General features: G+C 43.5%; 1 protein-coding gene and 1 long non-coding RNA gene across 2 annotated transcripts; both read left to right on the forward strand.

Annotated features, from left to right (window-relative positions):
* The first annotated feature begins 9,384 nt into the window (after window positions 1–9,384).
* Window positions 9,385–10,961, forward strand: CAMK2N1 (calcium/calmodulin dependent protein kinase II inhibitor 1). Its single transcript, XM_074191789.1, has 2 exons — window positions 9,385–9,620; window positions 10,585–10,961. Exons 1-2 carry the CDS (start codon window positions 9,455–9,457, stop codon window positions 10,653–10,655), a joined length of 237 nt encoding a protein of 78 aa, XP_074047890.1. The 5' UTR covers window positions 9,385–9,454; the 3' UTR covers window positions 10,656–10,961.
* A 1,322-nt stretch (window positions 10,962–12,283) lies between these two features.
* Window positions 12,284–53,762, forward strand: LOC141491155 (uncharacterized). The gene is made up of 3 exons (XR_012469492.1): window positions 12,284–12,795; window positions 22,542–22,642; window positions 53,700–53,762. It is a non-coding gene; the product is annotated as an uncharacterized LOC141491155 (long non-coding RNA).
* The last annotated feature ends 18,327 nt before the right edge of the window (window positions 53,763–72,089 follow it).

Genomic DNA, 72,089 nt, shown 5'->3' on the forward strand with positions numbered 1-72,089 from the left:
GAATTTTACCTTGAAATAAAAATAAGGTACAACTTGGGGGTTTTTAAATAGAGGAGAAATATGGCCAGTCTTGGCATAAGAGAATAATTTGGCAGACATACATGGACAAGATTGGAGAGGGGAGAATGGAGGTGGTGACTGACTTGTTAGGAGACCATTGTAATAGTAAGTGGTCAGAGTGAGAAGCTGTAGTTTAGTGGAACAGTGGGATTAGACAGGGATTAAAGAGATGTTTCAGTGATAGAATTGAAAGTATTTTGTTACTGAACTGGTGTGAAAGGCATGAGAAAGGAAGAAGTCAAAGATACAGTCTACATTTGTGAATGCAAGATAACGATTGAATGGTGGTAGCCCAGGCAGAGATAGTGAAATCAGAAGATTTAGGGAGAAAGATAATAAAGTTGACTGCTTAGTGGATCATAAGATTTAGGGTCCGAAGAACCTTGGAGGTCATGGATACCAATCCCCTCACTGTATAGATGAGGAAACTGAGGCTTTGAGAGCTTAGCTGACCCATCCAGAGTCCTAGAACCAGTCAGTTTCTGGGCATGGATTTGAACCTAAGCCCACCATTCACTCACTACATCAAGATGCCTCACACTGAATTTGAGGTGCCAGGGGAACATGCAAGCAAAGCAATCCTGAAGGAACTGGAAATGCTCAGGGGTGGGGAAAAGGTCAATCAAGCTTTATTAAAATAGACATAAATATCAATTTATTAATCACATAGTATTGGTAGTTTGAAGCTGTGACTGAATGAGATTCTAAGGGAGAGTGTAGTGGAAAAAGGATGAAAACAGGGGCTAAGATGGCCCCTTGGGGGAACAATGCAAACAAGGAGTATTTGGAGAGGTAGGAGAAGAGCCAGGAGAGGAGGTGGTTAGGAGCTGAGGGAGAAGAGAGTATATAGTAGGAGATAGTGGTCAGTGTATAAGGTGAGTCCAAAAGGATTTGAGAGCATTCTGTTTTATCTTTCAGACCTCTAAATTCTCATCTATCTCTCCTTTTTGTTTTTACTCCCCAGGCTCTTAGCCTTCCCAACTTGAGTCTCTCTCTCTCTCCCTGAGTCCCTTGCCTTTGTTTTATGGGGGCTGACTCAGTTCCTTCTGCTCAAATCCTTTTGTTTTCTCATGCTTCCCTCTGTCTCTCTGTCTGCCTTTCTTCCATTGCTCTCGACTATTTCTCTCTTATTATCCCTATTCTCTTTGTATTCCTCTCTGCTGGATGTCTCCCCCTTCGTGCTAAGAAACCATCTCCCCTCAAAGCACTTTTCATGTGAGTCATTCAGGCCCTAAATAAAAAAAAAGTCCCAGCATCCAGACTCCCTGTTCTCCCCAACTCTTGTGACTCATATTAGGATTTTGAAGACTAGAATGGAAGGGTCCCCGAGTGACCTTTCCTGGACATAAGAACCAACTTCCCTATCACACACATGAATGAAATACCCCCCTCCCCCATCTCAAATGCTGAGGAAACTTTTTAAAAAATGTTTTTATAAGCACGAGGGCTATCATTTTGAGGTATCAGCTAGTCTGAAAATAATTCAAGGGTTTTAATGTACTACAAGCTCAGTATGAGTTAGCAATATGATGGGTAGGCTAAAAAGCTAACATGATCTAAGGCTACACTAAGAGAGATAGAGCTTCAAGAAATAAGGAGGTGAGAGTCCCCCTGTAATCTGCCCTGGTCTGACCATATCTGAAAAATTGGGTTCAATATTAGAAAGGAGAGGAAAACTGGCATATAGTGACACCATGGATCCTTATTCATTGATATATTGGAGAGCCTCATATTTTCTGAGGACTAATTGAAAGAACTAATTGAAAGAAAGATGTTTAGCCTGAGGAAGGGATAGGACAGTAGAGTTCAAGTATTTGAAAGGCTATTTTATGGAAAAGGGAACAGCCTTGTTCTAGAGCTATAGTGGAGAGAGTTGCCAAGTCTAGAGTTGGGAAGTCCTGAGTTCAAATTTGACCTAAGATATTAACTAGTTTTGTGGAAATGTCACTTAACTTCAGTTACCTCAATTTCCTCATTTACAAAATGGGAATAATAATTGGGTTGTTGCTAACTCCAGTGAAGATTAAATGAAATAGTGCTGAGAAGAAAGTAGATGCTTGATGAATGTTTATCTGACTTCAGGGGGATGAAAGAGGAGCCAGGGTGGAGGCTGAAGAAGCAAATTGGTCTTGATGTCAGAAAAACCTTCCTACCAGAAAAACCTTCCTATTCTAAAGTGGAATAGTCCACCTTTGGGGGGATAGGCTCCCTCTTACTGGAAGTCTAGAAGCAGAGTCTTTTCTGGAGGTGAGCGGGATAAATGACCAACTGTAATTCTGTGAGTCTATAACCTAGAAGAACCTCCCCATTAGCCAACAGTCATCTGAACCCTCTGATCTCATCCGAATTACTCTGGCAGGGGGCCAGGGTCTAGGCTTCACTCTGTAACACAGTTTTTCATCTTGGAGCAAGCAAACTGACAAGATTTATTTTCTACCTTGAGATCCCCAATCTAGTTGTGACTTGTGGCACTCACCCCAAAGTTTGCTGGGTTGGCCCTCTTTTGGGCAGGGAGAGTTTGTCTTGTCACCAAGCTTGAGGTTGATAGCATCTCACCCAGCACCTCACTTAAATACTTCACAGAAATATCCTGTTGCCTTTACTTAATGAATCTTTGTGAGATACATCTCCAGCTTCTCTCTCATTCCCCTCCTCCTCCATTCCTGTCAGAGCTTTCTGTCTTCTTCCTAATCCTCTCCAAGGAGCAGATCTCTTCTCTAAAGGTGCTGGGAGACTGGCAATTACTGGGGGTCTGTCCTGGTTGGCTAAGCTCGACCCTTCCAATTCCCTGGAGCAGTGAGTTCTGATGAAAAAATAATTAAACCAGTCAAGAGTCCACAGATTCCCAGGGAGAGATTTGATGTTTGTTTTGTTTTAAAATGAGCTCTTTAGCCCATCCCCCTCACCTTAGAGATTATTAGTTCTTTTTTTTTTTTTTTTTTTTTGCCTTTTTATTATTTCTTTGACTACTATGAGTTGGCAGTCACAAGTCCTGAGACCTAAGTCTAGCTGATAGTCCATCTCGGGTTTCCTTCAGCAGAGGCTATTCCCCACACCTGTAAAGCATTCCTTTCTCACTTCTACCTCACAGAATCTCTAGCTTCCTTTAAAGCTCAGCATCAGGGTCACCTACTTAAGGGCTTGTCTGATTCCTACTTTCTCATCCCCCCCCCCATCAAAATTGCCTTATTTATAATTTTTTTTTTAGTTTTTTTTGTAAGGCAAATGGGGTTAAGTAGCTTGCCCAAGGCCACACGGCTAGGTAATTATTAAGTGTCAGGCCAGATTTGAACCCAGGTACTCCTAATTTCAGGGCCAGTGCTTTATCCACTACGCCACCTAGCCACCCCCTTATTTATAATTATGCACATTATTTTGCAATACTGTATGCATTTTCCTTGAGAGCAGGAACTAGTTCATTTTAATGTAGTATATTCTAATAGTATCTGAAGATGTGCTAAGGACCCACCCAGCTCTGACATTCTATGCTGTAATCATCATTTAAATGTCTACTGTTTTCCAGGTATTTTGCTAGGTTCTGAGGATACAAATACACTAAATGAAACCATCTCTGCCTGTTCTGAGATTCTTTTCTCTGGTCTTTTCTCCTCTGACACTGTGACACAGAGGACTCTGAGCAGACTGCTGAACAAAGAGGTTTCTCTGGGCTTTAACTCCTCTATAACATGAGGGTCTTAGTCAAGATGAGTTTGAAAGGTCCAAGATTTTAAATTCAAGTCATCTGCTTGCATTTTTAAAGGGGGATGGGGGCACCAGGGGGCTTGCAAGTTGCCCCCAGTCCTACGTGGGGATTGGAGGAGAGCTGCTGGCTGCTCACTGCCGTTGAAGGAGAGGAGCTTTCCTTGTTTTTGTCTGGCTCTTGGCCTGTGGTTACCCCCTCTCTGGCCAACACTTAATTGTGACCTGGCCTCCCGGGAACAGGCAGCCCGCCTTTAAGGAAGTCTGTTTGGTCTTCAGCAGGACTTCTCCCCTCCAGTGGGATGGGTGCCCACAGCTCAGGTTCCCCACTGATGACCTAGAATCAGAGCCAGACATTGGTTTGGGAGAGGTGTGCCTGGAATTTTGAGCTGACCTTTTCTGGACTGACCCTGGGATTTCAGATGTCTCCATTGTCCTCCAAGCGTTTGGCATACCCTCCTGCATGGGGCTTTCCCTCTTTCTGTCCACCATGTCTTGGTTTTTCCATTTGTCAAAGGGATGGAGAGATACATATACAGAGGCAAAAACAGAGATAGAGAGAGACAGAGACAGAGCAGGGAGAGAGAGAGAGAGAGAGAGAGAGAGAGAGAGAGAGAGAGAGAGAGAGAGAGAGAGAGAGAGAGAACATTTACATTAAAGAAGTCATTAAGCTTATTAAGCAGCTGCTATGAGCCAGGGATACAAAAGTAAAATTAAACAGTTCCTACCCTGAAGGAGCTTAGAGTTCATCAGAAGAGATGTATATATATATTATATATATAATATATATTATACATATGTGTGTATTATATATATGAATAGGAGAGCTGACTGGCTGGACCACATGATAGAGCAGTTTTCAAACTCGTTGGTCTCAGGATCCTTTTATATTGTTAAAAACTGTTAGGGATCCTGACTCTCAAAGCTTTTTGTTTTGTGGGTTTTATCTATCAATATTGACTGTATTTGAAATGAGAACATCTTAGTACTTTTATGAAAATCATCTTAACCCCAAAGACCCTCTAAAAGGGTCTTGGGAATTAGACCCCAGGAAGATCATGCTTTGAGAACCATTGGTCCCATCCAACCCCCTGCCTGAATTCAGGAAATCCCTCCACTGTATCCCTGAGAGGTAGCCATTCAGCTTCTATGCAGACATTTCCAGCACCTGAGAGCACATGATCTCTAAAGGCGACCTGTTTGAACATCTGACAGCTCTAATAAATATAAGAATTCCAGCTTCCTGGGCATTGGTGGGATACAAAGATAAAATTAAGCAGCTCCTGCCTTCAAGAGTTTACTATCCATCAGGATTCTGTGTGTGTGTGTGTGTGTGTGTGTGTGTGTGTGTATGTGTGTGAGGAGAAACTTATTGATTCCTGTGCTTTAGTTCATTGTGCCCTGTGATAACTTTCCTAATTGAATATCATCTCCTTGAAGGCAGGCACAATTTCTGGTTTATCTTTGTATGTCATTATACAACAAATGCTATGTTTTTGAATTACTGAATGATCTCTACTCTTTTCCTGTAGCATCCCCCAATTGTCCCTATACTGGACTTGAGTTTGAGTCCAATGCACCCCAAATTCTCTGGAACCCAATTGTTCTTAGGGGCAGGGCCTGTGACTTCTATGGAGTCTTGCTAGAAGAACTGGTGGAAAGAGTGGTCTCTCATCCTGATTCTGCCACATACTGGCTGTAACATTGGGCCATCATTTCCTAGACCTTGATTCATCTCAACCTAAAAATGTCACTAGATGGCTTCTAAGGTCCCTTCTACTCTCCTATTGTATGATCTAAATCCCCAAACTTTTGCCAAGGGTCTACCATGTGAAAAGTTGAATATTGGAGTATAAGCAAAAGTACTGAAATAATAAAATTCTGTTTTTACATCCTTTATCCCCCTATATCTGGCATTCTCTTCTCTAAGGTCCCTCTGAGCTCTGACGTCTTATGTTCTAAGGTCCTTCCCAGCTCTGACATTTTGTCTTCTAAGGGCCCTGTCTGTTTCGATATTCAATGTTCTAAGGACCCTCCCAGCTGACATTCCATGTTGTATGAGCCTTCTAAAATCTGACATTACACATACCCGTTTCTGAGGTTCTCTTCCAGCTCTACCATTCCATATTCTGAGGGCTCTTCCAACTTTGACAGCCTTTCTTCTTAAGGGCCCTCATGGGTCTACTGTCCCATGACAACTTATACAGCCTTCCAGTCTCCCTTGATTCTTTAACAGCATGAATGATCCCAGGACAACCCTGTGATGCTTTATGAGGCTTAGCTTACCATAGGGCAGGTCTCTGGAGGTGAGGGTCCTAATCTTGCCAGGGAATAAGATGGTTCCAGAGGCAAAATGAGATTAATGGGGCTGGTTTCCTCCTCATTTTGGGTGTCTCTCTCCTAAGAAGTTTTTCTAGCATCTGCTCCAAGGACTTCAGCCATTCAGAAATGGATGGAGAAGCCTCCTTTATGATCCTTCAGGGATATAGACCTAGTGGCAGTATTTCTGGATCAAAGGTGTATGCCACTATTTGTTCTGTATCCCAAGGAGAATATAAAAAAGGGGAAAAGCCCACATGTACAAACATTTATAATGGCTCTTTATGTAGTAACAAAGAATTGAAAATCGAGGGGATATCCATCAGTTGGACAATGGCTGAACAAGTCATAGTATATAAATGTGACAGAGTACTAATGTTCTATCAGAAATCGGAAGTGGGTGAACTTCAGAGAAGAGTGAAAGACTTGCTTGGACTGATGCTGAATGAAGTGGGCAGAAGCAGGAGAACATGGTACTCAGAACATTGTAAGAGCAACATTGTGAGATGATGAATTATGTTGGAGGCAGCTCTTCTCAGCACTTCAGTGAGCAAAGACAATCATGAGAGAACAGTCATCATGGAAAATACCAGAGGAAAAGCTATGGAGACTGAATGCAGAGAAAAGCAAACTATGGTTACTTTTTAAAACTTCTTTTATGTAGTTTTTTTCTTTCTCGTGGCTTTTTCCTCCCTTAGTTCTAATTCCTCTTGGAATTAGGAACATGCTGAACATGATTCTACATGTATAATGTATATCAGATTGTTTACTGCCATGGGGAGAGGGGAAGGAAGGGAGGGTGGTAGAAAAATGTGGAATTCAAAACCTTGCAAAAGGATAAATGTTGAAAACCACCTTCTCGTGTAACTGGGGGGGGAAAGTCTCTTTTACCTGATGCCCACTGAGCAAAGATGATATTAGCTTTCATATCTAGGACTGTCCAAATCTTGCAAAGAGCTATCCTCACCACAATGATTTATTCTAAAGACTGTGAGGTAGACTGTGTGCAAGGTTTATTATCCCAGTTTTGCAGTGGAGGTTATCTGAGACCAAGCTGTCTTGTCCAGGGTCGGGCTAGTACCTTAACTCACCTCTCCTGACTCCAAGTCCACTTTCATCACCACCTGGGTTCTGTGTCCCCTTCCAGCTTTATGTCTTGGATCATAAGGGACTGTTTGGTACTGGGGAGCCTCTTTCATTTCCTCTTTGGAAGATAAGACTCTGACTGTGCTGAGGTTTCTTGGGGAGGTCCCTTAGCAGCTAAGATAGGTAGAGGGCAGCTGGGTGGCATAGTGGATGGAGCACTAGCCTTGGAGTCAGGCAGATGGGAGTTTGAATTCATCCTCAGACATTTACCACTTACTAGCTGTGGGATCTTGGGCCAGTCGCTTAACCCCGATTGCCTCATATCCAGGGCCATCTCCTGTCATCCTGATCCATATGTGGTCACTGGGTCCAGATGGCTCTGGAGGAGAAAGTGAGACTGGTGACTTAGGCCAGCCCTTCTTCACTTAAATTCAGTCCATGTGCTTGTCATGGCATCACCTCCCCGATGACAGGGTCTTCTTTGGAAATGAAGGACAAAGCATAAGACAGGTAGAAACCTGCCCTCCATAAAGGAGGCTTCCACACCCATTTCTGAATGGCTGAAGTCCTTGGAGCAGATGCTAGAATTGGCAGATGTGGATTAATCTCCCAGTTGTGCCCCCAACATGCTTGTGTGACCTTGGGTGGGTGACTGCCCCTCTGTGGTGGGGCATAGCTCCAGCCAGCACAACATCTGTAGGCTCGGAGAGCAGGTGGCACGGGAGCTCTGGGATGCTCCGAGCATCCTTCACACTCCTCGGCCTCCTCCTAGCAAGCCATCTGGGCAGGTGACAAGCCTCTTAGAGCCCTGGGGTTCCCCCTGCTCTTCCAAGCCGCTCCAGAACCCCTTCCCCCTTCCTCCTGAGAGCAGAGGAGCAGAGACCCCAGCCTTTTTCCAAATGACATTGGGGACAGGGAGGGAGGGAGGGTCTGCTTAGAGCCGCCCGGAGCTGAGGTTCCCGCAGGCCTGAGCAGGTGCAGAGTGGGATGAGGGGTGGCACCCCGGCTGGCCTCACCTCAGGGGCTCAGCATCCCAGGGCTCGCGGGGGGGTGACCCCAGGCCGGGCCTCCTCACCCGCCCCGAAGGCCACTCCCGGGAGCCTGCTGCCCCTCCTCCGGGGCCCGGTGGGCGCTCGGGCTCCGGCTGCGCGGGGGCGGGAAGGTCAAGTCCACGGTCAATCATTAACCACCCCCTGGCGTTCGGCCAGGGGGGGCGGGGGTCAGGCTTCCTCGCTGGCCAGCTGCTGGGGGGAGGAGGAAGAGGGGGTGCGTCAGAGCCGGGGGGGGGGGCCCCTTTGTGGCGCCTGGGCTTCCCGGCCAGGCCCCCTCCCTTCCCCGGCCCGTGTCCCCGGGCGCCCGCCCCGCCCCCCCCCGCCTCCGCGGTCCGGTTGAGGCCCCGCCCCTCCGGGGGCGTGCCGGGGGGGCGGGGCGTGCCTGGAGAAGAGGCGCGGGGCGGGGCGTGCCGGGGGCGGGGCGTGCCGGGGGCGGGGCGTGCCTGGGGAAGAGGCGCGGGGCGGGGCGTGCCGGGGGCGGGGCGCGGGGCCGGGAGAAGAGGCGCGGGGCGGGGCGTGCCGGGGGCGGGGCGCGGGGCCGGGAGAAGAGGCGCGGGGCGGGGCGTGCCGGGGGCGGGGCTGCCGGGGGCGGGGCGTGCCTGGAGAAGAGGCGCGGGGCGGGGCTGCCGGGGGCGGGGCGTGCCGGGGGCGGGGCGCGGGGCCGGGAGAAGAGGCGCGGGGCGGAGCGTGCCGGGGGCGGGGCGTGCCGGGGGCGGGGCTGCCGGGCCTCCGTGACGCGCCGCCGCGCCGGGGATCCCCCCCCCCGCCGCTCCCGCCCCGCCCCGCCCCGCCCCGCCCCGCCCCGCCCCGCGCCTCTTCTCCCGGCCCCGCGCCGCTCGCGCCTCAGCTGCCTCCGGACCTTCCAGGCGGCGGGAGCAGCGGCGGCACCGGGCGGCCCAGGCGGCACCGGGCGGCCCAGGCGGCACCGGGCGGCCCAGGCGGGAGCGGGGCGGCCAGCGGCTCCCCCTCCCCTCCGGGGGCTCCCCCCCCCGCCCGGCCCCGCGGGGCCCCCCGCAGAGCCGGAGGCGCCGCGCCGCGGGGCCGAGGATGTGACTGCGGCCGGCGGCGGCGCTCCGAGAGAAGCTGCGGGCGCCCCGGCCCCGGCCCCGGCCCCCCGCCCCGCGCCCCCCGGCCCCGACCCCCCGCCCCGGCCGCCCCCCGCCCCAGCGCCGACCCTGTCCGCCGCCGGCGGGGACGGAGGGGGAGGAGGCGGCGCCGCCGGGCCCGCGGCCGAGACCATGTCGGAGGTGCTGCCGTTCAGCGAGGACAAGCTGGGCCCCTATGGCGACGGGGGCGACGTGGGCCAGATCTTCACCTGCCGCCTGCAGGACACCAACAACTTCTTCGGGGCGGCGCAGAACAAGCGGCCGCCCAAGCTGGGCCAGATCGGCCGCAGCAAGAGAGGTGAGTGCCCCGCGCCCCGCGGCCCCCCGCGCCCGCCTGGCCCCCCGCGCCCCCCCGCGGCCCCCGCGGCCCCCCGCGGCCCCCCGCTGCCCCCCGCGCGCCTGGCCCCCGGGGCCCGCTACCCCCTGTGCGCCCCCCGCGGCCCCCCGCTGCCCCCGGGCGCGGGGACAGGCCCCTCCACACCGCCGCAGTGCCAGTGCGGAGCCGGCCCGGGGGCCCGGGCCACAGTGGGGCGGGCCGGGGGGCCGGAGCCTCCTGCAGCCGGGCCCCCCCTTCCTAGACCTGTTCACGAGAAGCAAAAATAAATAAGCTCCCCCTCCCCTTCCCCTCCCTCCCCCAGACCCGGAGAGCCAAGTTTGGGCGAGGAGCGAGAGAAAAGAGCCAGAAAAGGGATTCCCCTCCCCGAACCTCCCCGGGGAGCTCCCCCCCACCCCCACCTCCTCCCTTCCCCTCCCTCCCAACCCTGCCCAGGCCCATGCCCAGGCCCATGCCCAGGGCCCGGTTGCCGTCCTCCCTCCCCGGCCCCGCCCCCAGCCCCACGGGGACCCTTGGCCGTGTTATCCAGAGCTGACAGCAGAGAGGCTGCTGTTCGCCTGCCTTGTCTCCCTCTTCCCCCCCCCCCAGGGCCAGGAGAGCCCCTTTTCCCCAATAACTAAGCCCTATGGGGGTGTGTGCTGGGGGGGGGGGATCAGGCTTCCCACCAGCCCTCGGGTTGTCCCTAATCCATCCCTCAGCCTAGGCTTCCCCCCCCCCCCAAGTAGCTTTGACAAGGGCAGAGGCTTATGGGCAGAGGAGGAAAGCTAAGGGATAACTGGGGCTAAGGGAGAGCCCAGGCGCCCCATTAAGTATGCACTAGAGAGGGAGAAGCCCCCTCCCCTCGACCTCCTTCCTTCTCCTCCCCCTGCCCCTCTCCCAGAGAAAAGGCCTTGCTTACTATTCTTCACTCTTCTTTTCTGCCTTACAGTTGTTATTGAAGATGATAGGATTGATGACGTGCTGAAAAATATGACAGACAAGGCCCCTCCTGGTGTTTAAAGCCCCCCAAAGACACTGAGTTCAGGGAGAAACCGATGATAACAAACACAACAACTTCACACAGTTTATTGGCCAAAAAAAAAAAGCACCGGAAAAAAAAAAAACCTTCATTACTCTAGCCTGCAGTCCACAATGCGGACACACCACCAACCTGTATCTTATGTCAGGCCTGGGGACAGAAGAGGTGTAAGCATAGAAAGGACAGGAAGGCTTTAGGGTCTTCTGCAGAAACAAAAACAAAAACAAACAAAAAAAAAGAAAAAGATTAAAAAAGAAAAAAATTATCCAAGAAATGAATCGATATTACACACACACTCATAAGGAAATTGACAGCAGCTGCAGCTGTTTGTCCAAATTAATATGCGTTTCCTTTTATATACAGTGAATATTGCGCAATTCTAGACCTGGATTTCCAGCCACTTTAAATAATGCAGCAGCAGCAGCAACAACCGCCTGCCCAGCAAAATGTCTCTGGGTTCCCAGTGGGAGGGGGGGGGGCTGGCATCCCCTTTTGCTGATCTGGCTGCCCTGAAAGTCAGCCCTTTGTTTACATTATTCCCATCTGGCAAAAATGATTCTGTGCACTTAGATGTGAAATGCTGTCCGTTTCATTTTTACAGAAACCTTCATATCTTTGGATGTGTGTAAAACAAAACAAAACAAAAACAAAAAAAAAAGGAAAAAACCAGAATGACTTATATATAGATATATAGATAGTTATTCTATTTCGTTTTCCCGCCACCTTGGAAGGTCTTCCTTGGTGGGATGTGCGTGAGATCCACAGAACAAAAACCAACCCACTTTCCCTAAGGAATGCCATCTAGGAGGAAGAGTTTTCTTCTGTTTTCAATGTGCTGTGAAGCTTGTTGTCCTTTGGACTGCTTGCAAGCAATCCGGGCTCCAGTTCACATGGACGGATTTTACATGTGGGGGGAGAAGGAAGGGGAAAAAAAAAAAAGCCTTCTTCTATCTGTTGTATGAGCCCTTACTCCTGTTCTTTCCTCCTCCCGGTGTTGTGGCGATTCATCCTCTTCAATGAATGGATTGTACAAAAAATGTGATCACGAGAGTGCCAAATATCTGGAAATGCCAAAAGGCAGTTTGGTTTGGTTCTTCCCCTTTTCTGTACTCCCTGAACCCATGTAAAGCAGTGCTTCCTTGGAGTCTCTCTTTTCTGGGTTATTTATCGGGCTTTCTCTTAAGGCAGAACCGCTCTCCCTTTTGCATGATGTTTGCAGAGATGCCTCTTGCGCAGGGGACTGGGGGTGGGGGGGGTCTTTTCACCATTTAGTTTTCTTTCTTCTTTTGGGTTTGCAACTTTGGATGACAGACCTCAAAGAGGTTTCTTTTTGCCTCCCCTCCGGTTGCCCCCTTCCCCTTTCCCTTCCCCCTCCCTCCCTCCCTTTTCTTAATTCAATATTGTGTATATGGTGCACTGTTAACCACAACACAGGGCTATTTCTGCAATGTACAATAAAAGGGACTGTTCCTGTGTCTAACCTCTTTTTGTGTCTTATTTCTGTGGTCCATTCTGTGGGGGGAGAGAAGAAAGGTGGTGGTGGTGGTGGGGGAGAGAGAGAGAAAGAGAGAGAGAGAGAGAGGAAAAACCAGTTAGGTGGTCACCCTTGGGAGATCACAGATGGGGAATGAGGCTGGCTGGATTCTAGGACTTCTCCTGCCAGGGCTGGGGTTGGGAGCCCCAGTGAATGGCTGTTCATTGTTGGACTGCTTTGGGGAATCTCCCCCACTCTTTGTAATGCCTGCCATCAGTTGTTGGACTAGGCTAGCATTCCCTTTTTTGGGGTAGGGCCAAGGGAATCCATGTGTACTGTGTCTCCCCAGCCCCCACCCCGAGTAGGAGAAAAGGCGGCCTGTTTCCTCCAAGGCGTGGCTGCTGAGCCATTGTCTCTCTCCAACACCTTCCAAGAGCTGGGTCCCCGAGGTGCCAGCCTGGCAGAGCAATTTCAGGGGAAGTGTGAGAATTTGCTTAGGAGATGAAAAAATACAGTAGACTCAGTGTGCATCTAGGATCCTCACCCGAGAGCCTCCATTCTGTAAACTGGTCTCCCGGGATGAATCTGAGAACAGAAATGGCAATTTGTGCAAAAATCTTTCTCCACACAGCCTGGTGAGCTGCAAGGTACAAATGCCGTGTCCTCCATTTTCCATTTGCAGGATGGTTTCAGCTTCAGAGGTTGTCTAAGCAAGGGCTCGGTCCCTTTCCTCTGATTTGTGCCCCATCACTCAGCCGGCTCTTCAGAGGGACAGGGCAGAAGAATCTTAAGTTAGCCCACTGGAGGGGAAGAATTGTGGGGTGGGACAAAGGACGCTGGGATTTTCCTTTCTTTTTCCAGAGGGGGAAGGATTTTGGCCAACCACTCACTCCGAGGGGGCTCTTCCCCCAGGGTTCTTTCCCTCACTTTGCCAACTGGGAGCTTAACATGTTTGTTGTAAAACTGTCAGCCTGGGGAGTCACAACACATTGCTCACGGTGACAGCCGGAGCAGTGTGACTCAGACTTCAGGTAAGACAGGGCCTGGAAGCAGGGGCGGGAGGGGGGAGACTTGGGGCCTCCCGAGGGCAGTCCCCGAGGACCTCATGGGTTACAAGTGCCACGCTTGCAGTGGGACTACAGAGCAACTGGACTTCCAGCTGGAAGATCTGAGAATGGGTCCGACTGTGGTTCTAACTAGAATGATGTGGGCAAATTCTTTTCCAATTTGCCATCTGTAAAAGAGGGATAATACCAGTGTTACCAGAAGGACTTTGGTAAAGAAAGCCCTTTGTAAATCTTGAAACAATACATGGGAGCTGTTAATATTCTCATGGGTGTTAATAATAATGAAAAAAGTATAATCATATGATTCCATGAATCAGCATAGGAATAACAACCAGAAATCCAAAGCCAGTACAGGCAGGGTGCTTGGGGAAATCTGTTTTTTCTCAAATGATATCTTCTTTCTCTTTACCATTTTCTGCCTCTTTTTTCCTCTCCTGAACAGAAATCTACCCAGGGAATGGGGGTGGGTGGGTGAGGGCCTTGTGCAAGGAATCCTTTGTAGGAAACAGGGGAAGGGAGGGTATTTCTGTCTGTTCAAAATCATGGCCTCTGTTACTTTCCAGCTGGATTTCTCTCCCCCACTGGAATTCTCTTTTTTTGTTATTAAGTGCTTGAAGACAAAGGTTTGCCGGTGGTGGACCTGTATGTTTAAAGTCCAACTCTTCAGTTTACAACCTGGGTGACCTGGGACACCTTGGGGCTTAGTACAATGAGAGGTTTGGAAGAGACCTTTCGGCTCTTGACATTCTATCATCCAGGGTCCTTCCCGGCTTTCCTACTTGCCCTCTCTTCTAGCTCTGAGGTTATATGTTCAAATGTGTCTTCCATCTCAAAATCCCAAGATTTTGTTCTTTAGTTGTGTATGAATTTCCCTGTTTGCTTGTTTATTTAACAACTTATTGAGGTCCTTCTCATCCTTTCCCAGACCCAAAGTCTGAATGGTCCTTAGAGATCATTTAATCCTCTCATTTATTCACTTATGGGGAAAGCCAAATCTAGAAAGATTCTGACCCAAGAACCCACAAGTACTGGAACCTGGTAAGAACTTGTAGAATTGAATCACCGGAGGTAGGATTTGAACCCAGAACTTGTCATGGCTTTGGAAGCCACTGGGTCATGGCTGATTTAGGGGTCACAAGGGAGGTGCGCAGGTCTGGTTGCTGTTCAGGAATAGAGAACTGTTGCCCTGGGACTTGGGATCCATCTTGATGAATTCTGTATGGATGCACCAGACTCCTACTTTAGGTTGGGGAAATGTCCTCTGCTCTCTGGACTTCACCACTTTCCCAGGCCTCCATTTAGCATCAAAGAAAATGAAGCTTTAAAAGCAACTTAGTAGATTCACAGTTTTCTAGGCTTCCATTTAGCATCAAAGAAGATGAGGCTTTAAATGCATCTTACATCAAGCAAACATTTGTACTCTTCAGCAAGGGGCCAGAGGATTGGCTGATATTAAATCATGTCAAGTGCAAGGTACCTCTGAAAAAATTTGTTTAAGTGATAATAAATATGGAAAGGGCTAGTGAAATGTAGAGGGTGTGTGAGGGGGAGGGGATGTGGTCCAGGGAGGGCTTCGGAGGAGCTGATGATCTACACTCTTGGCTTATCGATCGATGAATCAAGGGCCACATTACTCAAACTTAGCTAATTGAAAGCCTGTAATAAATGTAAACCTTTATGGATTCTGCTTCCTGTGGCCTGGCCAGGCTGACAGTCTGTGAGAATAAAAAATGCCTCCAAGGGGAATTGGCAAATTAAGTTTTAAAATGTAAGAGACTTGTAAATTACTGGCAACCCGAGACCACCGATGAAGGAGGAAAAAGGAAGGAGTGGGTGGTGGGTGGTGGGTGGAGGGGGTGGGGTGGGGTGGAGAGAGGAATGGATGGCATCCCAAGGGCTGGGGGAGCTCTTCTCATATCTCTCAGCACCTCTGGCTAACTCTGCAGAATTTGGGAAGGAAAATCACCATCTTTTCCCTAAAGTATTTTAAGCTGTATCATTTACTGGCTGAAGGACTGTGGGAGTGAAGAGCCCATCCAGGGCTGAGAGGCAGGAGCCACAGATGCAGTCCTTGACTCTGAAAGAAATTGGCTGCATGGATCAGTCATTTCTTCATTGATAAAATAAGGGGGGGTCAGACAAGTTGATTCCTAAAGGCCTTCTGTGTTTAATATTCTATGAACTAATTTTGTGTTCCAAGGCTCTGCCCAGCTCTCATATTTTATGTCTTCCTCTACCTTTGTCATTCTCTGTTCTTAGGCTGTCTCTCATACCAGCTCATACCAGACATTCTCTTTTCTAGGACCCTTCCTAGCTGGAACATTCTGTATTCTAAGGTATTCCCCACCCCCAACTCTGTTATTTTGTGTTCTCAGGGCCCACCCATTTCCAAATTCTGAGTTCTAGGCTTGTTCCTACCTCTTACATTTTGTGTTTTTAAGGTCCCTTCCAGCTCTGATATTCTATTCTATATATTCTAAGGTAACCTCCCAATTCTACCTGTGTTCTCAGGGCCCTCCCAGTTCTGACATCTTATCTTCTAAGGACTCTCCCAGCTCTGAGATCCCATGTCCTAAGGAACCCTCCTAGGCCTGGCATTCTGTGTTCTAAGGACCCTCCCAGCTCTGACATCCTGTGTTCTAAGGACCCTCTCAGCTTTGACATCCTGTGTTCTAAGGACCCTCTCAGCTTTAACATCCTGTGTTCTAAGGACCCTCTCAGCTTTGACGTCCTGTGTTCTAAGGACCCTCTCAGCTTTAACATCCTGTGTTCTAAGGACCCTCTCAGCTTTAACATCCTGTCTTCTAAGGACTCTCTAAGCTTAGAACATAGAATGTCAGAGCTGAGAGGGTCCTTAGAACACAGGATGTCCTAAGGACCCTCTCAGCTCTGACATTCTATGTTCTAAGGACCCTCTCAGCTTTAACATCCTGTCTTCTAAGGACTCTCTAAGCTTAGAACATAGAATGTCAGAGCTGAGAGGGTCCTTAGAACACAGGATGTCCTAAGGACCCTCTCAGCTCTGACATTCTATGTTCTAAGGGCCCTCCCAGTTTTGATATCCTATGTTCTTAGGGCCCTCCCAGCTCTGACTTTCTCTGTTCTAAGGGTCCTCCTAGCTCTGACATTCTCTTTTCTAAAGTCCCTTTCTCAGAAGCTCTATGTTTTGGTTGTGACATTCTCTTTTTCTATTGGCTGAAGCATTGAATGCTGGGGCTTTTTCCTCATGTGGATCCCAGAGGTCTGACCAGGGTCAGAGATCAATTCCCAATGTGGAATCTGGGCTCTGTCAATTAGAACTACTGGAGCCTCCTTTGCTGAGGTTCTAACAACACAGAATGCTGGAAAAGGAAAGGTTTGGGCCATAGGGGGACGACAGATACCTTACGTAACCAAGAGGTATTAATGAAGATCTATTAGAAAGCTTCCCAGGCTAACCCTCCAGATGGGAAAAGGTATCAGACAATCAATGAGGATGAAAGTTCTTTCCCTAGAATAGGAAATTGGAAAAGGGCCGCTTTTAGGGCTCTTTGGCAATGGTGGAATTGACTTAGATTTACAAGAGCATTGTGATGAGCATCTGAGATTCAAATTAAATGTACTACTTTATGAAAACCCTATGCTAGGCTCTGGGTGGGAATACCAAGAGAGAATGGACATAGACTCTGCCCTCCTTGAGAGTATACTGTAATAGGTATTAAAACTCTCTATTCTAACTCAGTAGACAATAATGTGTCAAAGGTGAACATTTAATGTTAACAAAGAAGGGCCCAGCTGGAGAAGCAAGAAGGAAATATTGGGAATGAGTAGCCAGATCAGGGGAAATACTTTTAAAAGGACCACTTATGTACTTGAGGACATATTCAAGAAACAATAAATACATTTTTCTTTACCGTGAGTCAAAAAATAGCAGACCTAAATCTACTAACTCTAGTCCTGACTTGCCAACTACTTTCCAGAAATCTCTGTTTGTACATCCTATTGATATCTCAACTTATCATGTCCAAAATGAAGGGTCTTATCTTTGCCCTCCTAAATCCATTCTTTCAAGTCTCCCTGTTTCTTATTGAGGACATCATCATTTCCCCAATTATCTAGACTTACAAATTCAGTCACATTCATCACTGTTTCCTCATCCTCACTGCCACCCCATATTCATTCAATTGCCAAGTCTTGCCATTTCCTCCTTTTATAACATCTCTCAAATTTGACCCCTTCTTTCATACAGTCAGTCTTGGTTTAAACCTTCATCACATGATTATTTCAATAGATCTCCCAACTGAACCCACTACTTTTGATCTCTTCTTTCTCTAATTTGTTCTTTATTCAGCTACCAAATTATTATTTCAAAGATGCAAGTCTTATCATATCACTTCTCTTTCCAAAAACTTTCCATGGCTCCCTATTGCTTCAAGGATAAACCATAAAATACTTAGCCTAGGGCTTTGGAAAGTGCCCCTTCATATGCCTTCCACTTAGAGTTCTACCACTTACTATCTAATGTCATAATCTCTGGCAACCTCTCTGTTTCCTTGTCTATACAATTATGGGACTGAACTCGATGGTCATCAGTTCTAAATTCATGATCCTGAGTTTCTGTTTTTTTCCAGGTTTTTTTTTTATTTTACTTTTTCTTTATAAACTCTCCATCTCAGCCAAACTTGGTCTTCTTTCCCCTAAAATTGACATTCTATCTTCATTACTAAAATGATGCTTTAAAAATGTTGTTATGTCAGCCAAACTTGAACACTGTCATAAACTTCAGAGAAATGAGAGTGTCCCTGGAGCTCCTCTCTGTCTCTGCATTGCACAAGATGGAAAAATGCTTTTAAAAAGAGGGGAGGGGGAAGGAATCAGAGGAGAGGGGAGAGAGAGAGAGACAGAAAGAAAGAAGAGGAGGGGGGAACAGATAGGGAGAGGAGGGAGACAGAGACAAAAGAAGAGAGGAGAGAGAGAGAGAGAGAGAGAGAGAAAGTGAGTGAGATGCACACTGAAACAGAGTCAGAGCCAGAGCCAGAGATAAGAGATATAGAGACAAGAGGAGAGGAGGGGGGAGAGACAGGAGAGGAGAGGAAAGGAAAAAGAGACACAGGAAAGAGAATGAGAAGATGAGAGAGAAGACAGAGAAAAGGAGAGGGGAAGAAACAGACAAAAAAGGAATGGAGAAAAAGAGAGAAAGGAAAATCAGAAAGAGAGAGAGAAGCGGAGGAAAGGCATCTAGGAGAAGACAAAGAAGGAGGAGGAGGAGAATGAGAAGGAGAAGAAGGAAGAAGAAGAAAGAGAGACAGAGACATACAGAGAGACAAAGACAGAGATAGAGCCAGAAGTAAAGACAGAGTTATAAAGACAAGAGGAGAGGAGAGAGATAAGAAAAGAAAGGAGAAAGAGGCAGAGTCAGAAAGAGAGAGAGGAGAGGAGAAGGTAAGGGTAGACAGGAGAAAAAAGGAGAGGTAGAAGATAGACAAAGAGAGACAGAGAGGGAAAGAGCGATAGAGGGAAAGAAACAGAAACAGGGAGAGATAGAGAGAACTTCATAAAAACAATTTCCTGTTGAGGAGACCTGTCACCCTGGCTTAGAAACTGTGCAGAATTTTCTCTCAAATCTCCAAGCAGCTGCTCTGTTTTTATAAAACTTGCCTGTTGTAGAGAAAGAGTTGAGCTGGGGGTTGGGGGGTGGGGATGGGGAGGGAAAGATGCCATGATTCCAGAAGTGGAGAGAATAACTCTCAAAACCACATGCAAATCCAAGTCAATGGCAGTTCCGGGGTGGCTCAGGACAGAGCCCAGCTGGGGAGCTGGGCTCGGAGGGGGAAGGCTTTGGGAGAAGGCCCAGCATCATGGGAGTTGATGGCTTTCCAAACCGGAGAGGCCACGGGGTGGGGGTGGCAGGAGTATGTGACTGTTGCCCTTTCTATCCGGATGAGGTGCAGGCTGTGGGGGGCTCGGGGTGGGCACTCCCTTTCAGCTCTAGACCCCAAAGGACGACCTCTCTGGGTACTGGAATGGGCAAGGACTCGCTCTCTGAATGGCTGCCTGAAAAGTAGAACTCATTGAAAGGGAAAGGTTGGCCAGGGAAACAGGTAGAGGGCCCAGCAGTGAGAGGAAGCTGGGTCAGGAGTTGGATGGGAGAGGTGCTGTGACAGGAAGTTGTCAAGGAGATGGGATGCCAAATGACAGGAAGTTATCATGACCAGGAGGCATCACCAAAAGGAAGCTCTCTTTGGGTGAGTTGTCATTCATTCATCAACATTCATTCATTCCCTCATTCAGCAAATATTGAAATTTTGTGTAAGTCATGGGAATGTGGGGGTGGGGGCCGGGTGCACAGGAGGAAACGTAGTTTAGCTCTGGTGGAGCCCTTCCCACTGCATGGTGGTGGGGGGCTGGGTCCACAGAGAAGGGGGAACAGACACTGTAGAGTAGGGAAAGAATAAAGGAGTAGAGAAGACTGAAGTCAAGTCCCAAATTGTGGTGGGACTTCGGCTTAGCGAGTAAGCAGGGAGGACGTGATCTGACATTTAGTGTTGTAACAGGTTCTAAAGTCCAAAGTCTGAGGGTCCACGTCCTGCAGGACCTGCTGCTTAACTGGAATAACAGCTGGTATTTACACGGGAGGTGACTTATAAGTATTATCTCATTTGATATTCATTACAACCTGAGGAGGTAGCTTCTATTGTTAGTCCCCAGCTTATAGGTGAGGAAATTGAGGGCAGACAGAGGTTAGGTGACCACAGCTAGTGTCTGAGGACACATTGGAAATCAGACCCTGAGTCCGGGACCAGCACTCTATCCACTATGCCAACTACCTGCCCTTGTTAACTCTGACACTTTATGTTCTAAGATTCCTCCCAGCTCTGACATTCTGTGTTCTAAGGACCCTCCCAGCTCTGACATTTGTGATCTAAGGCCCCCCCCCAGCTCTGCCATCCTGTGTTCTAAGGGTCCCCCCAGCTCTGCCATCCTGTGTTCTAAGGGTCCCCCCAGCTCTGCCATCCTGTGTTCTAAGGGTCCCCCCAGCTCTGCCATCCTGTGTTCTAAGGGTCCCCCCAGCTCTGACATCCTGGGTTCTAAGGGTCCCCCCAGCTCTGACATCCTGGGTTCTAAGGGTCCCCCCAGCTCTGACATCCTGGGTTCTAAGGGTCCCCCCAGCTCTGACATCCTGGGTTCTAAGGTCCCTCCCAGTTCTGACACTCTGTGTTCTAAGGAACCTCCCATCTTTGATAATCTCTGTTCTAAGGACCCCGTCCCTTTAACATTCTATAGTCTAGGACTCTTCAAACTTTGAAATTCTAAGTTTTAAGGCTTATTATTTCAAGTTATACAGTTTTTTCCGTGGTGTGTGTGTGTGTGTGTGTGTGTGTGCCAGAAGTAATCCCTGGTAGCCTATCCTGTTGCCATGGGAACCACTTCAGAGGTGTACCCTCAGCAGCCAGCACAGCTTGAGGGGGAGCCCCCTCAGCCCTCCTCAGGGCCTGGCCATCCTCTGAGACTTGGTTTTCTGGGCAGACCAGAGGAAGACAATAATTTTTCCCTCTCAGAAGGTGGGGCGAGCTTTCATCTCCGGCGGGCCTGAACTCAATCCCCTACTAGTCAATGTTATCTCCAGTTCATCAATGTAAATTATTTACTTCTGCTCTGGCTGCTTTCCCTGAGTGTCTCTTTTTCCTTTCTGCTACCTCCATCAACTCCTCCTATTTTTCAGGTGGAAGGGACTTCCTGGGACTACCCTTTAAGGCTAAAGGGACCTTTGAGATGACTAAACTTTACAGATAGGGAAACTGAGGGGAAGTGGCTTGCTTAAGATGACTCAGTCAGTTGCTCATAGAGTTAGAACTCAAAGAAACACTTGAGATCCTCAATCCACCTCCATCATTTTACAGATGAAGAAACTGAGGCAATGACTTAAAATAAGAGAAATGACTTAGCCAAGGATAAATAGCCTTAGCCTGTTTTATACCCAGACCTTTTAAATTAAAATTTTGCAATCATTTCCCAAGTACCCCATTGCCTCTTCTCATTCCACAAACATTTATTCTTAGTTTTTTGTTATCTAAAGGACTTATCCCCATTCACCAGCCCCTTCCATCAACCTCTTCTTTCATACTCTGAGGTCAATTCCCAGACTGTAAGGTTTTTGGGGAATGCCTAGAGGCAGGTTATCACCATGAAATATTGGGTACTCCAAGTTCTACTGGCTGTCCCTTACAGATTTCTAACCACATTCATTAAAAAGCATAGAATTTTGAAGCTTCAAAACTGGGTCCAATTTTGTTTCCTCTGCACATCCCCACCCCCTCCTTTTTTTCCCCCACAGATGAAGAAATGGGGACTTGGGCCAGGAATTGATTTGTTTAAAAGAAAGGATTTGTATTTATATTCTCTGATTCCAAGTCCAAGGAGAATTCTACTCTAATGTACTATCTTAGGGCAGCTTGGTGACTCATTGGAAAGAGCATTGGGTCTGGAATCAGGAAGACCTGAGTTCAAATTCAGCCTCAAGCTCTTACTAACTGTGTGATCCTGGGAAGGTCACTTTACCCTGTTTGCCTCAGTTTCCTCATCTGTAAAGTGAAATAGAGAAGGAAATAGCAAACAATTCCAGTCTCTTTGTGGAGAAAAACCCAAACGGGATCATGAAGAGTTGGATGTCACTGAACAACATCAACCACAACATAGCATCTTTGAAAAAAAATTTTAAATGAAACAATTTTTTTCACTTAATAATATTTTCTTTTTTCCATTGACATGTAAAGATAGTTTTCAACATTCATTTTTTGTTAGATTTTGAGTTCTACATTTTTTCCCTCCCCCCTCCAAGACAGAGAGTAATCTCATAAATAATACAAATGCAATCATATTGAAGATATTTCTATACCACCTTAAGCAGGGGTTCAAGCACTTCTAGAGATGGGGAGCTCATTTCTTTAGGAGGCAGTGCATTTCATTGTTTGACAGCTGGCAGTCATAAGATGGATTTGTTTTTTCTAATATGCAATTGATTCCAAATCCAATGCTCTTTCTACCCTGGATCTTACAGTTACATATAAACTGCTGATTTCTTTCTGACTCTAAGTCTCTGATTCTATGATCCTGATTCTGTCAATCAATAAACATTTATTAAATGTCTATTTTGTGGTACAATTAACAGGATTAAGACACTGAGAGTACAAATAAAGGCAAAAGAGAGTCCCTGCTCACATCATTCTTCATACTGTGATTCATATGACTGGATCTATCTAGGGTGTACCAACTCTAGGATGTGCACATTCTAGAGAAAATTAGAGCTAGATTTTATTTTAAATTATGTAATTCTCTCTTTCTTACAGATGAGAAAACTGAGGTCCAGAAAGATTGAACCATTCTTTCAAGGTTGCCAAGGGAATTAGTCCTAGTGAGGACTAGTATCTGGATTTTTCTGAGTCTGGAGGTAAACTTGATTCCTTAGCTTGGGGTCTAGAAGTCAGTTCTGGTCTGGGATCTCACCAATGGCTCTCCCACACTTCTCCTTCCTGACCTTGGATGTGCCAGATGGTGCAATAGCTAGAGTGTTAAGAAAAGCTAAGATCAAATCTGGTCTCAAAAATTTGCTGTGTGACCCTTAATCTCTTGGTGCCTCAGTTTTATCATCTGTAATATGGGATATGGAAAGGTGTTTGAGCACCTCTAATAGGTATCAGGTACCCTACTTGAAGGGTAGGATAAAAGTAGAACTTCCTAAGACCATTGTGAGGATTGGATGATGTTGATTATTAATTCAATTATCAAATCATTATGTATGAAGTGCTATATAAATAAATGTTAATATTACTATAATGATTAAATGTTAAAACAACCCTGAAGGACTACCTTAAAACTTCAAGGAGCTGTGATTTTGTCCTTAGCTATAAAGTCATTCATGGTCTCTAAACTAATGGGAGGCTGAAGGTGGTAATTTTCACTTAGGATGAATCCCTGGTCCTTGGACAAGAAATGCACAGGACTGAATGATGATAGATTTAGCTGCTTTTTAACTGTGCCAAAAATAATTTCTTTAGCAGAATCCTTATTTTTTGAATATTTTAAGTGCAGCATTATTAGGATTAGTAAATTTGACTGGCTATTTCCACAATTCCCAAAACAGATAGCATTTTATTCCTTGTTTTTTTTTTCTTTTTGCAAGGCAATGGGGTTAAGTGGCTTGCCCAAGGCCATAAACCTAGGTAATTATTAAGTATCTGAGGTTGAATTTGAACTCAGGTCCTCCTGACTCCAGGGCCGGTGCTCTATCCACTGCGCCACCTAGCTGCCTGACAGGTAGCATTTTAAAAAAGCAAAATATATTTGGTGTTTCAAATGAAAAACATTAAGCTTTCAGTAAGTTTGCCTTTAAACTTTTTGGACTGTTTTGTAGAAAGTTTTTTTTTTTTTTTTATCAAATCTCTGTTTCAGTATATATATATGTAGCCAACTTTGAGGGATCATGTAAAAATGCTAATTTTTCTTTACAATAAAAACTTTTGTTTGCCAAAAAAAGAAAAGCCTTGCACAGGGCCCATGCTTGAAGGCTGGCCATCTGGGTGATCTTTTAGAACTTGCTGACCCTTGGATTTGAGAGAGAGATGGCCTGGGGCCTCCTTCCCATCCAGTGAAGCAATGGAGGAGGTGAAGGAGAACATCCCTGAGGCTTCTGTAGAACTTTTTAAGGTTGGAAACTGTCTTGGCTCTCAAGAGTTTTGCAAGGTAGGAGGGGACAATACAGTTCATTGAAGCTCAGAGAGAGGATTAGACAACTTTTTTCAGGTTCACATGGTGAAGGGTCAAAGGCAGAGATTCTTGGATCCAAAAATCTATGGTGCCAACATAGATAGGAAAGTTGTAGGATTGTATGGGGAAGGACACTGGCCAATGAGTCTTCCACTCAAAGTGAATCTCTTTTACTCTCTGGAAATCATTTTCTTCATCTGAAAATGAGAGGATTGGTCTAGATCAGAATACCCCAAAGGGTCCATGTATCAGGGGATTTCAGAGGGAAATGAAACGTAAATATCTATTTTCACTGCATGTCAACTGCCTCGTAGCCCTATCAATTTTATTTAATGTATTAACAAAATTATTTTGAGGAGGGACTTCAGTGGACTGTCAAAAGGACCCATGATACAAGAATGGCTAAGAATGACCCATATCATTTTCTAACTTTCTATTTTCTCCCAACTCTCCTAAGTCTGACATTCTGTGTTCTAAGGCCCCTCTCAGCCATTTTCTAAGGGTCCTCCCACTCCCTGATTGTTTTCTAAGGGCCCTCCCAGCTCTGATATTCTGTGCTCTAAGAGCCCTCACAACTACAACATTATCTGAGTGGAGATATGCAGAGAGGCAACAGGATCATAGAACCTGATGAAGAAGGGACCTCGGGAACCATCTTCTGCAGTTCTTTATAATTGGGGAAACTGAGGTCAAAGAGAGTTAAGGTTACATAGGCAATAAGTATCAGATGTAGGATTTGAACCCAGGCCCTTTGACTCTATAATAAGGCAGTTTAACCTTGGCTTTATGAACTTGCTTTGTAAATACTGTGATGCCTAGATTTCAGTAGAATTGCTTTTCTTTGTAATTCTTTTTATTTTATTTTCTGCTTTTAAAAACTTCATTCTGGGGGTGGGGGTGGGGAGAATTTATTGGCTTCACCAGACTGTCATAAATATCTGTGACACAAAACTAGGTTTTTTTTGGTACTAGATTCATGTTCCATATGGAACTTTGGCAATTGCTAAAAAACAAGCCAAAACCAATGCCCAAGACTTGAACCTGTTATAAGGATCTAATGAAATAATATTGATAAAGTACTTCGTGTTACCAAACCAGCCAAATATCAGCTGTTTTTAGTAATTCTTTGAACTAATGGGGCAGGTTAGAGCATCAGGAACTGTTCTACAAGGCCAAAGTACACTGTATCTGTTTGTGGCTAGATCCTCTTGGAGTGAGGTTCAAAGACTATAGGATGATAGGATATTAGAATTGTAAAAACCCTTAGAACACAGAATGTCAGAGCCTGGAGGGGATCCTAGAACATATAGAGCTGGGAGAGCCATTAGAACACAGATTGTCGGAGCTGGAGGGGCCCTTAGAACATACAATGTCAGAGCTAGGAGGGTCCTTAGAACACAGGAAATTAGAACTGGGAGGGTCCTTAGAACAGAGAATGTCAAAGTTGGGAGGGACCTTAGAGCACTGGATGGAACTTGGATGGAACTTTGGTAATAGGGCATTAAATCTAGGAGCTTCCGTAGGACACAGATTGTCAGAGCTGGGGGAAACTTCAAAATGTAGATTATCAGAGGTATAAGAGACCTTAGATCACAGAATGCCAATTTTGGGGGGTCTTAGAAATTATCTAATCAAATACCCTTATTTTACAGAAGAGGAAATCGAGGAGGATAGAGAGAGTTACAGAAAGAAACAGATTCAGAGACAGACAGACAGACAGATGCAGAGGCAGAGACAGAGAGATAGAGAGAGACAAAGAGACAGACAGAGAGAGAGTCAGAGAAGCAGAGAAGACACTCAGAGAGACACAGAGACAGAAAGACTGAGAAAGACAGAGAGAGAGCCCAAGATCACACATTTCTATTATTAAGAAGACAAAAGAAAGGGGACCGTATTTGCTGATGCTCAGAAAACCTCATTCACAGGAAGGAAGATTATTATAATTTGAAGTTTGCCCAGTGCTTTCCTCCCTCTCCACAGACCTGTGAGTCAGGTTATAACTTATTATCTTCATTACTGAGGCTTGATGAGGGGAAGGGCCTCACCCAAGGACACCCAGTTTGAGAGCTGGAATCTGAACCTAAGATTCCTGTCTCTAAGCCTGTGCTTTTCCCACAGGGTAGGCTTCACTTTTCAGCCTATAATTCTAGGATACTGTGACTGAGGCCCCAGGGCTTTAGTTGCCTGGCTTATGGTGGTGCCCTTCTAGAGTTGCTGAATGGAGTTTATTCCTCTGGAAAATACCCCACTTTGGATAGATATAGTTGAGGGTGACTCTCATGTTGGTAGGATGAGTTGGCTGAGGTTTTTTTTTCTTGAAAACCCCGAGTCTGGGGATTTCCTTTTATATGTGGGATTGGAAGTTTATGGTACTAGTCATTTAAACTGTTCAGATACTTGTTTTGATAGGCATTGTATGACATTATTAAACAAACTGATGAGGTAAGGACATTATGGCAAGATCTGTTTGGGAAAAGATTATCTGGAAGCTGTTGATCCAGGCTAAAGGATAATATTTACCTGTGTCAGTTCACCAGGGGTGTTCCGATTGGTAATGAATCGAGTCAGGTGAGGTAGTTCCCTGTTTGGGAAGTGAAGTCATCTGTTAGTTCAGTAAATTAAAACTGTGGTTGGGCAAGCCTTGTCAGCACCCAGTCTGACTTTCCTTAGTGGAAGAATGGGTCATCACTACCATGTCTCCTTTCCCCTGATTGTGAGCCTCTTTTTGAGGATATATAGATATGAGGAAGAACCTTCTACTAGGCCATTCCACTTTTGGATAGCTCTCATTGCTGGGAGGGCAGGTGGGTGACTCAATGGTTAGAGCACTGGCCCTGGAGTCAGTAGTACCAGAATTCAAATTTGGCCTCAGGTATTTACTAGCTTATGACCCTGGACAAATCACTTTATCCTATTTGCCTCAGTTTCCTCAGATTTAAGATGAGTTGGGGAAAGTGATGGCAAACTACTCTAATATCTTTGCTAAGAAAAGCCCAAATGGAGTTAAAATATGAATATGATTGAAATAATTCAATGGCAATTGTTAGACCTTTTTCTTGCTATCAGGCCTAAATTTGGAACTTTCACCTATTATTCCTGATTCTGTCTGCTAGCATCAAAAAAGAACAATTATAATTTCTCTTCTAAATGATAACTCCATGAATAATGCTCTGCTGCATCCCTTAGTCTTCTCTGCTTGAAGTCTCCAGTTTCTTCAATCCTTATATGACTAAACTTGAGGTCTTTTTGTTATCCTGGCTACGACTTCTCCTCAATTTATAATTGTTTTTTCTAAACTTCCGTGTTCCAAAATGAACATAATACTTCAGATCTCAGAGAGCACAGTACAACAGCACCATTATCTTTTGATTCCTAAAAGCTCTGTCTCACTTAATGAAATTTAAGGTCACATTAACTATTTGGAATGCCCTATCACACTGCTGACTTGTATTGCTCTTGTGGTCCACTAAAAACCTCAGCTCTATTTCAGAACAATGACTGGGAGTTATGTCTCCCCCACCTTGGGCTTGTGAAGTTGATCTTTTGGTACTTGAATATAAAACTTTACATTTATCTCTGTTGTCTTTCATCTTTTTAAATTTGACATAATACTCTGTCACCTACTGTCATCCACTGTGTAGCTATCCCTCCTAGCTTTGAGTTGTATGCAGAATTGATAAATATCTTTTTTTTCCCATTTGTTCAGACATGTCTGACTCTTTGTGACCCTGTAGATCACGCTATCCCTGGTTTTGTTGTTATGCTGTTTTTTGGGGAGTAAAGGGGTTTGTCATTTCCTTCTCCAGTGGACTAAGACAAATACAAAACGACTTACCCAAGGTTGTTACATTTCTAGTAGGTTTCTGAGACAGAATTTGAATTCCAGTCTTCCAGACTGCAGGTCCAGGCTTTATCCACTGAGTCCTCTTACTGCCCTTTCCCCCAAAGTCATTGATTAAAATGTTAAACACCATAGAACCCGCACAGACCCTTGAGACACTCCACATAAGAACTTCTGCCATGTCATCATCAAACCATTAACAGCTATTCTTTGAATCTAACCATCCAATTGGTTATGAATCCATCTGATTCTATTATGATTTAATTGTAACTCTCCATCTGCTCCATAAGAATACTATAAACTATCTTCTTGAAAAATTCTGCTAAAAATCTCGGGATGCTATAACCACAGCATTCCAGGTCACTTGATTCATCCAGGGCAAGGGGGTCTCTCATTCTCTCCTCACTTGACTATCAATTCCCTGTTAAGCCCCTGTGATCTGTCATATCCAGTGACAGATTTTGTGATTCGAAAGCCATTTTCTTTTGAAGAGAAAACAGAAAGGAAATAAGGATTAAGGAGTTTTCTCTCCTTTCCATTATAAGGAATGTCCTTGCCATGCCCACCCCAAATACACCCCCCCCTTTCCTCTATCCTCTTTTCCCTTTCAACATAACTTTTAAAAAATATCCTTTTTGCTCATTCCTAAGTTCCCTTTCTACTAGTTTCCACTAATTCTGAGCTTTAGGATTCCTGACACTATTTTTACAGGACTGTCTCATGCATATTCATTATCTATTATCTGACTTCTACACATCTTTTAAAAATCTAAGTTGATTGATGAGCTCCCTGTGAATATACATTGACCATTCTCTGTGCATCCACATTGACAAGTCTTTTTAGACAAACCCTGTTTTTTTCTTCCTCACTGGAACTGTTTGCCTTAGTATTTTTATAGTTTTATTCTTGAGAATCTCTCATTCCTCCTAGGTTGACTTCTCCTAGGTGATTTCCTCACTTTTTCCTCTGTACTTTTTGACATCTCCTCTCTCCAAATCTTGAGTGCAAAATAGATTATTATGCCCAGGTTTCTTTTCGTTACCTATCACAAACTCTAGGATATTGTGCTTATTTCTTTCCACCTTTTCCTCCTGCCTCCTGCCATGTTCCTATCATTTCCACCCCAGAAAATGGCTCCTCCATGTTAATGAGAAACAGGTCTAGAATAGAATTTCTCTCTTCATTCCTCCACCTTATAAAGAATAAAAATTATCATTAAAGTGAGTTAAGGAATGAGAACCTATCCTGCATTTGGCAGAAGGATCTCTAGCAGATGTCTGGATAACTGGAGTTGTGTATCACAACTGTATCACACTTCTGAGTCAGACTTGTGACCTGTTTTCCACACTCTTCCTCCCTCTCTTCTTCCTATTCACATGATTGATAGTAATGATAAAATCATGTCTGTTGCTTCCTCCTTTGATCTTTACTCAAATACTCTTCATCATGCTTCCTTGCTCTTGTTCATAGATTTCTTAATATAACAACAATGAAAAGAATAACTAACATTTGTTTAAACACTTAAAAGTTTGCAAAGCACTTTACACATACTTTTCCCACCTTTTATCTATCTTGTGTCTTTTTAAAGTATAGCCACCTAGAGCCAGAGTTATGCCATGGTCCCATCCATAAATTTCTGGTTGGGTCTGCTTGCCTCAAGTCTCTTTTCACTCCAATCTATCCTCTCTAGGATTCAGTCTCTTAAGTGCTTTTCCTAAAGCTCAGATCTGATCATGTTACTTTTCTACTCAATAAGTCCCCGTGGTTCCCTATTACCTCCAGGATCAAATAAAAAAATCTTCTGTTTTATATCCAAAGTCATTCATAGCCTAAGTCATTCATCACCTTTCCAGTTTTCTTATCTCTTTCTCTTCAACAATGAGTCTGATATAGAGACACTGACCGTTCCATAAACAAGATACTCCGTCTCTTGGCTCTGGCTATTTTCTCTGGCTGTCCCCCATGCTTACTTGCAATACTTACCCTCCTCTGCTCCCTCTATTGACATTTCAGGATTTCTTTAAGTCCCAACTAAAATCCAATCTTCTTCTGAAACACTTCCCCAACTCCTCTTAATTCTAGTCCCTTCCCTCTGTTATTTATCATTCATGTAGTTTATATGCATATTGTTTCCACCATTAGATTGTAAGCTTCTTGAAAACAAAGATTGTATTTTACCTCCTTTTGTATTCTCAGTTCCTGGAATAGTCCCTGTGCCATAAGAACACATGGTAGGTGCTTAATATTTGTTTATTAATTGTTTAATCTCAGTGATACCTATGAAGTCAAATGTATACTCTTTTGTTGGGGCCTTTAGTCTGTCTTATTTGATACTTATACTTTTGACATTTGTGTATGGACACAAATTGCTGTGGGTTTTTACCACTGAATCTTTGCTGAATTTGTGGGTGTTCCAGCTACTATTCTTCTTTCTTTGAGGGATATTCATAGTGTCTTCTGCCTCCATCTTTTTAAGCTTAAACCCTTTTGATTAGATTTACAGGACACCTAACAAATATATTCTTTTTTTTTTTTTTTTTTTTGCAAGGCAGTGGGGTTGAGTGGCTTGCCCAATGCCACACAGCTAGGTAATTATTAAGTGTCTGAGGCTGGATTTGAACTCAGGTACTCCTGACTCCAGGGCCTGTGCTCTATCCACTGCACCACCTAGCTGCCCCTTCAACAAATACATTCTTACCAGACCTTTGTTAGGTGACCCCATCTCTAGCCAGGAATCAATCTATCATCAACCCTATTATAGTAACCAGAAAACCAAATCCCACTTAGATTCATCATCTCTTTAATCAGTTGTAGTCTTCTCAAATCAAATTTTCTATTCTACATCCTTTTCAAAGGACAAGAGTGGAGAAAGTAGATTAGAGTTCTGCAATTTCTTACCTAATACTTCATAAGTGACCGTACTTTTAAAGTTCTTTTGGAAGTTTCAATTGAGTCCCTATGAATTACCAGAAAGGAATAGTTGTCATCATTTTTTATGAGTCTTGGAATGTTTTTTCTCTTATCTTGACTACAAACATACCCCCAATAGATCTTTTGCTATTATCAGCTCAACCAATAGATGTATCACTATCTTTGAGTGGTTTGGGGCAGCTAGGTGGTGCAGTGGATAGAACACCAACCCTGGAGTCAGAAGGACCTGGGTTCAAATGTGACCTCAGACACTTAAGTCTTATTAACTGTGTAACCTTGGGAAGTCACTTAACTCTGATTGCCTCGCATCCAGAGCCACCTCCAGTGGTCCTGATTCTTATCTGGCCACTGGATCCATTGGCTCCATAGAAGAGATTCTGGTGACCTAGTACAGCATGCCCTCATTCAAATCCAATTCACTTGCTTGTCATGGAATCCTCTATCTGATGTCTTAGGACTCTTCAAAAATGAGAACAAGCCTCATAGTTGAGTGGGAAATTACTAACTACTATTCCTTTTATTTTCCTCTGCCCCTTAGTCTTTACATTTCCCTTTATTTCACAACTGATAGCTTCTGTGACTATCATTCTTGGAAGGACAAGCAGCTTTTTCATTCTCTTTAGGAAGAGACACAAATGGCTTATGAAAATACAATTGCCCAAGTGGTATTTTCCTTCCTTTTCTCCTGTGGGTATTGTTCTTCTGTTTTCTATAATTCAAATGAGGGTTGAGTATCTTTTTATCCACCCCCCAAACTCACCTTTCCTTTGAATTAAAGCCTTTCTTCTGTCTCCTTTAGAAGCCCTTCAATCTCCCTAAGAATCTAACGTATGGAGAGGTGTTTTTGTTTTCATTTTTAAAATAATCCTTCTCTAGCTCTAGGAGGGAGATCAGACTAAACTTAGAATACAGATAATAGTCACTTGACTGTGATGACAAACAAAATACAATACTTTTTGCAAGTGACTGTAAAATTTTCCTTAACCCATAATGAATATAATTTTCAGGCTTGTTTCTTGGAACAAGGGTTTGCACCTTAATCCTAAACACATGATTAAAACTTTTTTAAAAAGCCAATTATTAATTTTTTAAAGCTAAGATTTATTTTAAAACAAATTTTTGCCCTACCCAATCATTTTATCAGTTTATCTAACCCCTCTCTTTATCCCACTTACCTTTTCTTTATTTGGTCTTAATTTGCCTTGCCAACTATTTTCTATTTTATCTTTTTAGGTACCACATCTCCTCTATTTCTTTTTAATTCTTTTATATCCTCCATCTTGATCTTGCTTTCCTGCTCCCCTTCTCCATTTTTTAATTTCTCCCAAATTTTGCCAGTTCTTTTCTGTTCAAATCCAACTCCCGCCCTTCTTCATTAATCCCTACTGTTCAACATTTCTTACTATTTGGTTTAAGAACCCTCTTTTCTAGATCCTTCTTCAATATTTTCCCACTTAAGTTGTAAGTTGTCTAGAGAATGTAGAATATCAGAATTTGAAGGAAACTTAGAACATAACATGTTAGAAATGAAAGGGATCTCAGAATATAGAACAATAGAACATAGAATTCAATTTGATAAGTGTTGAATTGGCTTAACTTTGATTAAATTGAACTTTAGACCTGGATGATAATTCAGAACATAGAGAGTCAGAGCTGGAAGGAAACCATCCAGTCTAATCCCCTCATTTTATAGATGAAGGATCTGAGGCTTCGAGAGTAGAGGCAGTCTGTCCAGTAGGTATGACCTACTTCTATTTCTCCCTGAATCAGTTGGCACACTGACAGCACTCTTTCCCTGCCAACCTGAATTGATGTTATCTCCCCTCTTCTTTATATAGGTGGCTCTGACATTCTGTGTTCTAAGGGTCCAACCAGCTCTGACATCCTGTGTTCTAAGACCTCTTCCAGTTCTCTCATTCTCTGTTCAAGTTCCATCTCAACTTTGGCTCTCTATGGATCTGCCTGAATGGCAGAGATGAATTCAAAACATGCTAAAATAGAATTGTAATGACTAGGTGGGACTTTGGGAACCATTGTTTACCTAAGTGGGCTAGGCTATGATGTGATGCCCTTGGATTATGTAATACCTGTGTCTAGTCAGAGTGCTACTGGAAAGTGACATGAAGCTGGTTCTTGATCTTGGGCTCTCCAGGAGATATCTTACAGAGAATGGTTCCTGCCAGGCAGACCTTGTTGGTGGTATCTCACACTGGTTCTGTACTATACCCTTCATAGACCTTTTCATTACCCCTTCCCAGGGGTCATTCTGCTGCACTAATTTGGAGATTTTTTTTCCTATCTTCTTTTCCATGATCCTAGCAAAGGCAGAATATATCTTCTTGACCTCTTTGCTGGGAAAAGGCCTGGTGTTCAGTGGAGGTTATCCCATAGATGAAATCAGTGCCAGGACAATGATGGATCCTTTTTCACGATTATTTTAATTCCTAAACTTTTACTTATGTTATACCTCCTTCCTGGAGTGCCTTTGCACTCCTATAGACCAAGGCCTAATCCATCATTCCTAGTGGTCCAGTTTCTTTCCATCATTTAGCACATAATCTCCTTCCTTTTGTATTAAAAATTCCTACTGATCTCCTTTCAAATATCCCAGTTCACCAGCCATCTCAACTTGCATAATCAGTACCTTCACTCTACCTCTACCCCAAAGATCATTCTTGGAGCTCATCATTACCCACAAATGTTCCACTTCCACAATTCTGAACTCAGAAATTCTCCTATTTGTAATAGCCTCATAACTGTCCTCGTTTCTCTCCCTAAGCTTCACTCCCTGCTCCTTCTTTGTTTGCACAACAACATTTAATTACTCTATTCCTTCCCTCTTTCTTGGTCTGTCACCCCTGCTATGGTACCATTCTTGTTGCTAGCCATTTCAAGTTAAGCTCATTTCTCTCTTGCCTATTACCACTCATTCCTTTCCAAACCCCCATGCATCTGTCTAATATATTCCTTCTTGAGTTCACCTGAACATTCTTGGAGAAAGTCACACCACTGTTCTAATACAGTCTACTGCCAATTTTCTTCTGGATCTTTGCTTTTGCATGGTACAACTTTTTATTTTTCCCTGAATGATTTCCTCTTGCTCTCTCCATGGTGTCTGTCCCAGATCTTCTCTTCCCTTCCCAAAACACTTACATTCCCTTTTCTACTCACTCCTAGCAGAAGATCTTGTCTCATATTTCACACACAAAAATGAGGCTACTCTTTAATGAACTCTCTCTTCTTTAATTCTCCTCCTTCAATCCCCTCAGCATCTTCATTCATCTTCTCCTGTGGTCCATTCTCAGAAGAAGTGATCCTTTTTTCCTTGCCAAGGACAATACCTTTATTTGAGTCCTTGATCCCATTTTTGATACCCTCTGGTAGTTTGCTCTTTCATCATCCTTTCTCTCCTTCTAATCTCCAGTCTTTCTTCATTCCCTGCTTCTACAAACATGCCTAGATCGTTTACACTTATTTATTTATTTATGTATTCATTCCTTCATTTATTTATTTTTTTGTTTGTTTTTTGTAGGAAAAATGCTTTTGGACTGGGAACTAATATATAAACTCAAAACAAATCATAGGCAAAAAAGTTTGACTCTTATGTCTATCACTAGTCTTTATGAAAGGTTTATGGAGACTATCCATCCAGTTAAAAACCAATATTTTCTCTCCCTACATCATTCCTCTTTTCTGGAATGCTTTCACCATCTCTCTCCCAGGACTCTATGACCACCTGACCAACCCCTCAGTCTCCAAAGCTGCTGCAGATGAGGTTATTCAGCACTAGTGTCTCTAAGTCTACCCTCTTGTTATTGTTTCTACTCTAGGAATTCTTCAGATTCTCTTATCCTTGACTTTTCTCCCCTGTGTAGTCTAGAACAAGTGCCCAACTATTGATCTCAACTCCATGTTTCTCTTTCAAGGCCTTGCCCATATCTGTTTTTGTCTTGAATTTAACATAGGTGATTCCTTTGGGTGTCCCATTCTTCATGCAGAGCAGCCTAACCTCAATATCATCTCCAAACCCTTCCTTGATGACCTCCCAAGTTATTTTATAGGGCAGATTCTTGTTGAAGAGCATGATGGAGTCTTTTCTTTTCTTTTGTTCTTTCCAATTTCATTTCAGAGCCAAGCACTTTGGAGCCACTGAGTTCAAGAGCTTTTCCCTTAAATTCCTCAAAGCCCAAACTCATTGGTGGTACCCATTTGGATGTCCACAGTTTTTAAGGTCCTAATTTGCAAAGAAAGTCCCTGATGCCAGGTTTTAGCTCAGAAGTGTTGAAGTTCATGCTATTAGGGAAGAAATTGAACTTTGTAGAAGCTGCAGCTTTCAAATTTTATTTCTTAGCTTCAGGAATTTTCTTTTTGCCAATATTCTTTCTCCGCCTCCCTGATACTTTTTTGATAGGCACTTTCTCCTCTCCCCCTTCCTCTTCCTCTTGCTCCTTGACTCCTTTGACTTTCCAGCTTTCCTAGGGGCACAGTCACTCTCCTCTTCCTCATTCTTGTCACCACTATCTTTTGCCTTGTTCTCTTTCCTCCTCAGAATTTTAAGTGGTTGATTCCATTTTTTTTTGTGATTTTGAGTGACTTAAATTCTTCATCTTCCTCATTTTTTTTTTAGGTTTTTGCAAGGCAAATGGGGTTAAGTGACTTGCCCAAGGGCACACAGCTAGGTAATTATTAAGTGTCTGAGGCTGGATTTGAACTCAGGTACTCCTGACTCCAGGGTGGTGCTCTATCCCCTGCACCACCTAGCCACCCCCAATGGTTCCATTTTGCCAACTACCTTACATGTAAGTTCCTCTGCTGGCTTTGAAGGCCCTTCATCAGATGTCCCTCCCAATTTCTACTGCTTCCTAGTTAGTTTTTTCAAGGTTCTACAAAGAAAAGAGACTGACACTCATCTTCATGCCTACATATTCTCTTTCCTCTTGGAAAAAGTCATTTCTTCTTTCTAAGTCTCAGTTTCTTCAAATTGTTCAAATAGGTAAATTCTAAAAAAAAAAGAAGAGGTTGGATTAAATTGTCTCTAAGGTCCTTTCAGTTTTATGTCATAAAGTCTTTTTTCACTCTAATAGACTGTCTTAAAGTCCCTTCCAGTTCTGATGTTCAGTGTTCTATGGTTCTCCAAACTCTGCATTTTGAATCCCTCCCAGTTATGCAAATCTATTGTTTGATATGCTCTGATCTAAAAATCTCTTCTTGCTCTAATGCTGTTTTGCTAGGTCTTGTCTAGTTCTCATATTCTGTCTTTTTTTTTTTGTTTAGTTTTTGCAAGGGACTGGGGTTAAGTGGCTTGCCCAAGGCCACACAGCTAGGTCATTATTAAGTGTCTGAGGCCGGATTTGAACTCAGGTACTACTGACTCCAGGGCCGGTGCTTTATCCACTGTGCCACCTAGCCGCCCGTATCTTCCTTGTCTTTACTATGCTTGTTTTCAGACTCACTCTTCTCTTTCTTGGCATTCTTTCTATTTTTTTTTTTTTTTTTGCCCTTTGGCTGGAGGGCAGAGGGCTGGTGCCTTAACTGAATGGCTGCTGGAATGACTCCTTTCTTGCCTGGTGTGATGATAGTTTTGGCTGGGGGAGCCACTTTCTTGGCAGGGGGCTTCAGCAGCCTTCTTACCAGGAGTCATGAGTACTTTCTTGGCAGGTGTCATGGCAACAATCATTTTATTGGCTCATGGTACTTTGCTGATGTAGCCACAGCCTTCTTGCTCTTCCCCTTTGCTTTTTTCATCTTCTGGTTTGTCCTCATCCTAGCTGTCTTCTATCTCCCTTGAGGAAGGAATTGTTTTCTTTGGCTCATCTTGACTTTTCAGCATGTGATTAGAGGGTAGACAGTGCAAATCTCTTGGCAGAGGTTCAGGCAATGTTGGTAGTGGTGAAGAGCATGGGGAAAAATCTGTCCACAAGAGTCCTTTGTAGTAGAGACTGAGACTTTATTTTCTTAATTAAAAAAAATCCTCCTATCCCTTCTAGTTAACATCTTATATCTCAACTCCTCTTCTCCCCCTAGAAGAACCATTCCATACTCATTCTCTCCCTTTTGTCACATTTCACCCCAATGTTCTACCCTTTCTACTCTAACTTCTAAGCCAACTACTACTGAAACTGCTTGAACTAAGATTACCAACTATACTTTATACTGAAAAATCAATGCCCTTTTCCATTCTTCATTTTTTTTAACCTTGCTGAAGCTTTTGTTGATGTTGACCTTCAACTCTTCCTGGAAATTCTCTCTTCATTCAGTTTTCATGACATGACTCTCCTATCCATATTTTCATAGTCTCTTTTGCTGGATCATCAACTTTCTTCAATTCTCTTCTTGTGTTTTTGTCAAGTAAATCAAAGCCATAAGTTGAGGAATAAATTGTCTTTAAATGATATAACAGAATAGCACATTTGCCCTTCTGGAGGGGATGTTCAATCAAAGATACCTATGAAAAAAATTTTTTAAAAATCATTTTAGGAGAAGATGAGAAAGAGACAGTGTGAGGTAATGAGGTCTGGTCATGAGACACTAATGGCCCTTGGTAATTCAGGTAACAGAAGCTACTTTAGGGGAGGAGCCAAGATGGCGACAAGAGAAGAGCGTCTCTTAGGTGCTCTCTCATAAAACTTATAAACTAAGGCCTCTAACTAAATTTTCAAGAGAGAGAACAGAAGCTACTTTATTCTGGTTGTTTTGTCCTTCATGTGATGAATTCTAATGGAAATGGGCAAGGACACTAGAAACTGAGATTCTATTGGGTTGGACTCCCCATAAGACAACATCCCTCTACCTGGGTAGGGTAGAAGTTCCTTTGAACACAGTGTCAGAGTCGGGAGGCCCTTAGAACAGAATGTAAGGGTTTTGAGGGATGAAAATAGAAAATATTAGACTTGGAAAAAAATTAGAAAATAGAAATTTAGATTTAGAAGAGACTTTATTGGAAATCTTTTATTATACAGACAAGAAAACAGAGGTAGAGATAGTGGTAGTGACTTCACAAAGTGGATTTATCTATTTCCCAAGTCATGGGATTCTTTCTATTATACCAGAAATCTCTTTCTTAGTCTACAATGGCCAGTGACTTTTCAGTCCCTGGAACAGAACAGTCATGGATAATAGAGCCCACCATCTCAAAATAGGATGGACCCCAGGTGTAAAACGAGAAGTCACTTTCTTTTCCCCTCCTCACTCTCTTTCCTCTCCCTACTACTTATTTCCCTAGGCTTTGCCAATCTGCCAAGTCAGTTCTCAATATGCTCAGTTATTCATTTCAAGTCTTATAATGCAGGTTCTTTTTATCCCTGATATTTTGTATTTTAAGGACCCTTCTATCTATGACATTCTATGTTTTAAGGATCCTCCTAGCTCTGACATTCTATCTTTTAAGGCCTCTCCCAGCTCTGACATTTCATGTTCTAAGGATCTTCCAGCTCTGTCATTCTGTGTTTTAAGTGTCCTCCCAGGCTTGGTACTCTGTGGTCTAACTGTTCTATCTCTAATTGACTCTGATATTTTTGATCTTCTGAATAACCTGGCCAGCAGCTTCATCTACATTGGCTATGAAAATGGACCCTCCATCTCCCCATTGTGCCAGTCTTACTCCTGGCTTACCTTGATTTGACCCTTAGCTTTTGGTTTTTGCATCATGACCTCTCATCTAGCACTAGGTCTCCTCCTGAGAGGTGTCCATCTTGTGGCCCTGGACCCCTTTGACATTTTTATCTATCTTTCTATAGATCAAGCTCCATTGCCTGAGCAACCTTACCTTTTCAGATCATCACTGATAAGAAGGACCAAAGGCAATATAATTCTTTTTAAAACATTTTTTTAAATTTTATTTAAGTCAATGTGGTTAAGAGTGACTTGCCCAAGGTCACACAGCTAGGAAATTATTAAGTATCTGAGGCTGGGATTTGAATTCAGGTGCTCCTGACTCCAGGGCCTGTGCTCTATCCATTGTATCACCTAGCATGCAATATAATTCTTGAAAGGTTTTTGTTTTGATAACAAAGGAGAGAAAGAGAGTCACAGAGAGAAAATAAGAAAAACAAGAAAGCAACTGAAAAAAAAGAGCTTTCTAGAATTTATCTTCCCAGATCTTCAAATTCCCTTATGTCTCAGAGAAGCCTCAGAAGAATTCACTGAAAGAATATGAGTAATACTTAGTATGGGGCTGTTTGGAGGCAGGGGAGAAAACAGAATGATTTTGGATTTAGACTTTATTTCTGAACTACAGGCTCCCCGGTATGAGTGAACCACCCCCCTCCTTCTCTCTCTTTCCCCATGCTCCCCCAACCACTTTCAGCTGTGCTGAGTCAGAGAAGGGAATCTGGAGGCCTTTGTTGGCTCCCTGGTTCCTTCCTGAGGCATCTGCAGTAAGGACCTCTCTACCACTCCCCCCACTTGTTCTGCTGACCCTCGAGAGAAAGCTCAGTGAAAGGCAGGCTTTGACTACAGCTGGGGAAGGAATTGTTCAGTTTGGTGGGAGAGGGACCTGTGCCAAGGAGATGATGGGACTTGGCTAGTTGATTCAGAGCCCAGCCAAGGAAGCTTTGCGGGGCTATGAGTGCCAGGACAGGGTTGGGCTGACAGTGGGAAGGGATTGGGGCAGATAGGGGAAGGGGCTGTAGCTCAGATCACACTCTTTACTCACAACAATACTCCATCTCCAATTCCCATGACTTATCCCATGCTGAGAAACCTCTTCCTCCTATTTCTGCCTCTTAGATGCCAGCTTCCTTCAAGACTCAGCTCAAATGCTATCTTCTGTAGCAGGTCTTGCCCATTTCTTCCAGCTGCTTATATCTTCTCTAAGTTTGTCTTCTATCTATTCTGTATGGTTATTGCATGTATTTACATATATATGTATCTGTGTGTGTGTGTGTGTGTGTGTGTGTGTGTGCATGTGTGTATGTGTGTTGTCTATCTCATTAGACTGGGGGTTCCTCGGGGGGCAGGGACTCTTTTTTTCTCATATCACTAGCACTTAGCATAGCACGTAGCATATGGAGTGGGCACCAATAAATACTTTTTGATTTATTGATTGATTAGACTTTGGGGTCTGGCCAAAGGTAGAAGAGGAGAGTATTTGCTCCTCCCAGGGGTTGTTCTTGAGGACAGAGGGTATACAGAGTCCCCAGAGAGGCAGGGATTAAAAGGTTCTAAAACCATTCCTGTGGGTGTATGAAACTGGAGCAAGTCCAACAGTGTCTTCCTCAGGGATAATTGACTTTGACTGATGATCTTTTCTTATTCTCCATCTTCTTTCATCCTTTCCTCACATTTTACTCTATGCTTTGTCACCATATCACCACCATTATATCACCATTACCATCTTCACTATCATCAATACTACCACCATCACTATGACAACTTCACCATCACTATTACTACATCAGCATAGCTATTACTGTTACCATAATCATTATTGCCACTATCATGTCACCATAACTGAACTATCACTGTTACCATTATCACTATCATCACGGCTACCACCATTAGCAACACCACCACTACCACTACTATCACCATAACCATTACCACCATGATCACCACTGCTAACCTTACCCTCATCATAATATCACCACAACCACAGTCATCATCACTGCTACCACTACCATATCACCAACATCCCTAACTCTATATTTATCACAACAATCATCCCTGTCAACATCATCTCCATTGTTATCACCATGACTACCCACATAATTACCATCACTCACACTAGCATTAACACCATTATCATCCCTGTGAATAGCATCAGTGACCTCATCACTGCTGTAACCATCACTACTGTTATCAATCAATCACTAGAACATTTAAGAAACATATACTATGATCTAGACATTTCATTAGATACTGGGGTTAAAAGACAAAATAATCCCCAAAAAACAAAACCTCTGCCCTCAAGAAGGTTATATTGGATTGGGGGGGCATGTTCCTATTTAGACATACACAGATTATATACAAAAACAATAAAAGGAATATTTTGAGGGGGTTAGGATACTATCTTCTGGGAGGGGTTCATGATGGATTTCCTATAGAAGGCTTTAGATGAGTAGAATTATTAACAGAACAAGAAATTATTAGAAGCAGAAGTGAAGAGGGAGTGAATCCTAGGCATGGGAATAGGCAGTATGAATTTACACAGAAAGAAAATGAATTGTAGTATGTAAGAAAAGGCAATAAGGCTAGTTTGTCTGAGCTATAGAGTCCAGAAAGGAGAAAAATGATAATAAAGTTGGAAAAGTAGGTTGGGGCCAGGTTGCAAAACTGCTTTAAAAGCCAGATGCAAGTTCCTAGAGGCAATAGGGAGCCATTGGAGTTTATTAAGTTAGAGAGTGATGTGGTTAGGCTTGTTCTTTCAGAATATTATTTTGCATATTTGTGGAGGATGGATTGGAGAGGGAAGAGATTTGAAGCAGGGAGACCAGTTAGGAAGCTGTTGTGGTAGTTTAGGCAAGTGGTTCTGGAGTACTAAACAAGGTTGATGAGTAGAGAAAAGGAAAGGGGTGCAAGAGATATTATGGAGGGAGAGATCACTAGATTTGGCAATTAAGTGAATGTATGAGATGAGGAAGTGTGAGTAATCAAGGGTAATGATAAGGTTATGAATTTTTTTTTTAGGTTTTTGCAAGGCAGTGGGGTTAAGTGGCTTGCCCAAGGCCACACAACTAGGTAATTATTAAGTGTCTGAGGCTGGATTTGAACTTAGGTACTTCTGACTCCAGGGCTGGTGCTCTATCCACGGTGCCACCTAGCCACCCCCAAGGTTATGAATCTTGATGGATGATTTTGAAACCTTTATAGCACCCTTCAGTTTAAACACCCTTCAGTTTAAACAAAACTTTGGCAGAATCTCTGTAGTAAAAATTATTTTTCTTAATGGCTATTAACCACCATCAAAAGGTTCATTAGAAAATAAACTTGATATATTATAGGGTTTCTTGCAGCATGGTTTGAGTAATACTAGTCTAAGAACCCTAGAGGTATAGTGGTATCTTTAACAGAAGTAGAGAAGTTCAAACGTGAAGGAATATTTGAGAGGCAAAAATAGTGAATTTAGTATTGAGATGCTGTCATTTGACTATCACCATCACCACCACCACCATCATCATTACTATCACCATCAACATTATCACCATTATTCATTCACCTCATTACCACAACTATAATTGGTATCACCATCATCCCTGTTATCCTTCTCATAGCTTCCTCATTAGCACCATCATCATCCCTGTCACTACTAATGATCTCTAGCACCATCATCATCCCTGTCACTACTAATGATCTCATTATCACCACTATTTCCATTATCATTTTCACCATCGTTATCTTTAGCACAATTGATATAATTGTCACTGCTACTGCTCTTATTATCATCAATACCATTATCACTACCACCACCACCATCATTAAAACTGTCAACAGAACTTTCATGATCCGTCCAATCACCAATACCACTATTGCCATTATCAACACTTCCATTTTCCTCTTTAACTATCCTTCCCTGAAGCAGTTCCTAACCTTCATTGAGCCCCACAGTGAGCTAGTCATCCAACAGTGAACATAACACCTCCTTTTTGCTCTCACGTTCCAGCTGCAGATATAACACCAATATCACCACTCATTCTTACTGTGGAGGTGGATATCTTTCTCCACAGCTGTGTACCGGCCTACGTATGGTTTGGGCACTGAAGAAGCTGCTGGTTGACAACATTTGAAGAATTATCTGTCCATAGTTAGCAACCAGACCTGAAAGAGCAAACTAATGTGATTGAATGGGCAAAATTAAAAGATCCCTGGAATGAAAGTCAAAAATGTTGGATTCTCATCTCAGCTTTGACATTTTTGGCCACCTTGGACTTCACCTTTCTGGGAATCATTTTTCTTTTCGTAAAAAGGAGAAAGGAATAATTATTTCTGTGGTATTTACAGACTTGTATTAAGGTTTAAAAAGAGACTATATGTGAATTAAAAAAACTCAATAAGTGCTATATACATAAGGAATTATTACATTAATTCTGAAATTAACAAAGCTACTACTCCTGACCAGTCAGTATAGGAGGTGTAAATATTATAAGATGTTAGATCTGTGAGGGCCCTTACAAATGGAATGAAAAATCTGGAAAGAATCTTAGAACATAGAATGTCAGATTTGTGAGAGACTTAAGAGGTTATTTGGCTCAGCTGTTGTACTCATTTTATAGATAAAAAAATGGAAATTAGGTTGGATGGCTTGCTTTATATTCTAGGACTAGAAAGTGTCAGAGCTGGGACTTAAACCCAGATCTTCTGACTTCCCATCCAGGGTACATTAGCTTACATTCCTAGGACCCTTCCCCAGACTGTGGAGAGTTGTAGTGGTAGGGCATAGATTGTAGGAAAATGAAGCTGACTATCTTGCAGATGGTTCAAAGATGGCTTCTCTCTTGCTTCTTGAGCTTGCCCTATGGCTCATGGAAGCCCTTCTATTTGATTTATGTCCCTGCCTACACCTGTCAAATGTTAGGTGATGGGACCTAGTAAGATGGCAGAGCCCATCATTGAAAATGGAAGAAAAATGGAGAGAAGGAAAATACCAATATTCATTCCTCTCTCAGTAAGGACACTGATGATTGGTGAATATAGATAAATATATTTGTGCTGGGGTTAGGTGGAGATAGGTTTACTTTAATACCATCAACCAGCTGCCCCTGACCTTGTCTTCACCCTTTTTTATGGCTAATTCCCTCCCATACAAAGAACATAGCTGACATTTTTATGGAACTTCATTCAATAAATTCCATCTATTTGTTTTCCTTTGATCTTGGCAATAGATAGGCAGTGTGGGTAATATGCTTATTGTATGGATGAAGAAACTATGACTCAGAGAGGTTATATGACTTCTGAAGCTGTCCTATTTGATATTCCTTCTGGCTCATCCTCTGTTCTGTGAATTAAAAAAAGCTACCTGGTCTTCTTTTTGCAGCTCTAGCTACATTTAATAGCTTGCTTAAAGTGTCCATTACAGAAGAAAATCAGTCACTAGGGAGAAAAGCTCAGGGTTTGAGCAGCATTCTGCCAGTAGGTTAGAGGATAGTGCTAAGGAGACTGAGGTTGAGACCTGAGCCCTGAGTCCTGAGCCCCTGAAGTTGCTTTCTTTACAAGGTGATCACCTGTTTCTAGGAAATAACACTGGGTCTGTTAGAATTTGTTTTCTTCCTAAGCCCTTAGTCTCCTGTTTGCTGGGAGTGTCTACTCCTATATACTTTAAGACCCAGGATTGTCTGTGTTTAGAGTCCTTAGGTAAGCTCTATAGGAATTCCTTTCTTCTTTAGATATATCTATATAATGTTGGAGCCCAATGGAATCTTAGGACTAGAGAATGTCAGAACATAGGATTATAAGGTTAGAGTTGGAAGGGATCTAATTTTGAAAAGTAATCTTTTTTCAGTGAACAAACATTTATTTTCTCTCCTAAACCCTTCCTTCTCATGGAGAGCAACCTGAACCAAAGAGATTGTGATCTGCCCAGAGTAGCAAGGAGCAGAGCCAGTATTTGAACTCTCCTTTGTCTGATCTGTCCAAGGTTCCTTTAATCTGAGAGCAGAGAATGTCAAAGCAAGAAGTGTGCTTAGAACTAGATGAGACCTTAGAACACAGAATTTTAGAAACAGAATGCTAGGTTTAGAAGGGACCTTAGAACACAAAATGATACAACTGTGAGGAACCTGGGAACATAGACCATTAGAACGGGAAGAAATATTGCATCATGGGATGCTAGGACTTAGAATGCAAGAACTGGAAAGGTCCTTAGAACAGAAAATGTTAGAATTGGAAGGGTTCTTAGAATATAGAATGTGAAAGTTGGAAGTTACCTCATCAGATTTGTGAGTGATTTGTTAACTTTAGAGAAGTCATTAGAACAGAATGTCAGAACCGAGAGGCACCCTTCATCTTTCATATTTGAAAAGAGAGGCTAGGAGAGTTAAATTGACTTGCCCAAAGTCACATAATGAATTAGTGGAAGATTGGGATTGGAAACCAGGTTTCTGGCTCCCCAATTCATCCCAATTGACTGAAAATAATTGTTTCAATATCAAGCTGTGTTCTTGCTGCTTGGTGCCCCATTTTATATAGGCCCAGAGAGGTTAAGTGATTTGCCCAGTGTCACCCAGCTAGTGACTGTCTGAAGCAGGATTTGAACCGAGAACTCCTTTTTTTTTATCTTCTATACAATACATCTTCTTGTCAGGACTACTGACGTTATCTGTGTATTACCACTTGTCTCCATTGCTTTCTTACACTTGTGGTGTCTACTTTTTCCCCTTCATCACCCTTGATCTCCTTGGATTTGACCATTGACCATCTGACTTTTGGCCTATACTTCTATTTTTATTCAACTATGGTTCTAATTTTCCCTGGCTCTACCCTTATCAGTGGCACTATGCCCTTGACTCAGACTAGTCATTTTGGAGACTTGATCATAAGCAGGAATGGGTCCAAAACAAACCAGTTCTCATAGTTAGGAACATGAAGAGAAGGAACTGCTCTCTTTTTCTGGGCCTCAGTTTCTTTTTGCTATAAAAAGTGTTTTGTTGGACACAGCCTATCCTGGTGTCCAGGGCATTGGATTGGGAGTCAGTGTAGGCTAAGTGATCATGGACAAATGATTTAACCAATTTGAGCTTTCCTTTGTTCTTCTGGAAAATTCAAGGGTTGGATTAGGCCATCTCTGAGGTTCTTTCCAGTGAGGATCTACATTGCAAGTTCATTTCTAACTCTAACATTATATAATTCTCTGGCTCTTCAGCTGGGAACCATCAGAGCTGGACTCCATTCTTCTGTTCTTCCTTCTCTGGAAGGGGCATTGATCATGAAAGTTCTGGGAAGTGAGAAAATATCAGAACAAGAGCCTAGGCCTAACTATGAATTAATAATGATCTGGTGTATGTAGGGGAGAAGAGAGGAGAGGGTTGAAGCCTGAGGGTTCTACAAGAGCATAGAAATCCTGAATGCTCCTTAAATGCCAAGGGCTGGAGTAAACATCCAGGTAGGACTCATCATCCTGGCAACAAGGATGAGATCACTGTCCAACATTAATCTCCCCCCGCCCCAATGGGCAAGCAGGCTCTCAGGAGCTGAGCCAGGCCTCTATCCATCCCCAGGTGCATCTGGGGGGAGGTGATCATCTGGTTGCCTATTGTGGAAGGTCCCATTGTCTCCTCTCTGTCTTTCTTTTTCTAGGGACAATGGGTAGCAGTCAGGGAAACATGATCGCCAGGGTCCCCTTACATAGCCCTGGCCCCCTGTGCCCCATAGTGACATGAGGAGAATGCCCTCCTGGGGAGATGCTAGGGGCTCAGGCAGGCAGGGAACTAGCACCAGATGCATCTCTCGCTGTTTCCCTGGCAACTGCATCCACAAAATTGGTGGTTGGAGGTTTTTTTTAGAGTTTGGGGTGTGTATTTTTTTCAGTTTTGTTTTTTAGTTTTGCTCTCTTCTCACTCCCTCCTGCTTTAGAGGGAGAAGAAATTTCTCTGTTGAAGAATTTTAGCTTTACTGCCTGGTTTGGGGTAAATGGCTAAAACCCAAGACTACTGCAAGGATTCTGGGAGAATCTTAGGGCATCTCTTGATTTTTCCCTGTTCTTACTGAAGAATGGTAAGAGAAAAAGAACAAAACCCCATACCTATCAATAGTAGGATTTGGAGTCAGGAAAGCTGGGTTTGAAGCTTAACTCTATTACCTACTACCTATATGACACCTAGTCAAGTTTCTTCCCTTTCTGAACTTCAGTTTTCTTTTCTATAACTAGAGGAGGCTAACATTTCTAACATTCTTCCCAGCTCCAAATCCTATGATCCCAAGTTTCAGAGGAACAGAGCGATGAAGTAGGAGACATGTCAGCAAGACTTGAATTAAAAATCTGATTTCAGACATATAATAGTTGTGTGGTCCTGTATGAATAAGTCTTTTTTAGATCTCAGTTTCCTCATTTGTAAGGCCATTATTCAACTGCAAGACAAGAATAGTAATGGAGAAGAATAATAATATTTGCATCACTTGCCACACTAAATAGTTATGAGATTTAAATGAACGTGTATTAAAGCTAACAAAGCTTGGTCCTGCAATAATCTGAACCTAGGTCATTGTCCTCTGGAAGTCTCTAATTAGTCATTCAACCAGTACTTAACCTTTGTAGGTGTGATAATAATGTTTGTCCTTCATTTTTTTTTTTTAGGTTTTTGCAAGGCAAATAGGGTTAAGTGTCTTGCCCAAGGCCACACAGCTAGGTAATTATTAAGTGTTTGAGACCAGATTTGAACCCAGGTACTCCTGACTCCAGGGCCTGTGCTTTATGCACTGCTGTCCTTCATTTTTGAAGAAGGCCACAACACCAGGAAGGTGATGCCATGACAAGCACATGATTTGAATTTGAGTGAGGGGATGCTGTGCTAAGTCACCAGCCTCACCTTCTCTTCCAGAGTCATCTGGGCCCTGTAATCAGATTATGAATCAGGATGACTGGAGATGGCCTGGGATGTGAGGCAATCAGGGTTAAGTGACTTGCCCAAGGTCACACAGCTAGTAAGTGTCAGAGGTTGGATTCGAATTCCAAGGTCACAGTGCGCTGTTCACTCCCTTCTTGCAAAAAGCTTACATTCTAATTCAAATAGTCCCCTACTTGTGGGGTTTAGCAGAAGCCCTGTGATGTGGGAGAATGAGTTTAGGAGTCAGGGGACACTGTCTGGTCTCTGCCACTGACAGATTATGGGCCCCTGGACAAGTCTTTTTCCATTTTTAGATTTTGATTTCTTTATAAAATAAAAGGATTTTGCTGGATTTCTAAAATCTCTTCTAGTTCTGATTTCCTCTTTTCAAGCACTGTGTTCTAAGGACCCTCCCAGCTCTGACATTCTGTGTTCTAAGGGTCCTCTTGACTTTGACATCCTGTGTTCTAAAGGCCCTCCCAGCTCTGACGGTAAATGTTCTAAGGACCCTCCATTTCTGACATTCTGTTTTCTTGCATAAATATCTGACATTCTGTTTCCAGTTCTGACTCTGTTTCTCATTCTCTGTGATCTCATTCTGAGATCTTTTCTGGTTCTGACATTCTGCATCTAAGTTTCTAAAAGGACACTGGAGTCCCCTAGTTGACAATGGAACATCGATAAAGACATCCAAGGGTTATGTCCAGGCTAAGAGACTTGTGCACTGGAAGGGACTTGTCCCAGGTCAGGGAAATTCCACCAGATTCCTTCTCTAACGTTGTGCAGAAAGGTTGAGCCTGGAAATTCCCCAGGGAGGTTGAGTGGCTAGCGAAGGAAGCCCAGAACTTGTTTGGGGGTGTTGTGACTGCTTTATCCAGGTCAACCTTCCCAGACTCTCAGGTCTCTCTCTTTCTTTCTGTCCCCTGCTGTGCTAGTCTCAGCGAGGGGGTGGGGACCAAAGGGAGCTGTGGGGATGAACGTGGGTGGATGTGTGTGGTATCTGTGAAGACTCATCTAGCTGTTTGTGATTTAGAACAGAGTTTTGTGCTCGAACAGCCCTCAAGGGCATCTAATCCAGACCTTTCATTTTTCAGATGAGAAAGCTGATGCTTCTGAGAAGGGGAAGTAAATAATCCAAGGTCACCTGCCAATAATTAGACCTTGGGGATGCAGACACAGGAAACATGGTCCCTGATTGGGACCGGGTCTGGGGGGCTCTCACCTCTATTCATTTAACTAGGAACTGGCTGCCCCTGTAAAAGCAAACTCCTGAACTGGCGCAGAATGCCCCTAGGGCTGGGAGGAGAATGTTAGAGCAGAGGATGTGAGAATTAGCATTTTCTCATCGACTCTATAGTTTCCCTGGGGCACTTACTCTCTTATCTCTTCCTTACAATGTGTGTGTGTTGGCTGGCTGGATTGGTGCGGAGCTGAGTATGTATGTATGGTTATATGTTTGAGGCTATGTAGGACATGAGTGGGATGGGAATGGTTGATTATAGACAGGTGTGTGCGGGGGGGGGGGGAGGTAGAGGCAAATCTACCCCCATACTTCTCAATCTGGGATCTGGGAAGCTGTGTTTTTTTCAAGTATTTTTTATAACTATATTTCATTGTAATCGACCTCCTTTGTAATCCTATAAATTTATTTTCTGCATCTGAAAATATTATTCTATAAAGGGTAAACAGCGATTTCAACTCTCTCTTCCAAGGAGTCCATGGCATCAAAAATATAAAGCATCCTTGTTCTAGAAGATGGGGACCTTATTCTTTAGCCTTTTCCTCAGTTACTGGAACACAAGAAGTCAAAGATTTGTAAATCCTCTCTCTCTCTCTGAGGGCTGGGCAAGTGAAGCCAATTAGGGACCCTGGAATCCTTGGGCAGAGTGTACAAAAAACTCAAGTCCCTTGTTGTCCTCTCTCCCTGGGATCCAGAAGGTTCTCTTCTTCCTCTCTCCTCCCTTCACCTAGACTATCACAATATCTGCCCTGGTTGGGCAGCCAGGAGTTTCAGTGGATAGAGCACCGGTCCTGAAGTCAGGAGGACTTGAGTTCAAATCCAGCCTCAGATACTTACAAGCAGTGTGACATTGGGTAAATCGTTTGACCTTGATTGCCTCACATCCAGGGCCATCTTCATATCTGGCCATTGGACCTGGATGGCTCTGGAGACTTAGCCAGACCCCCCACCCCCACCCCCAATCCAATTCACCTGCATGTCATGGCATCACCTCCCTGATGTCATGGTCTTCTTTGAGAAGGAAGGTCAAATAATAAAACAGTAACATCTGTCAGCAGCAATGGGAGGTGACGAAGGGTGAACATCTAGGGACGGGATGATGAGTGTAATGGAAAGAGTTTCTGTCCTTTTTCAGAAAATGGCTCTGCCACTTGGTGTATGACCCTGGACAAGTCACTGACTCTGAGGTCCCTTATTTGAAAAAAAAAAGAGGGGAATGATAATACTTATACCATTAGCCTCTGACAACCATGTCCCGAGAAAAGTGCTTTGGATTCTGCAAAGAGTTTTGCCCTACAAATAGAAGCTTCTCTGGGGTGGAGGTAGGGGTAGAATCTTTTCTGCTTCTTGAGGTATTTCTTCCTTCTAAAACTGGAATACACACACACACACACACACACACACACACACACACACACAAATTTGCTCCTCTCCCCCTGATCTGGGGCTGCCATGGCAACTAAGAAGTATTCTCAGCATCTCCTGCCAGGGGTGAACTCAGCCAGGGTCTGACCCAATAAGTGAAGGGGATGTTGGATGGGGGCAAGGGGAGAAGGTACAGATGGACACACTCCAGGGGAGTAATTCTCTGCACCTGTCACCTTTTGGCTGTCATCCATCCCTGGGGCCAGTGTAACATGGACTCCTACATCTCATGTCCAGAGGAGCAGCTGTAGTATAGAAAAGAACCTCATGGAGGGAGAATCGGGAGACTTGAATTCTAATTCTGACTGATGTTCCTTCCCTTGCTTAGTTAGTCCTTGGTATCTTTTCCTGTAAAATGACAAATTTTTCATGGTTTTTTCCCTGAACTGGAGATCTAGGACTGTACAAGTTAAAACAAGAGAGAGAGAGAGAGAGAGAGAGAGAGAGAGAGAGAGGAGAGAGATACAGAGACAGAGACAGAAACAGAGAGGCAAAGAGACAGAAAGAGAGACAGAGACAGAGAGACAGAGAGAGACAGAGAGAGACACAGAGACAGAGAGATAGAGACAGAGACAGAGACAGAGGCAAAGAGAGAGATAGAAGAAAAGACAGAGAGACAGAAACAGAAACAGAGAGAGACAGAGAGACAGACACACACACAGAAAGAAAAAGAGACAGAGACAGAGAGACAGAGGTAGAAAACAGGGAAATCTAGGAGATTGAACTTTGGGAAATTCCATGATTCAAATTCAAATACTGGCTGTTTGACTCTGGACAAGCTTGCAGGAGCTCTCTGATTCTCTTTCACCCGAACAATGCTTACTGTCTCACAAGGAGAAGTGTGGTGTTAGACTGCAGCACTGTCTACCTCAAAGATATATTAAGTGATTCTAGGGAGTCTTTGTATCTCAGTTTCTTCTATAAAGTGAGGGGGTTGGACTCAATGATCCCTAAGGTCCTTTTCAGTCCCAAAACTGTAACTCTATGATCCTTACCCCCTCCCTAATCCCAGGAGGATAGAACCTATTTATTCTGTGAACAAATGAATGAGTATAGAAGGTTCTGAATCCTTTGAAAGAAAAAGGGACCAAGTTAACAACAAAATCAAGTGATTCGAATGTTCTAGGCAAGTACATTTAAAGGATTGGTTAATTGACTGACTCCTGAAATGCAAGTGGCTCTGAGGAGGGGTACAGCAGCTGTTCCCAGCATGGGGTATGATTCTGAGGGATAGCTAGGCTGGGAGAACATAATCCTCTGGCTTGGGTCCAGGACCCCAGGACAGATGCTCTGTCCCTTGCTGAGTAGGACCAGGGCTCTTAAATGTTTAATGTGGAGAAAGGATCACAGTGGACAGACCTGGGCCAAAGAGAGAAAGTCAGCGCCTGGTGGTCCAGGGGTAGAGACTGATAGCTACTCATAGAATTCTAGAGCTAGAAGGGTAAAACCTAGGATGTCAGAGCTGGGAGGACCCTTAGAACAGAGGATGTCAGAGCTGGGAGGGTCTTTAGAGACATTAAGTATGCTGGAGAAGGATGTAATGAGTTGTCCCTGATTACTCAGGTTTGGGGGCTTCCAGGTTTAGCTCTCCCTCCCAATAATAAAAGATTTTCTGAGCTAGGAGAGTGACCTGAGCAGAGTGGGCTCCAGAGAGATAAATTTAGTGACCTTTACAGAGTGACCCTGTTGGGAAAGACTGGAAGCAAGAGAGGCCAGTTGCCTGACTGATGCCATTGCCAAGAGATGTGGTGATGAGGTCTCACCTTAGGAGGATGGTCATGGGAATGGAAAGGAAGAACCCCTCATCAATCAGAGCTGCCAGTGGAAAATGGGATGAAGGTGGAGAGCTCCCTACTCTTTAGGAGGTCACCAAGCAGAGACTGGATAAGCATTTAATGGGGGAAGTTGTGGAAGCATGCCTGTGGCGGAGGAGAGTGAATTGGAAGAATTGAGAGAGTGTGATATCATGGAAAGTACATTAAATTAACAGTGTCCTCAGAGACTGAGGAAGTCAACCACCCTCAGGTTATCAGCCTGCCTCCTTTTCCCCCTTCATAGACTCTGTGATTTAGTGACACTGGACTTCTTGTTCCCGTTTCATTTCTGGACTCTGAACTCTTTTATTGTCTAAAGCCTAAGCTTTGTGTCCGAAGTCCTGGGTTCAAAACCTTCCCCTGATCTTTACCAGCAATGTGACCTTGGGCAAACCTCTCTCGGACTCATTTGTCGGATTTCCTCTCAGTTAGAACCTTTCTATGTCTAGTTCTATATGTTCCTCACTGAGGTCCAGCTGAGTTAAAATCAGATTCATCACAAATGACTGCAAGGCCATGATTTTTTTCAGTTAGGACCCTGTTGGAGATTGTCTGTTATGTTGCAGCAGGACTTGGAACTGAATCAGTGGCAGTGGCAGGGGGAGGGGGTGGTGGCAGAAAGGGAGGGTCACTCTTTGCAACAAACTCATGGATCCTTAAAGTACTGATCATTGCTATTCAAGATCTTTTCCATTTTGGGGAATATACCGGTCTTTGAGATGTCTTGAAAATTGAGCCTCTATTGCCATTTAAAATTGTGTCACCTCCAGCACGAATTTCTCCTGTTTACTTGACTTGGCCCAGTTGCAATTTCTGACTTAATTTTCTTGAGTGCCTTTTTCACTTCTTCATGTAGTGCATTGGGTACTGGGGTAGTAAATTCCAAATGTGATGATTTCATATTGTTGATGAGAGCTAATTACTATAGAAATGCTGGCAAATCTATTTCATTTCATATCTATTTGTTTAGTCTTTTTTTTTTCTCCAGTCATGTCTGACTCTTCATAACCCTATTTGGGGGTTTCTTGGCAAAGATATTGGAGTGGTTTGCCATTTCCTTCTCCAGCTCATTTTATAGATGAGGAAACTGAAGAGAACAGGGTTAAGTGACTTGCCCAAGCATCTGAGGCCAGATTTGAACTCAGCATGATGAGTCTTCCTGACTCTAGGCCCGGATGCTTTATTCACTACACAAACTAGCTCATCTATAAATTCTCAAAGGATGGTCTGGCTTAATTGAATCTCAAACCGTGCCAAGGTTTCTATAGTGTTTCTCCCTCCACTACTTTTCCACTGTTCTGTAAGGTGATACTACTCATGATCACGAAGTTGGCATCTTGGCAATGGATAGAGTTCATAATCTAAGTTGATTCTTGGGCTTAATTTTTAAAAGGAGATAAGACTCAAACACAGAAAGAGATATTTATCCAGATGGCAAGCTACACCAAGAGGAACCAGTGCCATGTGGAGATATATAAAGAAAAATAAAACTTCAATAAGTAAGAGAAAAGAAAAAGGATTCAGAATCTTGAGAGGAGATAAATACACCCAATTTCACTTGGATTTAGAGGGAAGGTCACAGTCTACACACTATATGAGTTGTCCCCAAGTTGAAGAAGGATTGTCATGACAAGAAACTACATACAAGGAGCAATCCAGAGCTATCCATATTTTGATACCATTAGTTAGGTAGACTGCATAGGTCTAGAATAAAGGTAAGATCCACTAGAATGTGGACTGCTTGAAGTCTTCCAGAAAGGAAAAGAGAGTTGCCTGCATACTTGCAAGAGAGCTAAGGATCTTACAGAGACAGCATCAAATTCTGGTATTCTCCTGGGAAACCATGATGGGGGGAGCAAAATGACTTATAGAGATTATTATTGAGAGAGATGGAGCCCAGTTCAACTGTATTAGGGGACTGGGGTCTAACTGACACATAGGCACATGGATTCTCCTAATTTTATGTTAACTCTTAACCTTTCTTTCTTTCTTTCTTTCTTTTTTTTTAAAAACAGCTGCTGATCCAACTGTAGACACAAAGAGCTAATTTGGAAATGACTCCCACAACATCAGTAAACAGTAATTTTCTGTCTTTTAAAATATAATCAATTTCATTTTTGGATGATGTTGTTCAGTGTTTACCGAATGTAGTACCTTCATATTTTTTCCTTGAGAAAAATAATCATGATATATATATATATATATATATATATATATATATATATATATATATGCTGAAGACTCTTAGATGGATAAACCAAGCCCGGATCTCCCCCCTCCCCCATCATCCACATTTACCAGACATTTCAAAATAGATGTTCTATAACTATTTCAAATTCAATATGTCCAAACAAAAAATCATTATCTTTTCTCTCAAATCCACCCCTCTTCCATACATTCCTATTTCTATCCAGGGAACCACCATTCTTTGATCTCCCATGTTTGTAACCTTGATGTGATCCTTGACTTCTCATTCTCTCTCTCTCATCTCAATATCCTTTGTTGTTGATATTCAATGTGTCTGACTCTTTGTGACCCTCTGGATGATAGTATCTAGTCCCTTTTATCTTCCACTGTCTCTCAAAGTTGAAGTCTATCCAAGTTCATACTTCTGTGATACTCTCTATGCATCTTATCATCTGCAGTCCCCTTCTTTTGTTTTTCAATCTTTTCCCCAACATCAGGATCTTTTCCAATGACTATTATCTTCTCATTACGTGGCCAAAGTATGTCTTATCAATTGTCAAATTTTGCCTTTTCAATTTCATGCTGGTTCTCCCTTCCAACCCTTTCTAGAATTCCTAGAATCAAATATAAACTCTTCTATTTAGCTTTTAAAGCCTTGCCTCAACCAATCTTTGTAATTTCCTTGGACACCCCTTCTCTTGTTCCCTCCTCCATGTACTTTCAACCCAGCCAAACAGACCTGTTTTCTGTTTCTCACACATGGATGCCATCTCTGGTCTCTGTGGCTTTGTATTGGCACAGAGGACTTGGTTGTCCCAGGACTATCTCAGCTAATTGGTCATTGGACAAAGAGCCTCCATTTAGAACACCAATTATTAATATTCCTAGGGAATAAGGAATGGATCTGTGATTTCAGCAGTAGAGAGAGTGTCTCTGCCACTGATGGTTGGTGGCTCCTTACCATTTACAATCATAAAGAATTGCTTAGACACAGAGGTATCAAACACACAGTCTCCTCAACACTTCACTGGAACCAGATTAACATGTATTTGGGAAATGTCTAATATATTAAATAGTAATAACAAAGCTTAGATAGTTTAAAATATGATTTTCTAAGTCAATATATGACTTAGGAGTATTCTTATGTAGGGCTTAGTGGGTCCAGTTTCTATTTGAATTGGAAATGGTTCAAAGAGCTTATATTCTTTTTTTTTGGAGGGGGAGGGGAGGCAATTGGGGCTAGTGATTTGCCCAAGATCACACGTTAGTAGGTGTCAAGTGTCTGAGACTGGATTTGAGCTCATGTCTTCCTGACTCCAGGGTTGGTGCTCCTTATTCATTGCACTATCATACTGTCCCTTTCTATTTGAATTTGATGCCATTGACTTAGAATCACACAACCAAGTCAATGAACTTTATTAAGCACTGTGTTATTGCGTTGTTGTTCTTGAGTTTTTTAGTTGTGCCTCGCTCTTCATGACCCCTTTGAAGTTTTTTTGGCAAAGATACTGGAATGGTTTGCCATTTCCTTCTCCAGTTCATTTTACAGATGAAGAAACTGAAGTAAATAGATCGACGTGACTTGCCCAGGGTCACACAGCTAATAAATGTCCAAGACTAGATTTGAATTCAGAAAGATGAGTCTTCCTGATTTCAGCCTTGGCATTGTATCCACTGTGCCACTAGTTGCTCCAGTTAAGAGCTGGAGATATAATTTTAAAAAAGAAAGACAGTCCTTGCCCTCAAGGAACTTGCAATCTAATAATGAGGGGGGATGATGAGGCAGATAATGAGACAGAAAGGAGGAGGGGATGCCAGGAAGTATCTGGGGCAGGGGAGCAACAGATACAGAGCAATTCCAAAGTCCAGTTTCTGCCTTCTATAAAGGAAGATATTAGGAAGAGTCTAGTGCTCCACCCTCCAGCCCTCCAATAAAAGGGGAGAGGAGGCATGGGAGAGGCATCTTATTTCATGTCAAAGAATCCAGGCCAAGCAGCAGATGCAGAGTGGGGTATAGATGTGCCAGAGGTTGGACTTGAACCCATATCCTAAAACTTTCAAAGCTAGCTCCTCATTCCTACAGCATGATTCCACTAATGTGCTTAGATCAGACATTTTTTAACCTGGAGTCTTTGGGGAGATTTCAAGATATTTATAAACTTGAAATGGAAAAAAAATTACAATTTTATTTTAACATAATTGTTTCCCTTTATAATCCTATATATTTATTTCATGCATTTTAGAAACTTTATTCTGAGAAAGTGACCATGGACTTTTCTAGATTGTCAAAGGGGTGTAAGATACAATCAAGGTTAAGGATCCTCATTCCAGAGGGTTGAAAAACTGTGTTTTTAACTCCCTTCATCCCTTTGCTGCCATTTTGCTTTCATCAAGGCCTGGGACTTCTCAACAAGAGTTTAACTTGTTTCTTGGGGAGTCAAATTAATGACTTTATCTGCTCATAGTTAAGTCGACCAGTGGGTTGCAGACTCAGTCAACCACTGAACAGTACCCAGTCTTGCCATTGCCCAACAGACCTTGAGCATAGCTTTGAAGAACTAATCCCAGGAAAGGAGAAGACATTGGGTTAGGGAGCACTGGAGAGCATCATGGGGTGGTACAATGAGTACTGAATTTGGAACCAGAAAATCCGAGTCCAAATCTAATTCCTAATAACCAAATCAAATCTCAAATACTCACTACTTGGAGATAGAATAGACTTAGGAACTGGTCCCTGTGAAGGATTCTGGGTGATGCAGAATAGGTAAATTGTTTGATGCTTGTTCCCTGATGCTTGTTGTTGCTATGACCATGGGCAAGTTACTTGTCCTTCTGAGCCTCAATTTCTTCACTGCCACATGGGGATCTGGTACTTCTAGGTCTGAACCTCAGTTTCCTCACTATCAAATAGGGATCTGGTACTTCAAATAATTACTTTATAGGACTGTTAATGAGACCCAAAGGAAATAATATGTGTAAAACTTTTGGCAAATTTTAAATCACTATCTTTTATTATAGTAGATGTAGATTGTTTTCCCCCTATAGACAGTATGCCCTGGAGGCTCAGGATAATCCTCAACTTTGGAGGTATTTAATGGACATGGAGAGATCTTGGATAAGTCATTCCATTATAAATCAATTAAACTCAATTTCTTCATCTATAAAATGAGATCTCTGCTGAGTCTTGATGGTAGCCAAGTGGCATAATGGTTAGAACAATGGTTCTGGAGTCAAGAAGACTCACTTTCCTGAGTTCAAGTTACTTAAACCTGTCTACCTCAATTTCCTCTTTTGTGAAATGAGCTGGAGAAGGAAATGGAAAATCACTCCCTTAGCTCTGCCAAGAAAACCCCAAAGAGGGTCACAAAGAGCTGGACATAACTGAAATGATTCAGCACAATATCAAAACTGAGTTTTGACATTATTCAAGGAATGACAATAGTTCCTTTCTCTGGGCCTCAGTTGGTTCCTCTGAAATATGGGAAATATACTCACTGTACTATCAGTCTCACTGGCTCACAGTCTCCTTTAAGAAGGTTCCTTCCAGCTCTGAATCTTAGGATCCAGGGACCACTTAGATTCCTTACAGTACTGGGAAGAATTAAAGGGGCATAAGGTCTAAGGGTCTGTTTAACCAGCCTTAGGGGAAAAAAAATGGCAAAACTGCTATCTCCATAGACATTTAGCCTCTTCTGAGGTCCTCTCGATTGTGTCTGAACTGACTGGGAAATGATTTAAAATTCATTCCCATTGAAGCCCGGTGTGATTCACAGCTGATTGAAGTGTGACCCCTGCCAAGGACAGTTGCATTTTCATAGGAATCACGCGCTTATAGCTAAAGGAATAGTGCTCCAAGGGTGGAGGACTAAGCACCAACCAGGCTTAGAGCTGGCAAACACATATTTACTACTGAAAGAAAATGATTTGAATACAGAATGGAAGCTCCTTCAGTTCAGAATTTAATTTTGGTCTTGTATCTCTAAAGCCCAATAGAAACATAGCACATAGATGGCTCTTAAACAACAAGCATTTATTAAGATATAAGTATTTACCTATCACTGTACCAAGCACCTTAAAAAGGGGGAAACCCCAAACAAACAACCCATACTTTGTCTTCAAGGAATTTATAATTTAAATAAGGATCACATTTACAGAAATGAATAGGATCCTGATGGATCTCATTTGATGCTCACAATAGTCTCTTGAGATAGGTGCTACTTTTGTATTTTTTATTTATTTTATTATTTTTTTTAGGTTTTTTTTTTTTTTTTTTTTTTTTTTGCAAGGCAATGGGGTTAAGTGTCTTGCCCAAGGCCACACAGCTAGGTAATTATTAAGTGTCTGAGATGGGATTTGAACCCAGGTACTCCTGACTTCAGGGCCGGTGCTTTATTCACTACGCCACCTAGCCACCCCTAGGTGCTACTTTTATACCCATTTTACAGATGAGATTACTGAGAATAAGTCCAAGGCAGGAGGTATAGCTGAACCTTCTGAACTTCAACAGTCACTGAAATTCATCTGGTATTTTGTAAGTTGTTTAAAGCTATAATTTTAAAAGTTTATACATCCACTATCTCTTTTGAGCCTTATGCTGATTTGTTGAGACATATCATCTAGTAATTATTTCTTCCTCCAGTTTACTGATGAAGCAACTGAGGTTGAGGGAAGTCAAGTGACTTGAATATGGTCACATAGCTGTCAAGTATCAGAGGTGGGATTTGAACTCAAGGCTAGATTGTCCTAAACTCTATACTCTGTTGGGGTGGGGGAGTTACTTGAGGCAGCTCTGGCAGGGATGGGATGAGGCCAATAGAGAAACATACTGGGGGAGATAGCTGGAAGGTGCTTTGTTATACTTTTTTCTGTTTTCTCTCATAGATGTACCCCAATATTTGTCTACTTAGCTTGGTCTGCATTTGCATCTGGGAGTCCTGCAAATAGCAGCCATGTTTCTCTTGACCATCCAAAATCAGACAGGGGTGATAAGACCCAAACTTTACCCTCCCCCTTCTAGTCCTCCCCCCCACTACTCTATTCCATTTTCCCCTTTCCTTGTCATTAATGGCTGATGCTGATGTACTGATTGCCCAAAGCCTTCCTAAATGAAGTTCTTCACCATTGAACTAAATGGATGAACCAGATCTGTTCATTCTAGTTCATAGAGTTATAGTCTATTATAGTCTATATGGGGCATAGATCCAGTCCATCAGACCTTTCAGATGAGATGAGTTTGGAAATGAATTGTACCTAAAATATGGAACTGGACCCAAAGCATTCCCCAGGAGCCTTAGCACAAAAATACAAGTAGCTGTTCTGTAAGAAATCATGAGTGGCCAGACTTCAGGAAAGCCTGGAAAGACTTGCATGAACCGACGCTGAGTGAAGTGAGCAGAACCAGGAGGAACACTATACATTATCAGCAACATTGTGTGATGATCAACTATTATGGACTTGCTTTTCTCAGCTGAACAATGATCAAAGACAACTCAAAAGGTCTTCTGATGGAAAATACCATCCACATCCAGAGAAGGAACCATGGAGTCTGAAAACAGAACAAAACATACTATTTTTCATTTTTAAAATTTGTTTTATGTTTTATCCCTCTCATGGTTTTTCCCTTTTGTTCTGATTCTACTTTCACAACATGATTAATATGGAAATAAAGTTTAACATGATTATATATGTATAACCTTTGTTGTATTACTGGAGATAAATAGAAGTGTCAGAATCTGGTAATGCACAAGAGTGATGGTGGTCCTATGGTTGGTGAGCAGTCACCATGCTAAGCTCCAGGATTACAAAGAAAGACGAAAACACTCTCGAGGAACTCACCTGCCATAGGACCACCATCACTCTTGTGCATTTCCAGATTCTGATAATTCTCTTTACCTCCCGTTTCCCCACCCCTGCAGCCGCCAAACACTTTTTAAGCTGATATTCCTAAAACCCAGGTCTGATCAAGTCATCCTGCTGCTCAAGAAACTCTAGTGGTTCCCCATTCTCCCAGAAACAAAGTACAGACTCTTCAGCTTGCCATAGAAAGGCCTTCATGGTCTGATTCTTACAGATCCTTCAGGATGGATTACCTGTCATCCCTCCTCATCCTCTCTACATTCCAGCCAGACTGGTTGCATCTGTGACTTTGGACAACGGGAACACTCTCCCCCCTCAGCTTCTATCTAGTATAAGCATTGGGTTAGGTGCTGAGATATAAAAATGGAAATAAACAGTCTCTGCCCTCAAGGAGTTTATATTCCATTAATTAAAATGACTTCTATGGTTCCCTTTCAGCTCTAAATATATGGTTCCATGATCCTTAAAAGTTTTCAGTCCCAGTAGAAATTCTTAAAGGGTAGGGATTTTTTATTTTAATATCCCTAGCATCTGGTAAGGTATCTGGCCACAGAGTATGGTTTGAAAAATATTTGTGGAATTGAACTGAGTGGGAAGATTAGGTCAACTCTGCCCTCAGGTTAAATGACTTACCCAGGGTCACACAGCTACTAAATGCCAAATCTAAGTTCAGATTTGAACTCTGGTCCTCTACCTCCTAGCAGTGATTAAAAATCTATCATATGGAAAAGGAATGAAACTACTTGTGCGTGCCTCCAAAGACCCTAGGTTATGTGGATGGAAATTACTGAGGGCAGATTTTGGGCTTCATGGGCTTCCTAAATATGAGAGCACTGCAAAAGTGGGGTAGGCTGCCTTGGAGTGGAATGGTAGGTTACTCTAGAAGCCTGCAAGGGAAGGCTGAAGAACCTCTTCAGTTGGAATGGAATGTGATGGAGGAGGTGCCTGCAAATCATGGATTGTTCTCCATTTCATCTGAGATCCTTTCAAACTCTAGAATTCTTTGGGTCTATGAAAGATGAAAGGACCTTGCTTTTTTTTAGGTTTTTTTTTTTTTGGTAAGGCAAATAGGATAACGTGGCTTGCCCAAGGCCACACGGCTAGGTAATTATTAAGTGTCTGAGGCCAGATTTGAACTCAGGTACTCTTGACTCCAGGGCCGATGCTTTATCCACTGTGCCACCTAGCTGTCTCCTAGGACCTTGTTTTTAAAATATTTATTTTCATTACTGAATTCCAATAGAATCAATTTCTTTTGTAATCCTATATATTTTATTTTATGCATTTAAAAAAATTTCAAAGAAGGGTTCCATAGGGTTCATCAAACTGCCAAAGAGGCCCTAGATGAAAAAAAATGTTAAAAATCCCCTGTCTTACATAAATGTTCTGTATGATTTCATATCTATAATAGGTATTGTATTTCTTGCCTTTTCAGTGGGTGGGGGAGGGGGTGGAGAAAGAATATGATTTAGAACTGAAAATAAAACTGAAAAGAAAAAAAATCCTGCATTAGATCATATAATTCAATCTTGCCTCTGTTATTATTTTTTTTTTGCAAGGCAAATGGGGTTAAGTGGCTTGCCCAAGGCCACACAGCTAGGTAATTATTAAGTGTCTGAGACTGGATTTGAACCCAGGTACTCCTGACTCCAGGGCCAGTGCTTTATCCACTGCACCACCTAGCCGCCCCTTGCCTCTGTTATTTATTACTTATGTGACCCTAGATAAGTCACTTAATATCTCTAGGCCTCAGTTTCTCCATCTTTGATAATAGTAGTAATAATTAGCCTTTTATATGGCATTTTTTCAATGAAGCAATTGAGGTTAGTTGACTAGTTCAGGGTCACATAGCTACTAAGTGTCAAGAGTTTGAGACTGGATTTGAACTCAAGTTCTTCTGACTCCAACAATGGTTTTCCCCTTTCCCTTCCTCCCTCTCTTCCTCCTTAGCTGCCCCTATAGAAAGCATTTATAGGTTTACACAGTACTTTACATAGGTTAACACATTTGATTCTCACAATCACCCTGGGAGATTAGGTCCTTATCATTATCCTCATTTTACAGAGTTGTGTTTTTTTGTTTTTTTTTTTAGATTTTGCAAGGCAATGGGGTTAAGTGGCTTGCCCAAGGCCACACAGCTAGGTAATTATTAAGTGTCTGAGGTTGGATTTGAACCCAGGTACTCCTGACTCCAGGGCCGGTGTTTTATCCACTGTGCCACCTAGCCACCCCTACCACCTAGCTGTACCTATTTTACAGAAAATTGAGGCAAAGAAATGTTTAATGATTGCCCAGGGTCACATAGAAAATGTCTGAGACTGGATTGGAACTCAGGTCTCACTGAATCCAAGGACTAGATACTATCCACAGTAACATCTAGATGCCTCAGATGAAATGAGGAGGTAGGACATGGTGATATCTTCCTTTCCTATGTTTCTGATTCTAAGATCCATTCAGTGGATAGAACCATGAGACTTCCTTTCCTATGTTTCTGATTCTAAGATCCATTCAGTGGTTAGAACCATGAGACTAGAATTCAGATGAGTTCAAATCCAGTCTCAGACACTAGCTGTGTCACCCTGGGTAAATCATTTAACCTGTTTGCCTCATTTTCCTTAACTGCAAAATGAAGATAATAATGATACCTACTTCCAAGGCCTATAATGAGGATCAAAGGAGAAAATATTTGTAAAGTTATTAGCATGGTGTAGGGGCATAACAAATTCTTGGTTTTTCTCCTTCCTTCTTCCTTTTTTTCCCAATTCTTCTCTCCCTCCCCTTCCTCTCTTTCCTTCTTCTCTCCCTCCCTTTCCTTTCTTTCCCCTTCTTTTCCTTCTTCCCTCTCCCTCTCCCTCTCTCTGTGCCTTCTCCTCCCTTCTCTTCTCCTTCCCTCACTCCCTTTCCCCCTCTCTCCCTCTTTTCCCTTCCTCTCTGCTCCTTTCCTTTTCCCCTTCTCCATTCCCACCTTCCCTTCCTCCCTCCCTCCTTCCTCTTCTCTCCTTTCCTCTCTTCTTCCCTCTCTTCTTCCCTTCCTCCCTCCCTTCCTCCTTTGTATCTGAATCTACATGTGATACTACAATCCTTTAGTGAGGCACTGGCTCAGGGTCACAGAACAGTTTGGTTCAGAGATGGTATTCCAACACTGGCCTTCCAAACTCCCACGACAGCTCCCTAACCTCTAATTTAGATTCATTAAAATTCACCAAGACACTTGCCTCAGCATAACCTTGCCCGATAGACAGTATAAATATCATCATCCCCTTTGACAGAAGAGGAAACTGAGGCTGGAGAGGAGCCATGATCCCCGGTGGCATAAGTGGGACTTGAAACCAGGACATTTCCCACTCCCCCCTCCCCAAGTGTGCATAGTCTTGTGTGAGGACATGGGCAAGCTTGCACACGTGTGTGCCCGCGCCTGATGGGCAAAGCCGGGCAGGCGCCTTCTCCCAGGGCTCGCCCCTTCAGAAGAGCCATTGAAGCATCTCCCGCACAAATCCCGGGTCTCCATTCCCAGGGAGCTCTCACCGAGGGACGGCGAGTGTGAAATTCAATTCGCACTAATTATCCCGAAGTGAGAGGAGCGGGGAATGAGCTGGCTCGCTTTCCGCAGCCCAAGGGTCCCGGGTGGTGTTTATTTATTTATGGGCAACGGGAGGAGGCTGCTGGATGGGGAGGCAGGCTGTTGTCATGGCAACGGAGGCTGCTGGGCTGCGGCGGGGTGGGGGGAGGGAGGGGGGATGTCTGGGCGGCTCCTGGGATGCTCTGGCTTCTCAGGACGAACTTGGCTGGGTGGGCGTCCGTGGGCCTTGCCCAGCCTGCTGTGAGTTATCCCAGGGGCAGGAATATGGATGGCAGAGGGTGGGTGGGTGTGACCGGCCGGCCAGCTGTGGGGCGCTGAGTGTGAGGATGAGCCTCTGCGGGTGTGAGAATAATCGCTCACACTTTTCCAGGCGCTAAGGTTTGCAAAGTGATTCACACTTAGCGCACATTTGTTCCTCACAACAACCCTAGGAGGTAGGTAATCTTACTATTCCCATTTTACAGATGAGGAAACTGAAAAAATACTAGGCACCCGGGGGTGCAGTGAATAGCATCCCGGGCCTGGAGTCAGCATGACTTGGATTCAGATTCTGCCCCAGATAGAGTAAGCTGTGTGACCCTAGGCAAGTCACCTACTGTCTGCCTATCTCAGTTTCCTCTTCTGGAAAATGTGGATAGCAATAGTATTTGCTTCCCCAGGATTGCTGTGAAAAGGTGAGATTTGTAAAACACTCAATTATTGCTCTTTATTAGTATTTTTAAAGAATCCCACACCTAGGATATCAGAGGAAAGGTTTACAGTTCAGTCTTCCCTTCTCCAAATCTATCACTTTAGGTCCAATGCTTTATCCATTTTCCTGCCTAGTTGCTATGTGTATGTTCTCTGTGTGTGTGTGTGTGTGTGTGTGTGTGTGTGTGTGAGAGAGAGAGAGAGAGAGAATATGTGACTGTGTGTTATATGTGGTTGTGGTGTAGTTGAGGGTGTATGTGTAGTTGAAGATGTGCCTGTGTGTATGTGTGTATCATTCAGTGTGGCTGTATATGGATACACATTGTTGTGTTGTGTGATTGGTAATGTGCTGCAGTGTTGGTGTGTATGCGTTTTGTTGCTTCTATGTATTTATCAGTATATGTATATCTCTATGTGAGGGTTAAGGATTTAGCTTTTATGTGGTTCTGTTGTACGGTTGGGGTGTGCTTCTGTGTGTGTGTGTGTGTGTGTGTGTGTGTGTGTGTGTGTGTGTGACTCAATCTGTCCATATATCTATCAGAGTAAGTACCTGCAATTAAGGGTTGAGGACATATCATGTATTTGGTTATGTTGTATGGATGAGGGTATATACAGGGTTAAAGGTGTGCCTGTGTGTATGTGTGTGTGTGTGTGTATGTGTAAGGTTCATTGTGTCTATCAGTATTTGTATACTTGTATGTGAGAACTGAGGAGATATCTTATATGTGGTTGTGTTGTGTGGTTGAGATGTGCCTTTGTGTGTGTGTGTATGTGTATGTGTGTTTCATTTTGTTTATGTATCTATCAGTTTGTGTATAGTTCTAGGTGAGGGTTGAGAATATATCTTATGTTGTGTTGTGTGGTTGAGATATGCCTTTGTGTGTATGTGTGTGTGTGTGTGTGTTTCAACCTATCCATATATCTATCAGTGTAAGTACCTGTAATTAAAGGTTGAGGATGTATCTTGTTTGTGGTTGGGTTGCATGGTTGAAGGTATATGTGTGACTGAAGGGGTGCCTGTGTGTGTATGTGTGTGTGTGTGTGTTTTTACATAAGGTTCATTCAATTATCTATCACTGTGTGTATACTTGTATGTGAGAGTTGAGGACAGATCTTCTATGTGGCTGTGTGGTGTGATTGAGGTATGCCTCTGTGTGTGGGCATGGTTCAGTATGTTCCCATGTCTATCAGATCTAGCAATCACACATGTATGTGATTATTTGAATGTCTCTAAGTTAAGTATATGTGTGTGTCTAGGAGTGCATTATCTTTCTCTGTTGTAACCCTGTCTGAATGTGAATTCAAACATCTTCAAGAATGAGAGCATCCCTGGGTGAGTCTGGATGTATGTGTTTGTGAGCCTATGATGAAAAGTCTGTATTGTGTGGGTTACATGTGTATGAATTGAAGGGTTTTTGCCCAATACTTGTGCTCTGGGTTAGAATTGGTTGGTGTTGGGGGAGGCATGCGGGTGTAATAGGAGCCTGTGATGGGTCTCTGCATGGAAGCTCACTAGGCTTTTTTTGTGGCACCAGGGCCATGTTTGCCGTCAAACAGGGCTTTGTGGGGAGTTGTGTGGGCAGGTCACTGTTTTCAAGCCATTTATCTATTAATTAGTGATATTTGTGGTCCTTGCTGTGACAGATCTTTAGCTTCGGGAGGCTGCAGTCATTGTAATAGAAAAAAAAGCCCATTCCTGCTGTCAGAAGCCTTGTATAATTTAGAGCTGCTTACATTATAGCAGGGCTAAGTCCTTCCAGTTCCCTTCCCTGTCTTTTTCCCTTTCTCACAGAATCTCAGCACTAGAATGGGTCTCAGAACCATCAAGTCTAAACATCAGTGTGATTCAGATCTCTGTTATATCTGGCCCTGTTCTAGTCTTTCAGGATAAGACAAGGAAATGGACCAGTTCTTGTTCTCAATAAGCTTCCATGGTGGTGGGGGTGGGCATGTACACAAAGGAATTAGCACAGGATAATTCTTGGGGTGGGAGAGGCAGGAAGAGCAAGGGTGAAGGTGGGGCACTGGGAAAGGAACTGCTTCCTTTGTTTCTCCTTGAATCCTCAGCATCAATCATAGCATTGGATGAATAGCAGGTATTTAATACATTTGTCAATGATTGATGGCATTTGAGCTGAAGTTTGAAGGGAACCAGGGATTCCAAAGGGGAAGACAGAGAACAGTCCAAACATGAGGGGCAGGATGGGTGGGAGGCACAGCTTGGACAAAAGCCTAGAGGCCAGAGATGGCCAGTTTAATTAGAAAGAGGAGATCTGTGAGGGGGAACCACATGAATTAAAAACTGGCTGCAAAGTGGTCGTTTGACTTTGCCTCTTAAACTTCACCAGGGCATAAGAAGACCTCTACCTCCACGAGGCAGTCTATTTCACTTCAGGAGCAGTTTTAATGGTTAGGAAGATCTTCCTTATTATCAGATTCAAAACTCATTTTTCATCATCTCCTGGTTAAACATTCCCAGTTCCTTCAGCCAATTGATATGCAATGGTCTCCATGTTCTTCCCATCTTGGTCCACCAAACTCCTCTGGAAGAATCAAAAAGGCAAGTCAATGTCCTTCCTGAATGGGATGTCCACCACTGACCACAACATCCCAAAAGTAACTGAACCAAGGGCACATACCAGCTCTTTGCTGAATGGATGTGATGCCTTTCTTCCCATGGTCCAGGGTCTCAGTAGCTTTTTGGATCACCATTTGACTGCATTGCTCACAAAATACCTGGATATTTACCACAGGAGCAACAAGTGCTCTCCTTTCCTGTAAGCCTTGGATTTCAATGATGCTCATTTGGTCAGTCTTCCCATAACTGCTAGATCAGAAGGAACAGCAGAAATCATGAATCCAATCCTCAAAGAAAAAACTAGCTGGTACATTGGATAGGGGCTGGGCTGGAGTCAGGGAGATATGACTTCAAATCCAGCTTCAGACACTTACCAGTTGAATGACCTTAGACAAGTCACTTAACTGTCTCTCTTGGTTTCCTCAACTGTAAAATAGTGATTAAAAACTACCTACCAGGGTTGTTGTGAGAATGAAATGAGATATTTGTAAAAGTGTCTAACACATGTTAGATATCATATAAATGTTTATTTCCTTCCCTTATAAATGCTTATTTCCTTCCTTCTTCTACAAAATACCCAATATTTGGTTATTCATTTTTGCTTGAAAATCCTCGGTGATGGAGGCCCCTAATCTCAAAGACAAACTCATTCTGTGGTGGAGTATTTCTAATTCCTTGGAATCAAGAAGACTGATCCAGTGTGCATGGGATGGCCCCTCAAATGCTGGAAGACAATGCTCATATTTCATGGAATCTTTTCTTTTCTAGGCTAACCAAGCCCATTTCTTTCAACTGATATTCCCATGACACAGATTTGGGACCCACATTCCGGGGAACAGGGAAGGGCTATGGGAAACATAGAGTGAGGCAGATGAGATTGGGTAGTTGAGATATGGGAAAGAGTTCTATTTGACAGAGGGAAGGTCCTCAGAGTTTGAGTGTCTTCTCTGTCTTCCAGTCCTAGAGTCTGTTGCCATCTTATACTCAAGGATTAGAGTTGTCCCTGCCTTTGCCCATCCTCTGGACTGCCATTGTGGAGTTACTATTGCCCCTTGTGTTCCACCCTTACAAGATCTTACAGACTTTGATGCTTATTTTCAGAGCAGGAAATGATGTGAAAGAGGAAATAGTTCTTAGAATATGGGATGTCAGGGTTGGGAGGAGCCTTAGGACACAGATTATAAAAGTTGAAAGAGCCCTTAGAATATAGATTGTCAAAGCTAGGAGGGACCTTAGAAGACAGAATGTTAGAGTTGGGAGGGATCTTAGACCACAGAATGTCAAAACCGAGGGGAATTTTAGCACCACAGAATGTCAGAGCTGGGAGGGCCCTAAGAACACAGAATGTCAGAACTGAGAGGAATTTTGTTAGAACATAGATTTAGCTAGAAAGAGAACTTAGAGCTTTAGAATGAAATTTAGTTTACTCCTTTATTTGCCTGAAGAGTGAAAGAAAAGACTTGTGGGTATATTTTTTTCATTTGCCTTCCGGTGATCCCCTCCTTCTCCTCCCTCCAGATGACTTTGAACTTTAGGAGACTTTAGAAGAAAAAGTGGCACAGGGAGTCCTAGTATGGTCCCACCTCCTGCAATGGCCACATGTGCCACACCTGAGCAGGGGTCTGTACCAAGTAGCTTCCCCCTATGAGTTCTGCCCATTCTAATGTCATATCCTTTAGTTCTCAGAAGTGATGGAGAGGATATGTGTGTGTGTGTGTGTGTGTGTGTGTGTGTGTGTGTGTGTGTGTGTGTGTAAACTGGGATGGGAGGAAGTACCAAAGGGGAGACAGGCTCTCTGGGGCATGCCTCCGTAGGGACCCTGGCAGTTGGACAGGGGAGGTGCTAAAACTTACCCAAGACTCAGGTCCTAATACTCTTCTCTTCTCTGTACTGATGCCTGCCTCCCACCCTGACACCCAAAACCAAAGGGAGAATGTTTTGCAGGTCTCCTTTCCATCACTTCTTTCCATTCCAAGACAGCTTGATGTTCATTTTATCCTAATTTTACCTGGGGTGAAGGCGTGAGGAGGAGAGGGAAAGCCTGTGGTTTTTGGCAGGCACATCCTGGAGGGGTTGTGGGGAGATGGGGGATGGGAGTGGGATGGGGGTGTTGCTTGGAGGGTGAGGCAAGATGGCTGTGAGGAGAGACTGAGTATAAGATGGGGAAGAAGACCTCAAAGGCAGCCTTCCCTCTCCCTTCCCCCTGCAAGGTGCTTGGTGAGGGAGACTGCCTCTTCTTTTTTTTTCTAGCTTTCTTTTCCTCCCCCCTTTTCCTCTCCCACCACCTTCCTCTTTTCCTTTCTCTCCTCTTTTTTCTCCTCTCTTCTTTTCCTCTTTCTCCCCTTTTATTTTTTATCTTTTTCCTCTTTTCTTCGCCCTTTTCTTCTTCTCTCCTTTCTCTTCCCCCTCTACCATTTCTTCTCCTTTCCTCTTTCCTTTGTTTCCTTCCCTTCTTTCTCCCTTTCCTTCCCCCCCTTCTCCTCCCTCCCTTCTTCACATCACATTTCCCCCTCCCCCCCATCATTCCTTTATTCTTTAGCCACTAGAGGCCGCCGAGACTCTGTGGTCCCAGGATGATTTATTTGCTGAGAGAGGCTGCAGGCTGTGGGCTCAGGGACTGCAGGAGGGCAGCCGGGGACCATCGGAAATTCCTGTCAGCCTCTGGCCTTGTGCCCCTGGCAGGCCTGGAGCTTTGCAGCTTCCTCAGCAGAGCTCTGAGGGAGGGGAGCCAAGCCCCAAATGGCTGCCTTGGCCAGCTGGGCTGGCTTGGGACTAACTGACCTTGGGCTTGGGGCTATCTCCCGAGGGGCTCGGGGACCCCAGGCTGTCTCGAGAACTTCCTCTTGGCTGTGGCTTTTTCCTTCCCAATCCTAGACTTCAGTCTCTACTCTGGCCCTAATTAACCCATCTCAGTGACTCCCTAGGAAGGGATAATATGATGATGATGATAATAACAGCAATAATAATGGCATTGCTCCCAGGTTTAGCAAACATTTTTCCCCTCCCCACCTGGACAGCCATTTTTCCTGGGTCTGCTTTTCCTAGGCTCTCTGAATTGTTACCCACTTAGGTTTATTTTCGTTTCCTTTTCTTTCCCCATTTAGCAAAACTTCTCCCACCCCCATTCTCTTCCTCCTCCTGGTTTTTGTTAGTGAAGAGAAGAAGTAGTCTTTGGACCTCTATTAGCAGCTGTCCAATGCAAGCTCTGGCCATTACATCTTTCCTCTCCTGTCTTGCCTGGCCCTGTCAGTGGGCACCCAAGTCAGAGCAGAGCAGAGGTCTCCTCCTCTCAGTACTGCAATACAGTGCAACAAGCATTTATTAGAAGTGCCACTTCTGTGCCACTCACACTGTGTTAGGCAGTGTTGGAGATAGTAAGACAAAAGCCAAAAGCTCCTGTCCTCTAAAGAGCTTACATTCTACTAGATAGGAACAACATGGGCCCAGATACAAAGTGAGACATTCGAGAAGGAGGCAGACAGAGAGAGACAGAAGACACAGAGGGAGAGGAGGAGAGGAGAGAGATACAGGCAAAGTAAGATGGGGGAGGGAGGGAGAGAGAGAGAGAGAGAGAGAGAGAGAGAGAGAGAGAGAGAGAGAGAGAGAGAGAGAGAAGAGAAGAGGGAAGAAGAAGGAGGAAGAAGAGGAGAGGGAGGAGGAGGAAAGGAGAGATATCTAGTCTGTGGTTCAGAGACAGTTGATAGTTGAGGGAGAAGTTAAGATCTTGAATTTCTTTCTTTTTTGACAAGACAATGGGATCAAATGACAAGGTCACACAGCTAGGTAATTATTGTCTGAGGTCAAATTTGAACTCAGGTCCTCCTGACTCCAGGGCCTGTGCTCTATCCCCTGTGTCACCTGCTACTGCACAGATGGCAAATTCTTCAACTCAAAAAGGCTACAAGCCAAGACCAAAGTGGAGGGAGTGTTACAGGTGCATGATCTTCTGTTTCAAATGATGGTGCATCAATGCAACCTCTGAAGCTGAGACGCAACAAAGTAGGGATTGATTTTCTGTGTCTTGTGCTCATTTTGGTCTGACAATTAACATCAAGAAAACCCAGGTGCTCCATCAGCCAGTACCACATCATCCTTATATGATTACAGCAAATGGAGAAGTTTTGAACACTGTGGACAGTGTCCTTTCCAGGGAAGTTCACATTGACAATGAGGCTGACACTATCATTGCCAGAGCTAGCTCAGTATTTGGTGTGGGAGAGAAGCAGTATTAGACTGGCTACCAAATGGTCTACAGAGCCATTGTGCTGACCTCATTGCTATAAACCTGTGAAACCTGGACAATCTACCAGCACCAGGCCAGGAAATTGAATCTCTTTTATTTAAATTGTCTCAGGAAGATTCTGAAGATCACCTGGCAGGAGAAGATACCAGACCCTGAGGTGCTTTCTTGAGCTAAACTACCTACATTCCAACATGACTACAAAGAGTGTAACTACAATGGGCTGGACATATTGTTAGAATGCTGGACTATAAACTTGCCATAAGAGCTATTCTGTGGAGAACTCACCTAGGGCAAGGGCTCACAAGGGTTTCAGAAGAAGTGATACTGGGACACTGAAGGCTGAAGAACTTTTGAATTGATTGTATGGCATGGGAGACACTGGCACAAGACCCTCCCCAGCATGGCATGTCCTCATCAATGAGAGTGCTGCACTCTATGAGGAAGGCAGAATTGAAGCAACTCAAAGAAAAATGACATCCATAAGTTTAGAGTACCCACCCCAGGTATTCACATGGACTTTTTATACCCACCTGAGATAGAACATTCCAAGCTCATATCGGTCTGATCAGCCACATTTGAACACTATAATTTGTCTCACACATAGTGATGATGTCACTTGGTCTTCTTAGATAATGAAGGACAAGAACCAACCAAAGTTCAGAGAAAAGTGACTTGTCACACATCTGCTAGTGTAATTGGAGTTGTATACATGCTTAGATTCCTAGAGGTGGCATCTCTTAGAATGGGGGGAGGCTAAGAACTGCTTCTGGGAGACTTTCAGTGAGAACTGAGAATGTGTTGGCATCCTGTATTTGCCTACCAGGTAGGTGGAGAAGCCCCATTATATAGACAACTGAGGCTGGATTTTCTATGAGAAATAGAGGAGCATCTTCCTACCAGAAGATGACTGAATTGGGCTCACTGCCTTCTCCTGTGTTGGTGTCATCCCCTATTAGATAATGAATCCCCTAACTAGAGGCACTCTTATTTAGATGTTGCATCTTCTCCACTAAGTAACGTAGTGCTCTGCATACAGTAAATGCTTAATAAAAGTTGCTTAATTTAATTGAGATGCTAAGATTCAGCCTGTGCTTTTCAGGGTTACAGTCTTGTTGATGCAGCTAACCACCCAAAGCAGTCCATAGTGAATTGCTATACTGTTTTTCTTATTCTCTTTTGATCTGGACCTAGGACTTCATCAACTAAGGGAACTCCCCATGTGGATACTCCCTTTACCAGTGCATATCAGCAACTTGTTTGTAACTTATACA

This window comes from Macrotis lagotis, chromosome 1, assembly GCF_037893015.1.
Source record: "Macrotis lagotis isolate mMagLag1 chromosome 1, bilby.v1.9.chrom.fasta, whole genome shotgun sequence".
NCBI lineage: Eukaryota > Metazoa > Chordata > Mammalia > Peramelemorphia > Peramelidae > Macrotis > Macrotis lagotis.

Bases quoted from the DNA above. Each gene is read 5' to 3' on its own strand.
- CAMK2N1 (XM_074191789.1), top strand. From the start codon at position 9,455: ATGTCGGAGGTGCTGCCGTTCAGCGAGGACAAGCTGGGCCCCTATGGC. The intron at 9,621-10,584 runs GTGAGTGCCCCG...TCTGCCTTACAG, and splicing joins GATCGGCCGCAGCAAGAGAG to TTGTTATTGAAGATGATAGG.